The sequence below is a fragment of the Miscanthus floridulus genome, chromosome 1, assembly GCF_019320115.1.
Source record: "Miscanthus floridulus cultivar M001 chromosome 1, ASM1932011v1, whole genome shotgun sequence".
Lineage (NCBI taxonomy): Eukaryota > Viridiplantae > Streptophyta > Magnoliopsida > Poales > Poaceae > Miscanthus > Miscanthus floridulus.
This window is the reverse complement of record NC_089580.1, coordinates 55,922,905-55,994,993: the sequence shown is the minus strand read 5'-3', so window position 1 is coordinate 55,994,993 and position 72,089 is coordinate 55,922,905. Positions and strand designations below refer to the sequence as shown.

Below are 72,089 nucleotides of genomic sequence, written 5' to 3'. Positions count from 1 at the left end.
GCTTATAACCTCAGCCGCCCCTACAGTGGCTCTGTAGGGGCGGCTTATAACCTCAGCCGCCCCTACAGTGGCGCTGAGGTATATTACAGTGCCGGCCCCATGGGCGCTAAGTGTTGGGCGCTAAGGTATATTACAGTGCCGTCAGGCTGCCCAGTTTCGTCGCCGGCGCCGCCTGCATCGCCGCACCGCCTCCTCCACCGTCTTCTCCACTGTCTCCTCCACCGTCGTCTCCTGCCCCTCCCAGACCCTCCACCACCTCCTCCACCATCTCCCTGACCCCAACCGCCGCCCCCGCCCCATCCACCGTCGTTCCCCAGGCCGCGACGGCAGCTAGGGTTTGGAAAAACTACTACCCCGCATCCGGCGCCCTCCCACCCCACCTCCTTCCCCTCCCCCTCATCCGGCACCAGCGGTGGTGTCGGCCATCCACGACGCCCAACTGAGAAAATCGTTCGACTTCGCCGACGCCAGCTCAGGCGGTGACTCGGAGGAGGACGAGGACTTCATCCGCGTCGTGGAATACATTGAGCGGGCCCCACTGTGTGTCTATGGGTGTGGCCGCTGCGTGGTGGAGCGGGACGAGCAGCGCGGCCAGTGGGTGTACGTCTGCCCGTCGCAGCCGGTGGGTGCCCGTCGTAGCCGGTGAGCCTATGAAAAGATCCTCTCTCTCTCTCTCTATTTTTTACCCTACGGTTTAACCACTGCATAGTTGACATAGAATTCATAAGCCTTATCGTCATTTGCTTCTCTTAATTGCTATTTTCTCTGAAGTCTGAACCTGTCCTCAAGTTGTAACTCCCTAGGTTCCATCTACCTGTAATTTGATCAGGTTTAGGTTGTACCTACATCCACGGAATGGTTGGTCTATTCCTTGTGCATGTCTTACCATTGTCTGGTTCTTATTCACCGTCTACTGGTCTCATGTAGATTTTTCAGTTTTCCTTTTATATACATCTATATCCTTTCATCTTAGAATGACTGAATTCTCATTAGGCATGTTTTTTATGTCACAGAAAGGAGGCAAGCTAAGGCATCAGGGAGAAGTACCCTGATAGAATCCCTGTAAGCCTTAAGTAATTTTTCCCCATGTCCTCCGATTATTTCCATGATAGCTTTTGTTCTCATTCAAATTGGCTTTCTTCTAATGTAGGTCATTGTTGAGAAGGCCGAGAGGAGTGACATCCCAGACATTGACAAGAAAAAGTCAGTTCTTAACCATTTCAAGATTATTTTCATTGCATTTCCCTTCTTTTTTTTGAATAGTTGTCCTAACATTACATTTTTTTGTATTGTACTTCTAAAAGTAGTCTTAGCAATTGTTGTCATTGATTTTGTCAAACGCTTGATAATGCAAAACTATTGGCTGTGGGCATTATCCTTGTGCCAATCATGCCTTTAAAGTATTTTTTCTGCAAGTTGCCATCTACAAATTGATTGCTTACTCTTGGGTACCTGTCTTGTATAGTAAGGCTGTCTTGTATAGTAAGGCTGTGTTTACTAAGTAGAGTGTTTGGAATGCCTTTCTGAAGGCAGCTGTGAAGGCTGCACAGCACAAGAGTACAAGAACGTAAGAATAACAAGATAATTGTCATATGAAAACTTTTCATTTGCAGTGAAAGTGGAAACCATAACAAATAAAAGGGAAGCAAGCTAGTGCCTACCAATTAAGAGAATTTTGACCAATTCATCAGATAAAACAATAACCAAGACCTGGTAGGTTAAGTTAATAGATTAGAAATATGTGAGCCTACAGCCACAGTAGCATAACCAGTCAGAAGTAACCCTCCAGAATTCAGAATTAATAAATTAAGAAAAGGCCTAACAAGAAGAGTTACAAGATACATACTTTTTACACACAAGAGTAAAAGCACAACCAAAAAAACTCGAGACTGGTAAAAGCATGCAAAGGTCCATGAAGATAACACCACTTTGTACCTGTAGCTGAGCAAAAGTAGGAGGTAACATTTTGTCATTTTTTGTACCTGCTGCCAACGCCTGCAGTGTGCCACGCCCACACCACCTGCTGATGCTTTGAAAGATATTATATGGCTTAAGTTTATGGGTTAGATTTATAGTCAGGGAGAGCCAACCGACTTGTCTTAGTCGTGATATAGTGGGTACTCAGGTGACTACATTTGACTTTATGACTTAAAAACTGCTTAGTTCTTTAGGGGTGTGATACTTTTTAAGATTGTGCTTGGTCAACTTATCAAACACAGGGCTTCTGAATATAGGTTTCCATATTTTTGTTCTCGGTGCTACTATCAGAGCTTGGTCACCAACCACTCTCAATAGCCATACTCGCTAGCTACTAATCCTCTTCTCTCCATATTTCTTAACCAAGTTATGTTGCTTGCACCATTCAGCATTTATGGACAGTTTGTGTTGTCTGTCTCCTATTCTATCCAGCTGAGCTTGGTCACTAGTGGCGGGGAGAGTGTTTGGATGAATAGATTTTGATGATGAAGCAAGGTTGGTTAGCTATTTACTGCCATGAGCTGGTGCAGAAACATTATTATATGTTTTAGAAACTGGTTGAGAAATAACGCCAAGAGCACAATTTCCCTTGTTTGGACCATATGCTGCAATTCTTCTTGGTCTTCTAGTTTAATTTGAACTATGGGTACCCTATTTTATAAATTTGGCTTCTGAATGAATTAATGAAATGATTCTGGTAGTACATTTGCCCCGACATGCATTTGAAGCAGAAATAGGCGTATTTTCAAATACGTTCTGATACTGTGTATTTTATGATGAAAACAATACCTATGACATAAATTTTATACATCTGGAAGCTATGAAGGGTGTAACTGGTGTTTTTTTATTCTCGGTCACATAGGAGTGCTGGAAAGAAGAGAATTACAAACCCCCCTTCCCCCAAGGAAAACAGATTAAATTCATGCCTGTTAAATTGTAAAAGGGCGACCCAACCTAGTAACCTTGTTGTAACTCCATCAAAAACAGTCATCCCTATGTTTCTAGAGAATCCATGCACCTAAGATGATTAGGGAGTTTAAACCTTGCTGGGTGGGGCCACTCACAGCTAAAGCAGCTTTTTTCTTTGGGTAAACACAGCTGAAGCAGCTCTGCACTACCTGTCATCAAATGAATTCTCCCTTTGAGGAGAAAGGATGGTGAGGACCACTCTCACTATGTAAAACCAGATTTGGCAGGCAAAAACTAGACACTAAGACATGCTGAATAGCCTCGTGTTTCGGATGGCGCCAATCCATCTGTTGTCCAACATTGGTTGTGAGCCACAAACCAGAGGAAGAACCAACATTTAGCAGGTGCCCAAGACTTCCATATCCACTCCCAATGGCCAAATAGACAGCACCTTGAAAAAGAGCATCATAGGCTGACTTGGCTGTATATTGGCCAGATAGGCACCATACATGCTTATGAGCTTATCTGTCATATCTTATTGGAGCTACAGCTCGGCAATCAAATCCCATAGAGTAAGGAAATCAGCAATGGCACCCTCTGTAAAAGCACCCTGTAAGTCATGAATGCATTGATGGTTTGTGAGGGTTTCCAGCACCATTCTCTTATTTGCTCTTTTGGGCACCAATTCAAAGAGGCGAGGAGCTAAATCCTCAATATGTTGCTCAAGCAACAACTTGTCTTTCCAGAAGATAGTACTGGTGCCAACACCAATCTCTGTAATCACCGCCATGGAGAAAAGGCCTTTTTTGGGAAAAATTTGTGATATCTCCCTGTAAACTGTGTGTTCTCAGTTTTGAAGGCAGTTCTTTAGGTTGTACCATTTGTGAATCTTGTTGTGCACCAGTTTTCCTGCTTTATTTTGTTTGTTAAGTTGTTTTTGTTATGAATTTTAATACAAACTTTTTTGTGGTATGTCCATTTGATTTTTCAATTACTGGGCTGTAGTAAAATTGTTGGTAGAATTTGTTACAGAATGTAGCTATTGCTCATATCTTATAATGGAACTTATTCAAGGAAAAAACAGAAGATGATGTCTTATTCTTCAAATAGTTCTAAGTTGTATCGCCATATGATATGAAGCCCTATGATATGAAGCCCTGCTGCGCTCCTGGCTTGCTGGAAGCAGGCCATTGATCGGCTTCCGTATGTGTTGCCCTTTGCGCTGTGTTGCATCGATCGATGTCTGCTTCTGCTTTGTCGTCGCCCAGATTGCTTGCCATTGCTGACTTGCGCTACTGAATTTGCCGCGTGCTAGCTGTTACTCATCGATCCCATTGTAGTTCTTTTTTTTCTTCTGTCCATCTTGTTTGAGTCATACAACATATGCAGTGGGCTAGTCTTGCTTTCTCTTTGTTTGACTACTACTACTACAAGTACTACTACTACTACTACAAGTACTACTACTACTAGTACTACTACAAGTACTACTACTACTAGTACTACTACTTGTACTACTAGTACTACTACTTCTACCACTAGTACTACTACTTCTACTACTTATACTACTTTTTTCTTGCATCTCTTAGAGCAAGGCACGAAATGTCGTGAACATCAAAGAGTGCATCCTGATGCCCCGTGAATGATGAGCAGCCATCCCATGGAGAGTAAGAACTAGATGACCAGCTTACTCAGGAGCAGTTCTATAACGAGTTAGAAAAGGGTCTAGAAGTGATGCTTACTCACGAGGACCTTGTCGATGATGAGGATCTAGTGGGGGGAGCCCAGGGAAGAGAAGGCAGAGAGGATGCCCAAGGCAAAGAAGGGGATGATGAGGATGAGGATGAGGATGACAACACCTCATCAGGGGGGCATGTAAGTCCCGAGGATCCTGAAACATCCTCAATTTTCCTTGAAGGGAAAATCCACAGAATGAATTTTAACATGATAAAACCAAGAACTGATTCCATCATATTATCATATTTCAGTCGATGTCACAGTCATACATCATAAGATTATAAGAATACAAGATATTACATCACTGGGAAACACACCTTTTATAGAGTTAATCTAGCGGAAGACTATCGAGTGAAGGCTCCTCCTTCACGGGCATTATCAGAGTTGGCGTAGTGCAGCGTAGATTCCATCTCCGAACCAAACTTGAGCGTAGGCACGAGATCCTCTAATCCTTCTAAAGTCAGCATCTCTGAGAAGCAGGAAATCTACACACTGCCAGATGTGTGCAGGCCATGGTCAGCACCGATGAGCTTTAGTGGAACAGATAAACTAGGGATCTGGCGATCCTAATATTTGGCTGTGGTTTGCATCCTTAGCGCATGATTAGTAAAATAATGATAATATCCAATTTTTAACACATTCACCACCACACCATCCATATCCATCCACCAACCATCCATCCCAAACCATCTCCATGCCACCACACCATGTCTCATCTCACACACTCAGGTCGACAGGCCAACTCCCTCTTGGCCTTGTCTCAACGGCCCACAGCCCCCAAGGCTCACGATCGAAAATTACCCCAACCCTGGAGGGAGGAAAGAAGGACTCATCTCCTATCTAGTTTAAGCGAAACCCAGGAAAGGTCCATAGCCGACAAGTCGGCATATGTATCGATCGATCAACCAAACACTCTACAGAGGTTTTACATACCCACAAGATAGCCATCCTCGATGGTGCCTCGTCTAGGCAGATTCCGGCCGCTTGCTAGCCTAGAACGATGCCACCCTACCTCTCAGCCCTAGAACATCCCAAGTCTAGTCTGGGATGGCTGATACTGTGAGTCGTAGACAGAGCCGGGGCCCTCCGGATGTCAAGAGCCAGGTCCACAAGGCCTCCTAAAGTCTCGGAAGGGTGTGGGGGAAACCGTGTGCCCTGTACCTCCTTGCACACGTTCGCCTAGCAGTAGTGACATTGTTCTACCAAGTAGTCTGACCGTCCCGCACCATATAGGGCGAGTGGGATGTAAAGGATTCCCGGTGAGTCTGAGTACTAGTAAGTCCTTAGGGATTGACCAAGCCAGAATGTCTTCTTTAGGGTTTCCATTTTACGTGCCACCACAGCACCTCTACCCCAGGCTCCACCTCTCCGAGGTTCACACCCAAGGCCACCTCTAATTACCATTTACTCGCCATAGGTATACCATATCCAAGTGCCCAGGTAGCACCACATGGCAAGACTCACCCCAGGCTTGTCGTTATTCCAGCTCGGTCGACATAACCCTCACTCTCCATGCACCCAAGACACACGCAGCATGCTCACACACCACCAAGTCCGGCACCCATAGCCAAACCCTTCCTAGGGGGTTCACCACCAGCATCACATCCCCGATATAATGCAAAGTGGAGTTAATAATAAGTATAGTGGTGTAATATGCAAGCAAGCAGGCAAGTAAGCATACATAAGCGAGCGAATGCGCAAAGCAGGGTGACGTGGTAGAGTGGGTTGCATCAGGGTAATAATGGCTCAGGTAGTAGCATGCATCAAAGTACTAGCAAAGGAATAATTATAAAGCGCTAGCAGTTCTAGATATTATGCAATGTCTAATAGGATTCTCTAAAAGAGGGTGCTGCCATGACACCTGCGATGTCGAGGTAGTAGTGGTACAAATCTTTGTTAGTCGGTGTAGTCGATCAGCAAGGTCTCCTCCTCCCAGGGTCCTTTCGTCGATCACATTCTCCTCCATCGAGTTTCGATCCAACGTTGTCCTCGAGGCAATTACCTCCAAAACACACTCAAGACAAGAGAACAAACAATATTCCAAAAAGGCGACAAGACCTAGAAGGAACACAAAAAGGAAATGACTTGGCCCTTTCGGTTGATGTCCGTTCCATGGGCCAAAGAAACAGGAGTGGTTGTTCACTAAGCGCGAGCTTTAAGTCAAGGCCTAGCCTGTACTTCCCGAGCCAATTGTGGTTGACCTATACAGCTTCAAGATAAATGGCCAAGACCTCAGCCCATCCTAAGCAAACACCACGGCTCGCGGTCTTTCGATCCAGGCGTCATAGAGATTGACGTGAATCGAAAGGAGCGGCTATGCAATTCCGGTCTCTCTCAATCCGTACGCCATTGTAATTGATGAGGACCAAGAAAGGGTGGGGCAAGAGAGAAAGGTATGGCAAAGGTCTACTCCTTCCTATACACATGCCATGGCAAAGGACGAGGCATCTGAAAGGAGCGACACACAAAAGGACACGAGTGCCCAATCCACTGGTAGGGTACTAGGACCTAGGTGCACTAAATGCACTAAGATACCCTAGGGTTCTTAGTGGTGCGGTTGTCACCGCAAGAACCACAGAAATGCTATGGTCCAATTTGGGTACAAACATACAAGGGTTTAAGCACGAAAGAACCAAAGGAGAAGAACACGAGATTCGCCTTCCTTTGATCCACTCGCCCTAGAGGCCGATGGGAATCAAAGGAGCGCAATAAACACCAAACAAGCAAGGTGCTCAATCTACATCTCACTGGATCGACGAGGATTGAGAACCAAAGAGAGAAGAATGGAATCCGTTCTCTTTCGACCAACTCGTCATGGAACGGACGAAGGTCGGAAGAACAGAGACACAGTCTCATGATCCAAACCAACTCATAGGGCATCATGACCGTGCAACTAAACGACGCAAGGCTATTCCCTTGGTTCGTAGCAGTGTGGTTGTCACTGCTTAGATCTGAAGGAATGCTATGGTCAAGGTGGTGCAATCATATAAGGTGGCTAGGATAAACACATGCGAAAAGAGGTAGAGTCCGATGGTCATGGTGAGGGGACTCGCAACCATGAGCTTATCCTACACGAGTTGGCATCCGTCTTCTACAATCATCATACCCTGACTCATCCACTAAGTTAGGCCACAAGGGCTCATTGTGTGCGGGTGATATCCGCACCAACGTTCAGTCCACAATGGCCAAGTCCTAGAGCCGAATCGGATTACTAATAATTGTAGTATGTCGGAGATATCTAAAAGCGAGGGAGCAAGTTATGCTCGCCATTACAGCCATGGTGGGGCGATCCCATGACTGAAATGGTCGAACGAGGTATGATCCCTCGACCAGCGTGAAGGCACGGTCCTTAGGCAAACAACACCAATACACAAGAACCAATGACATAAACGCAAGGACGAACGGAGTAGCACATATCCATAGCAAGGGGAATGGGTAGACCTACACAAGGGCATGGTGCAGATAGATATAGATAGATCAAGATCATGTATTGTAAGTGGACGAACGAGTATAAGAGTGAGCAAGAAGGGCTTTCGTCGGTGTTGGGAATGACGTTCGACTAGGATTCGACTTCGCGGCAAAGATGTGGAGGGCCATAGGCTGTTGTAACTTGTCCCAGAGGGTTGTGGCTTCTTCTGGCCAGCTGAGGCCAGCTACGACTTGCTGTGGCTAGCTGTGGCTTGCTATGGCTCGCTGTGGCTGGCAGCGGCTGGCTACAAGTGGCTATGGTTTGGTTCAATGGCGGCTGTTGTTCACGGACTTAGCTCCAGTGGCTATGGCATTGGCTCGCACATGTGGCTCAGTGTAGGACTACACATGGGCATGGGAACGGCCATGACAGTGTGGTCCCGAGGCTAACGCGATGTCATGTGGAGGCACGGCCGTGCATCACAACATGCAAGTGAGCGTGCATAAGTCCATGACTCATGGCGTGCATCCACGAATGACGGGGCGAAGCAAGGCTGGAGCTTTTGGGATGGTGTGTGTGTGAGCATGAATGGTAGTGGTCGATTGTAGTGGCGGCAAGGCACATGCCAAGCCACTGCGGTGCTTGCGTGTGAGTGCACGCGTGCCCGTGCGGCGAGCAGCCATAAAAGGCTCTGTCTTGGTCTTTGGCTGGCAAGGTGAGGCCAAGTGTCCATGGCTGCAAGGCTCTAGGTCCGTGTGTGATCGAGGGACTTGGTGGCATCGGCGTTCTTTACAGGGTGAAGGTGTCTAAGTGCGCAAACAGATGGCGAGTCGGATCCTTGTGGAGGCTTGGGCACATGAGGTTCCATGAGTGCGGTGTGGCTGTCAGCTGTTGCATAGGGGTGTCGAGACAACAGCCAAGGGCCATGAACGTCGAGGCCACTGGCAAGGCTGGTCCTTTTAGGTCGGTGCATGCGTGAGTCCGCGCGTTGGCTATGGTCGTGATCGTGATGGCATGGTTGGGAGGTCACGGTGGTGTAGGGGACTATGGGGTGTGTGTGTCTGTATCATCCGTGTGTGGGGGTTAGGCAAGTCCAAGGCACACCTGTATGCCTCCTAGGTGGAAAAGCAAGGGTTACGCTAGCATCAGCTAAATAGGGGCAGTCTAGGTGTTGTGTACGGTCTCCAGGAGTTCGATCACGGCCGTGGCTAGGACATGGCGTTCTCGGTGTACTCGAGCTCATGGTGGTCACAAAAGGGCAGGCTAGGCCTCACACGAGCGTGTAGTGGTGGCAACAGTGCGCTATGGTTGGGCATCCAAGGTCATGGCATGATGTTTTTCTATGCAACGTAAACAGGCTCATGCTAGTGTCATCCGAGGCGTGAGTGCAACGGAATGACACGACGAGTGCGTGTGTGTGATGTGTCCAAGAGCGTTGGTATCATGAGGTTGATGAGGTTCCTATAGAAAAACACGGCTCGAAGGCCGGACACATGGAGGGGTCATCGGTCTTGGGCCGGCAACATGTAGGGCTTTAGGAAGGTCCGGCTTTGGTTTGCAACAATGGCTCGAAGGCCGGGCAGGCATGGGCAAGGCGGCCTCGGTGATAAAGGTAGGAGCTTAGTTTGTGTAGCTCACTGAGGGCTTGCAGACGATAGGTCGCTCGACACGGGTTAGGCTCGTTGCCGGCAGCACAGCTACGTCGTCGTAGCCGCTTGGCGAGGTTCGTTTCGAGGCTTGACATAGTCGATGTGGGGGTTGGTCATGGCGTCCGGGCATGCTACAGCCATAGGTGGCCTACCAGAGCACGTCCCGATTGGCAACGGCTTGCTGTGGCCTCCTCTGGCCGGCTACAGCCTGTTGCTGGCCAATTGTGTCTTGCTGGTCATGGCCACAGCTAGCTGCAGGTGGCCAGGGTTGGCTGCGGCTGGTTAGGCCGGAGCAGCGGGTGGCCAGAGGGGCGATGGAGTCGGTGAAGGGTGCTACAAGGCCTGCTACTTCCCTATGAAGTGAAGGAACGTGGCACGAAGGCCAGTCTTAGGCACAAACTCCACTGCGGTGCAAGGAAAGGTGAAAGCTTGGCTTTGGGAGGCTCACCGTCATCAGAGGATGGAGGCTCAATGGCGACGTGCTGCTGTAGAACAGCGAGGTCCAATGGACTAGGAGGGGCATGACGCTGGCTCAGAGGTGCTGCGTGACAACGGGGCTTGGAGTGGAGGCGTTGGTGGGCGACCATGGTGGAGGAGCAACCAGCAGGGCACCGATGCTGGTGCCCCCGGCTTCGTGGGTTGTCGGCATGGGCAACTGCGTGACCGTGGTGGGGAAGCAGTGGCGCGCGATGCGCACGACACCGTGGTAGAGGCCGGGTCCATGGTGGTGGACGCACTTGACGTCGGAGTGGAGTGGCTTGGTGAGGTGCGCTGGTGGTGTTGCCATGTACGCAGGCTCGGGCGACATCGCGGACGGCATCGAGGTCGGCGTTTGAGTGGCCATGGCACTTGGCTAGGAGTGGCCACATGGCGAGGTAGTGGAGGGCCATGGCCAGCGATGGCTGACCAGCGTGGCTATGCAGCAGGGTAGGGTGGAGCAAGGAGGGAGAGGGATGGAGTGGCGACGGCTATAGGGGGTCCGAGAGAGGCGCCGACTGTTGTGGCTTTTATAGCGTGAGGGTTAGGGCTTCCAGGGGGTGCCAATGATCCTCGACGTCCATGCATAGGCAGGGACACACGGCACGAATTGAGGGACAGAGCAGGCGAGGTGCGGGTGAGGGGCGCTGGCGTGCGCATCGCGCAGCGTGCGAGCAGCGGTGGCGCTGGGAGCTGTCCTTGTCTAGGGTTGGCAAGGGGCACGCGTGGGCCAAGGCACTGGTGGGCCGCGCGTCTGGTGAGCTAGGCCTGTGGGGTGCGAGATGGGCCGACGGGGCAAGGAGACGGGGGCTCGGTTGGGCTCCAGCAGCTTGTTGGGCCGGTGCAGAAAGAAGGGGAAGTGAGGGAGTGCTGGGCCAGGCCAAGGCGTGAGGGGAGAGAAGAGAGAAGGGAATAGATTTTCCAATTTATGTTTAAATGGTTTTGAATTTGGATTTGAGAAGAATTCACCACATCTTGAGAAGGATTTCCAAGGTGAAATATAAGGCGGGGTTCGAGGAATCTTTCGGAGAGATTCATATAAACTCAAGACGAAATTTCCATGAGTGTTCGGATGGGAATTTTTCAGGGGATATTCGGTAAGACTCGAAGGGGAAATTTGGGGGGGAAATTTAGGGGAATCCGCATGGAGTTTGAATAGAAATTTCAAGAGAGGGGTATTGATGGTACCTGAGATGTGAGCTCCAAGAGGGGGCTCGAGATGATTTCCACTAGCGACTAGAGGAGAGGGTCTTTTCCTTAGTTCTCCTACTCCTAGGTCTTATATGTGCGTACCCGCATGTATTAACAACATGCTTACTCATCGTGGTGGTCTACTTGGGGTCTTAGGGTTTAGGGACTCCGGTCCAATGGTCGGCACAAATATAAATGGCAAGTCCAGGTTCTAGTGGGGTTCAGGATTATAGAGAGAGATTCATGGAAGACTCAAAATAATCCCACGAGGATCACAAGGCGGTTGCTATGGGTTGTGCTCTCCAACAATAATCAAGACTCAAACACATGACAACTCAAAAACTCTGGCAATCACCTACAAACCATCTACATGTATGCAATGTCTTGTTAGCGAGTTGGACTCGTGTTTGACCTAGCAATTACATGTTTCACATGTTGTAGGAAATTTTTTAAAAAGTTCGTATTTTTGGCTTTACCAAAAACCTGGTTTGTTATAGATCCTTTCCCACGAGAACCCAGATGGAGGCCAATGGAGGACGAGTTGGACAAGGATTCTGATCCAAATGACGAGGTACGAATAAAGCCTTAGTAGCTTGTAAATTTGGCTAATGCTATGGCTATATGTTACCTCTGCTAACACTTTTGACCTGCCGTATACATAGGTCGTCCCTACTCAACCTCTGAAAAGATGATGTCGGCCTCTGGCTTGTCTTGCCAGACAATACATAGCGGGGCAAAGGCGATCAGAGGAAGGAGCCACAAATACTCACAATGAGGCCTCCGCTCCACAACCTCAGGACACAACCACGATTGAGACTGCCCAGCCAAAGAGGAAATGAGGGGGGATTAGAAAGCCAAACCAATATCACGACAAGGCATGCTATGTGATAACAGAGGTTGGGCTAGACGGGCAGATCCTTGAGCCATATACATATAGGGTGAAATTTTGTAATCACATCGAGTTTGTAGTTAGAGATAAGTTGAACCCAGCTATCCGTGGCTAGAATCTTGTACCTATGAGCCAAAAGGTAGACCTATGGGAGAAGCTGAAGCAGAACTTTAGGTTTCCGGAGGGAATGCACAAGTTGGTACAAGAAAATGCTTTTAAGATAATGAGGCAGAGCTTCCGACGTTGGTGGACTTTATCCAACAGAAGTTAACTCCTTTCCATGAGTATGGCAACATAACTCCTAGTCAATGGGAGGAGCTCGTGGCTGAGAAGACTTTAGAGGCATCATTGGCCCTCAGTGCCCGTAACAGTGAGCAGGTGAAGAAGAACCAACACTACCCTTGTCTAGGCCCCGGTGGATATGCTGTCAAGCAAGAGGTCTTTAGGAAGATGGACGCAGAGGCCGAAGCTGTCGGGAATACGAACGTGCTGAAGTTGAAGCCATGCCTCAAATAGTGGATATACGTAAGGAGTGTGGATTCATCCGGTAGTAGCCTCAAGTTTGCTAAGCCAGAGATCAGAGAGGTAGTATCAAAGATACTAAAACTTGCTAAAGACAAGGAGAAGGGCGCATTCAACCCATCTAGAGAGAGGGACGAGCTTACCGTTGCCTTGGGAAACCCCGAGCACATAGGACGCACCAGGGGGCTAGGGAAGAGGATGTCCTAGAAGCACGAATTTGTAGAGGAAAGGTACATGTACAAGAAACATGGCAAAGACCGAGAGTCTAATCTTGAGCGCCAAGTGAAGGCTCTAGTTGAAAAGATGTTGGTGGAGAAAGGACTGTCTACGATGGAGCCACAGACACTAATGGGGCCGCCCGGAGAACTGGCGGTAGTTGGCAGCCCTCTAGATGTTCCCAGTAGTCGAGGTTCCAATGCAACCGGAACCCCCATCGATCGCATATGGGCGCCAACCAGTTGCAAATTGGTGGTTCTGATGGGCAGGCAAAACATGATCATTAAGGTGGCAACGGGCATGGCACATCCTCCGGGCGGCACGTGGCACAATAGGGACATCCCGTAGGACTACACTCGGGGCAAGGTGCATACCGTGAAGCCCGAGTTCATGACTTGGAAGATAGAACACCCTACTCCCGAGAGGCTCGTGTTACTCGGAGACGTCATGAACTAGTTCATCCTCTGGCACAGACATGACATTGTATTGACTGAGTCTTCACCAACTCCGACTAAAGTTCATCCTCTGGAGCAACCTGTCGAGGACGGGGAGGTACACTCACCGGCCCATGACCATGACCACCACACGCTAGAGACTTCTCTACCTCATACCGAGCAAGGGCATGATGACATGCCACGTCCTTCTCCACCTCATACCGAGCATGGGCATGATGACATGCCACGTCCTTCTCTAGCTCGTACTGAGCAAAGGCATGATGAGATGCAACATCCTTCTCAACAAGTGCAGCCGATACATGAACAACAAGTGTCTCATGAACAACAATTGCCTCGTGAACAGCCGATACATGAAGAACAAGTGGCCCCTAGAGCAGGTGATGCATAAGTTGACAAGGACGTGCCTGAATGGAAAGCTCAAAACAAAATCCCAATCAAGATAAGTCCATCGTATGTGGGCATTAATGACGTCTCGTCGGTGCACAAGTGGATGGCCCATGACCAGTTCAAGCCTAAGAACCAAGTAAAAGAATTCAGAGCACCAGCTTCTGAGGAGGGCACCACTAGCAAACTGCACAAAGGGTTTAACAAGTATCCAGCTATTGATAACCTCAAATGGTCAAATGATTGCCTGGATAAATATGAAAAAGGCAAGAACTTCCTACCAAACCGAGTCATATAGTGCTTGCCACGTGGAATGAGAATGTTCCACGATTGGTACTTGCGTGCTCAGATAATAGAACTAGAAATCTTACAAGCATGGATCCCTGCCGACACATTTGGAGCCCCAGGTGGGCAAATTGCCATTGAGTTTAAGGATATCCAGGCATGCTTCTACCTCGGATGAATGGAAATGAATCTAATTCGCATGTGGTGCCTGTAAGTCCTTGCCCTCTCGATATGATATGAATGTAATCTTTTGATTTTGTTGTAACTAACCCACGCCATGATTTGTAGAATGCATGTAGACTTTGTGAGAAAGAGGCCAGCTCTGAAACACGGGTATATAGACCCTTCACCTATAGCATCAACAAATTTTAATTACCCTAAAGAGTGGAAACTAGATTGCAAAGAACTAGGAGGTGGAAAGACACTTAAGGAGAAAGAGGACATCAGGAACAAGAAAATATTGGAAGAGTCCCTCAAGGTTGCGGCATACATTGCCCTATGTTTTAAAAATCTCCAACAACATGATAATATATGGATACCATACCACTTCAAGTAAGTTCGACTGTATGCTTAGCTTTGTTCAATATACTTTGTTCGATGCAAAAGAGCTTATGTGTTCCTTCTATGACTAAATTCGTGCAGCGATCACTAGATTTGCATAGGTGTCTGGCTCTCACATAGCATGGCATGGGTCTTTGATTCAGTAGATTTCCCAGTTGAGACATACAAAGACTTCATAGCGATTGTCAAGACGTATACATATCAACAATCCTTATTTTAGCTACTATGTTTGTATACATACTTGTAAGGTTCAATGTGGGATACTAACAAGTTGCATTTGCTAAAACCATTGGAACAGGGCATTCAGGCACTATGTCTAGGAACATAAGGGGAGGCATCATCCAAATAGGAAGGAAAAGTTGTATGTCAAAACTCTATGTGCGGTAAGTGTCATTTACTTTGGTACTCCATATATTACGTGTCTGTCAATAGCATTACCTAACATCTCCATATGCAAAACACACAGTGCCCCAAGCAGAAGCCTAGGAGTCTACATTGTGGATACTACACATGTATTATGATGAGTACCATCGGTGGCTACAACAGAAACCCCAATCTGGTAAGTTTGAACCTCTTCGCTCGTAGTATGAAAAGTTCACATATGTTGTGATATAGTAAACCTAAACTTGTTCTCTTATAGTTGGAGAAAGATAAAGACACGAGAAGGAACCCATACAAGGATGACGAGCTCTTAGAGATGGTCGGCGACCTTTGCAACTTCATAATGGACTAGATTGTGTACCATAAAGGCACTTACCATCATCTTCTTTCTGACTTAGGTAGTAATCCTCTATACCAACACCTTCGTGAGACTAATAGGCTAGCCCTAGGCCGTTGATGACAATGTGGACTTGTGGTATGGTTTGGATCAGACTTTAGAACGATTTAAACTTTGTTTTGCATGTGGACTTGTGGATTTCTTAATGGACTATGTTATAATGATGGACTTCATAATGGACTATGTTGTAATGATGGACTTTTGTGAATTATGACTTGTGATGATGTTCTAAATAATGGTCTTGTGTTTGTGGATGTATATATGTATATTTGTGGTGGTCAGATTCAAATTTGAATTATATATATATGTGTGGTCAGATTTGAATTTGAATTATTTATTTTTTTGCTGGAAAATCTACTGTAGGGGCGGTTCTTGATTGAACCACCCTTACAAATACACACAATAGGGGCGGCTGGTGATACAGCTGCCCTTACAGAAGTCTACTACAGGGGTAGTAGATATTACCAGCCACCCCTACAGAGGGAACTGTAGGGGTGGCTGAAAACACCAGCCGCCCCTATAGAGGGCACTACAGGGGGGGTTTGGAAATTGCCCCTATAGAGGCACCCTCTATAGGAACACCCTAGGAAGGGCGGCTGGTGCAGCCGCCCCTATAGAGGCACTAGAGCCATCCCTACAGTTAACTTCTGTAGTAGTGCTACAGTCGTTTGGTCAGTCGCCACACCTAGGGTGTGTGTCCCCACACTCCTCGTTGGTCATGCTGATATCTACGCCGCCTACTCTCACCACCACTTAATAGACGTCATCATCATGCCGGGCATGGCATCGATTGTTGATGATGCTGCGAGCATCATAGTTCGGCCCAAGATGTTCATGCATAGGTGGCTAGTGTGGAGCGGGTGCCAGGTCAGGCTACGGTGTGTGGTGGCCTCCTTCCCCACTCTCAGTAACTTTAGTGGTGAGTGGATAGAGCGATTTGATTGGCGTGGCCCTAGTCCCTCGGTGAGGCATGAGACCGTGAGCCAGTGTTGTGATATGGAGTTCTCCACCTACCGAATGGGGTGGTCTCCACCAGCGCTCAAAGGTTTTGTCTGTTCCTGCGGGTTCACAGGCTCGAGGAGGCCACACAAAAGCATCGCAGCAGCAGCGATGTTTTGGCCAGCCCAAGCAAATTGAGGGGGATCATTCCCTCCATCCAAGATGTTATGCTGGACCTGACAGGCATGACCCTAAGTGCCACTCACTGGGTTACGTGCACGTGATGTAGCTAGCTACGTCGAGCGTGTTAGCGCAGGTGGTGGCTGACTCTATTGCCTTCATCATAACTCCTCGCTATGCTCCTACGCATGCGTGAGGGCCTTCACATGAGGGTCTAGAGGGGTATGAGTCTATAGAGACTCTGCTACCACCTATGGCTATCTTGGGGCATCCGCCATAGCACACTCCTAGGATAGAGGGTGGCCAAGTGCCACATGGTGGTGCCGATGCTAGAGCCATCGCTTTCGACCTCATCATCGACAAGGTCATGAAAGGTGGTGGGAGCATAGCCCACCATCCCCATAAACTCGGATGTGAGAGGGGGTGGCATCAGCATCCTTTGGAGCCCCCATGCATACACATCCATAGGGAACATGAGGCCATAGGGGAACCAGTCATACGATAGTCGTGGTGAAGACAATGGGACCCCTCTAGAGAGCCGGTGGAAGGTTTTAAATAGTGAATAAAGAACAATATGTACGTTACTCACCATGGAGTTTGAGCCTAGCATGGGCTTGAAGTGAAGCGTAGGTGTCTCAACGTTGAGGTCGTTGAGTGGCCAAGGGCCAGTGGAGGGCGCTCCTCCTCTAGTGGGTGCCAGGATGGGTGCCTCCTCATGGAGGCGCAATACGCTGAGCCGGTCAGTGATGAAGTCTAGACTCTCAAAGAGGAAAGTCTAGAGCAGTTGAAAGATAGGAGGAACCCACATCCCAACATGTGGGAGCGTAGGAAACTCCAGCGAGCCAAGGCAAATTGTATCACTTGAGTTCACCATGATGAAGATTATAGAAAGGTGGGCCATCCGGTGACCAAAAGCATGAATGCACGGCGTCCTCCCCACGAACAGTGCCAACCGTCGGTGCAAAAAATGACCAACAAGTAAATATTTATAGTTTTGACGTGTGCTGTGATTGGAAGTGGCCTAGCACTCAATGACATAAGATTTATACTGGTTTAGGCAACGTGACCTACGTCTAGTTTTAGTTGGTCGGTGACTTTTATTCCTAAGCCCAGGTGCTCAAAGTTTGCTATGGGGTTACAAAGTATGGAATGAGAAGGGGTCTTAGAGGCCCTGTCGGACTCTAAACCAAGTGGTTAAGAGTGATAGGTGCTCTAACATACGCTAAGTATTGGAGCGTATGCTCTATGTAGCTAATGAGATCTAGAGCTGTGGAGCTGTTCAAATGCTCTGGTTCTCTAGAGCCATATCTAGAGGGTGAATCCAGCATCGTCCCTATTGGGATAGAATGCATCCCCTTTTATAGGTGAAGGGGATGGATTTATAAGTGAGAGAGAAAGAGAGTGTATGTGTACTACCTAGTCTTATTCCTCATGCCATCGGGTATGAGACGTTTGTCGGTGCCCATAATACTGTTCATGCCCAGACACGTCTAGTATGGCAAATGTCGGCGCCAACAACATTGTTTGGGTTCTGACACACCTAGAAGGTTACATAGTACCCATCTAGCATAGCCTCTACAGGTGTGTAGGGTATTGTAGGGTACGGTCCTCGATATTGCGGTTGACTTGAGCGCCTTTCCTTATTTGTTTCGCCTGATCCTTGGGTCCTCACCGAGCGGGCATCCCCGGTCGATTGTTCTCAGTCGGCTCCAACCGTGTTGGTCGGGGAAGAATCTTGAGTAGAAGTCCAGCATATCCCCAGTTAGAAAAGGAGGTCAGAGTTGGACTGTGTCCCCTCCTTGGCCAGGCCTTTCAGTCAGGAGACCGGATCAGTTTTGGTAACTAGGCCTGTCCCGGGAGGCGCACGTTGTCACTACGTCGTCTGCTAGGGCCGAGTTTTTCGCTAGGAAGTGGGCCCATTGGGGACCTTAGGTTTATGAACCCTGACACTGTGACTCAGTTAAATAGTCCCTATAAGGACATGTTTGCTGGAATCTATTTTAGTGAAAGTTTAGGGGCCTCGGTGCAAATCTAGTTTTTTCTTTTATGGCTGAAATTTAGAAAATCATAATAAATTGTAAAAAAATCATAAAATAGCAAATGAGTACTTTTTAGAATCCTTGTGAGTAGATATATACAGTAGAGTTATAATATGATATATGTTAGTAGAAAGTTTCTGATGTTTTTATTTATTCTTTTAAAGTGCTTTTAAAAGTGCTTTTAAATTGGATAGATGCATATCTTGAGTTATAGAAGTCCAAAAATGGTAATTCTAGTTGTGTTAATCTTGTGATGACATTATCTAGCTAATAAAAATGTTAAGCATGCTAGTTGTGTATAGTTTTTATAATGTTTTGATTCAATCTTGTTAAATAGGCAATATTAGCTTATTTTGCTTGTTATTCTCATATATAAAGTTGTCGTGCTCCAATTGCTGTGAAATTTTTATGTTAGGCTACTGATTCTATATGTGTACTGTGGTAAAAAATTCATGGTCATTGGATGTAGTATGGTTGAATTATTGATTTAACATTTTTATTGCTTGATAAATGGTTTTAAATAAGTTATATTTTTTATGTAGGTGTAAAAATGGAAAATATGGTTCCACTACCTTTGTATGATATTGTGATACCATAATAACATATAATATGGCTATGTGTTTATAGAAAATGATGGTCTTTAGATTTATCTTGCTTTTACATGTTTTCTTGCAACATCAATTTGTCTTTTTCATAGTTATTAATCTATAAAACCTGAGCATGTGACATTTGTGCAGTAGCCATGTTTTGATAACATCTACCACTCATAAAAATACTTAGACCCAAAATAGTTGTGCTCATATATCACTAAAATTATATATATATATATATATATATATATGGTTATTAGGAGAAAGGATTAATAAAAGCATAATTGTAGATAAAGCTTGTAATTGTATTTGGTGATGCTTTGTGTGATTAGTGTTCAATAAAGTGTTGCTAAGTATGTTAGTGATGGTTGAAGTTCTTGAATGGCTCATGTGTGCATGCTCTTTGTTAGCAAAACAAGTGAAACATAAAATTGTTACATTCTGAAATGGTTGTATGTGAATTTTCTATTGTGATGATAACTTCGTGAATCAAATGATGTTTTCTATAGATATATTGAATATAAAAGTTAGTAAATAATTTCCTTATCCTATTTGTACTAAAATTTCATGATTTTAGGCCCGATGGTTTAGGAGTTATGGATTTTTGAAGGTTGCTGTTCAGGTTTTGCATGATCTCTGTATAGATCTGAAATGATTGTGTTGTTTGACTTAACTAAGCTTTGAATCATGTCTTGGAGATTATATAATAAGTGAAGTGCTTTTCATGAGATTTCCAAATTAGTTAAATATCACCCATTTTGGTGGTCTAAATCTCTAGTTATGAGCATATGAAGTGGAGTGACAGATTTTGTCCTAATCTAGACTAGAGATGTCTTCTTTGTGATATTTGACCTGGTTAACTTTGGAATTAGCTTGTGGTGTTTATAACAAAGTTGTGCATGGTTTGCTAAGATTTTTAAAAAGTCTAGAACCACCTTGTTGTGAAAGATAGAATTCAACTTATTGCTGTCTGAAGTTGCATGTTAGATTGTGTCCATGTTTTGGACAGAATTATTGCTTTGTGTGTTTAAGACCAAATAACTATTGAATCACCTAAATATAATAATAATAAAGTTATATAAAACTTAATAATATTTCTATAAAGTTATGGATCATACTTGTTGGCTGATTAGAACTCTAGTTATACATTTCTGAAGTTAATGTCTGTTTTCTGTCCTTATCGATATAGACCTGAGATATTGACATATTAGATCATGTTAACCTTTGAATTAGATTTTGAAATGATTAACAAAGTTGTAGACAATTTCATTAGCTTTCCAGAAAGTTCAAGATCACTTTTATTAAATGATTGTAACTCTAGTTATGGTTAAAACACATGACTGTTGTACTACTGTCCAAATTCTATGTATGCACTTAAGTTGATTGCCCATTGTTGATGTTGTTGGTGCATGCTCTAAATTATGTAGACCTAGTTACTTAGTTGAATGACTTGCTCTCTAGTGCTTAAATCAATATGATGTGACCATTCTTCATATTCATGCACTTGCATTATTGCATCTCATCCTGGTACGCTAGATGCACCACGTGAAGGACGTGATGATGGAATCGAACCAGAAGACTGGTATTGGTGGACCTATCCCGAAGATGGAAGGACCCCATAGAGTACATGCCTGAATAGGAGATTCTTGTCATGTGAGTGTCGTCTAATAAACACTAAACTAGTGTTGGATCCTAGGCAAGCCTCAGAGCATTCTAAGCCTCCTATGTTTTTACAAATATCACTTGAGTCATTTATATTTGATGCATTATTGTGGCAAAACCGCCTAATCTAATGCCCTCTTAGGAGTACTCGTCTTCCATTAGACACTAAGTACTCAAGGGAGGACACCGAATCATGTGGTTCCATCGAGCACACCCCAAGGGAGAACCCAAAAATTCATATTTTTCCATCAAAATCACAAATGAGAGAATAAAGCTTACATCATTCTTAACCATTTCTTACATCACTTTTAATATAATATCAGAGTATAATATTTATTGTTATAACAACGGAATGTAATCATATTATCAGAGTTATGAATAATTTAATTTAACAGCAGAATATAAACATGTGATCAGAGTTATAGCAGAAATAAATAGCTATTCATGACATGATGAAGCATTGATATATAAACTATGACAATAGATTATAAAACTTTTATTTATAAAAATATGTGGTGAGAGTTATAAATAAAAACTATGATCATAGCGTAAAGGAAATCCTCTCTGAGCCCACCAGGAGGAATCCATACACAAGAGGAAGCTCTAGCATCCACCAATCACCTGCAACAGGGGAAAATAAAACCCTGAGTACTAATTGTACTCAGCAAGACTTACCCGACATGAGAAAAGAAAAGACTCCAAGGATATGCAAGGCTATTTGGCTTGTGAGTTTATTACATCTACAGGAAGCATTACTAAGCGTGCGTCCTTATATTCAATTTTTATTAACAGCCGTATTAGTTCATTAACTAACCATTCTATGTAAGCACCTATGCTCTTTCAAGCAGGTGGTAAGCAATCAGATTTCCTTTTTCCATCTTTCATCTTTCAGTTCTTACTATGGTGCTAGACCCCAAAACAAGCCATACCGGATCGCCCGGTGATTCATGAATCAATGCCGCTAGCTGGGTACCCTGAAAACATATGCCCCACTTGTACCCCAGGCACAAGTAGGACCAACCCATCACCCTCCTGTCATGGGGTCCTAGGTCTCCGTCCAAACTTGGACTCCCTAGCCCCCTGCTCCTGAGTCCTAGGACTTAGTGCGGTGCAAGGACCACCACCATCCCAGCCTCCAATCAGTTGGTCCTAGAAAGAGCTAGAACCCACGACAAGAGAGCAACAAGTCTTCTATGTGCCCATACCCAAGTATGTGTTCAGGATAATAAATCTATGACTTGCCTAGAGACTTATGCAACGGTCGGTCCTTAATCGACATGGATAGGGAAAATAGTGTAACCAAGCTATGCCCCATTAGCCACAATACACAACCTCTTACACCCATCAGTACCCAAACCATATCCTAACCAGTCACCATTTTCCTTTCCACCATTTATATTTTTCCAAGTGATAATAATACAGTAATATATTTCCTACCTCTCTGCGAGTGATAGGCAATCACTCGACTTCTACCGAAGCCCTATAGCATAGAAATCTATACGATCCTAATCATTACTAGTAAGACTCATAGGATAAAGATATATATGCAAGTGGGATTTCATTCAACTCCTTAAAACTTAATGCACAAATATAATTTAAAGTGCAGAAAAGTAGGGGTTATGCACCGTGGCTTACTTGTGCAAGATTTAATCAGAAGTTAGCTTTCCATCATGGTGACACGATCTCCAAAAATACCATTTCTCCTAGAAACTCCTGATGACTCCATGATCCATCGAAGTCCCTATTATGATATGCAATGCGATGCAATGTAAAGACATAATTAATCGACTGCAATCAGTGACTTGTAAAAATATGATTTTCGCCTCTCAAGTTAACGAGCTAGTTCTAACTGATGACCGTACTTAGGCTACATATCCATGTTGTTGAATAAGACATTATTTCCTAACAATTATTTTAATTATATAAACCCAAGTTGTTTCTTTATTTCATTCTATCGATTTAATCATTATTCAAAATAGGGCATCATTATCTACCTAGCAAACTAATTATTCAGAAGCTATAAAAATTACAATAAGTACCTAATATTGCTAGGAGCCTACTATAAAAATTTTAGATCCAACACTATTACCAATTTATCACAACAATTCCTACAAGTTTATATTTTTATAATATTAAGTACCTTAAATTAATTATATAGCTTCCAAGAATATTACCAAACTATGTGAATAAAATATACTAACAGGTATATTATGATTTTAAGAGACTAACAAAATTAGTTTCATAATTTTTGGACACCTACACCATTTTATATTAATTTTACAAGTTTGCTTCAGCATTAAATTAGAAAATACCTCAAAAATGAAAAAGGGTCGGCGGCAACTAAACTGGCCTAGTAGTCGCGCGCACGGCCTGCTAACTAGGTGTGGCCCAGTGGTACCATAAAGGGTGCGGCGGCCCAGGTCGGCGCGTGGCCAGCGGCCTAGCAACCCCCAATGCGGATGCGCGGCCCACAGGCACGCGCGTGGCCCGATGGTAGGCGGACCGTAGCCCAGCACGAGCATGCTGGCCAGAGGCCCAACAAGCCAGCCCATGCGGCCAGGCAAGGTAATCATGGTATTTTAGCGGTGAGGCCCCTGAGCTTTCTATAAATCAACTAAGCCCTTACTTGTAAATGTATGACTCAAGCACTTATGCGAAATGAACCCGGTAAAGAATCCGATTTGCGCTTCCTCACCTTCCCTTCATTCTCAAAGAAGAGGATGTCCGGCCGGCGGTCAATCCTAGCTAGGGAAGGCACAGTAGTGGCAGAAACTGCTGATGAGGGACACGAGAGCCCGTGCGAAAATGGGCTGGCCGTGGCAAGACCCAAGTCGGCCCCCGATAGCATGCCCGCGTGAGCCACGCTAACGAGCACACCGGTAGTGGCGACGCTGGCTAGGTGGGGATGGTGGGAGAAGTGATGGGCGGCCATGGTGCACCCATGGGTGGCTATGGCACGGTGGCCAGCGTGGCAGGCCCCACGACACCAGGTGGACCTGGCGCAGGCGCACCTGATGGCGAAGGAGCAGCCGGTTCGGCGTGGCCATGGGGATGCGACATGGGACCGCGCCTGAGGGGCAGCAGTCTAGAGCAGATCAAGGCTCACATGCGGGGAAGGAAGAGGAGGGGCAGCGCTGTGGAAGTAGCCGATCCGGTGCGGGATCGTGGGACTCACGCGCACATGTGAGGAGATGTGCAACGGTGCAGCAGGCGCGACTGGAGGTGACAAGGTGCTGCAGCCATCCCAAAAGGGCAGCGGCATGGGGCAATGCGGGCCCAGGTGCGCTTGTGCGAGAGGGGGAAAACTAGCATCGAACGGCGGTGGGGACGTGGACGGGGCAGCACTACGGGCCTCCAGAGCGCTTGCGCGTGCTCACGAGGGACCGACATTGGGTGGGCAGGAGGCACGGTGATGACGGGGGCACTACAGCATGGCGACCGAATGTACGAGATGTGGCTCCATTGCAACGCAGGCTTGGCCATGGCAGGTGCTGCGGAGCAGCGAGCAACGGAGGTGGAGCGGTACGGCAACACGGCCTAGGCGCGCTCGGTGGCCGGGCAGCGGCATTGGTGACTGGTAGTAAGAGAGGAAGAGCAAACAGAGCCAAGGAAAAGCAGGTGAGCGAGAGAGAGCAAGGAAAAGAAAAAGGACCTGCTGCTGATTGAATGCTCGGTGGTACTGTAAAGTACCTGCTCGATTGGCGCTCACATAAAAAATATCGAACGCGATGCAAGCGAGGGAGAAAAGGACAGTGATGCAGGCAAATAGACACACAAGGGTGTAGAGCGCGCGTGGGTTGGCAGTGCATGCAGGAGCATAGGTGGGCCGGGCACAACATGGCCGGCAGGAGCAACGCGACATGGCGTAATAAATCAAATGATTGATTCAGAGCAGGGGGATGCACCACCGTCATCACACTAGCGCATAGACACGACAACTCAAACTTGGTGGGACACGAAGGTAGACCACTATGCTACAACCAGGACAATAGCGCGATGGAACAATAGAGGCAGACCATGGTTGAGCAATACTGGTGGCACACGTGCTGGCGCTACGTAACTCATGGCCAGAGAGATCGTGCGCATGTAGCAATGGTATTGAGCAAGCCGACAGCGTCGCAGTGGTGCAGGGACCAGGCCACGATGCGAGACGGCAGGAGCACCACAGTAGAACAAGGCAGCAGCAGCGGTCAGGCTGGCCGGAACAACATCACGCACGCTTTTAAAAGCTGAACTAAAAACAACTTACTAATGCTGATGAAGGCTCAAGTACACACTTTGATACAACAAATCATACCAAAACATGAAACTAAGATTTAGAAAATTTTGTTAGAATTCCTAACGCTGAAAATAGTATTTTATCTACTAAACTTGCACTTCAAACTTTTATCTAAATATGAATTACAAGCTATATTTTATTTGGTTTATAAAAATTATTTTTCACGCTTAATCCCATAGAACAAACCATCCGCTACTTATTTGCTAGAATTGTTGCCCGACATTCCTCAATATCTTTACGCACTGAGTAATTTAACTTGGGTGTTTATTTGAGTCCATAAAACAGAGTCACACAGGATTCGCTTATCGCTTCAAGTATGTTTTAAATAAAAAATCCGAGAAACTCACTTTAGAAATTTTTCTTAGGCCTAAATCTCGGTGCTAAATAAGCTCGTAACACCAGATGTGTTACAATTATGTTATAAGAGTTGATTAGAATCACTTGATGCATAGAACTACCTTGTCCAAAAATATACCTTGAACCCTATGTAGGTCCAGGATTGAATGTATGCTTAGCAATGCTTAGTCGGTAGAAGTCGGGTGATTACCTGCCACCTACATGATATAGGCTGATAACTAATGACAGTTGGCTATATTTGCTAGCGTGGAAATAACCATGTGGCAATGAATAAAGGAGACCAGGCGGGATCGTGATAGATAAGCAACAAGGCATGGAGGCCTTGGGTGCCTATCTATCCTTGTATGTGTCGATTAAGGATAGATTCACTGTACGTCCTCATATCATGTTGAACGCATGCCTAGCACTTAGCTGGCTAGATCCGATGATACAACCGCGAAGTCGAGTAGTTCAATTCAGGTTGGGCCCCAATAAGTGGAAGTGCGCACTCTAGAGGTAGTAAAGATGTGCGGAGAGTCAATGGCATGAGTCCAAGGGCGGGTTCGAGTCCCGATCTTTCTGGTAGATTGGTAGAATCTTTGAGGGTGTAGTGCTGATCAAACCCACGATTGTACCTAAATTATACCAAAGGTGACCTGAGGCTACCTTAGCATGGGGGTGTCTCAATTTGTGTTAGAAATAAATTCTCCAGCTAGGTAGGAATTGATTCGAATCGCCGTCCCTCCCGGATAGTGAGAACTTGACTGAGCAACGGCAACATAGCATTAATTGATGGAATTTGATGGTTATGATGAATATAGAAAGGTTACATCGGCTATGGTTACTATTGCATGTTACTAAATGATATTCCATATGTTTAGCATAGGGTAGTTGCTAATCTAGAGAGGAATAGCTATAATTAACTTAGTTACTAAATTATAAAATGTATAGCTCAACTAGTGGCTTTTATGCAAAATTTTGTCCAGCTAGCTCCACCTATAAAGCCTTGCATACTCCTTGGTGTCACTTTATTTTTGGTTTATGACGGGTAAGTCTAGCTGAGTACATTCGAGTACTCAGGGTTTATCCCACCATGTTGCAGGTGAAGTTCTCGGCCTGCTGAAGATGGTGCTAACCGCCGATGGGTTCGGTGACTCTATATTTATTTCTCATCTATATGCTTTTGTTGGAGGACATTACTTATGCTAGCAATGTATTTAGAACTTATATGAATGTAATCATTTGAAAGCTAGGTTGTTTTCCTTTAACCGGTTTTAAAACTCAACTTGTACTATTATTTGTGAATCCATTTGTAATATTATTTCCACTGCAACTCTATGTATGTGTTGTGTATTTGCTTAATCATGCGATCTTGATTATGATGTTGATTTACCGAGGTCCTTTGTGACACTAGGCGGACTATCGGGTTTATATAAGTGAAAGTATGCGTGAGTCAACGTGTTAAACGGGGACAACTGTACCTGATCTTGTATAAATTGGGTGGTTCTATCATAGCTAGTATTAGAGCAAGATTAAGCATAATACTGTCATATACATAGTTTTAAAAGCCAAGTTTTTGTTTTAAAAAACCTATTTTGACTAAAACTTTAGCTATAGACAAATTTGTCATAACTTATTTGCAAAACTATGCTAGCAACAACCTCTAGTTAAGCCCTAATTAAGGACTACTAGGTGGCTAAGTAAACTAACACTAACTATGGGGGATGTACTATATTGCAATTTTTTTTTCGTTGTCCATACGGCAGTGCTGTTGTATGGATGTCATTCGCTTGAGTGGTAATGTATGGATAATATACCTCTACGCCTAGGTAAGATGGTGAGTGGCATGACCACAAGATATGAGCGTATGGTCAAAGGAGAGAGGTAATTTTGATACTTAAGTATATATATCTCATATATATACAGAAGTATTTAATTGTGGGTTAGCTGTGGTACGGCTATATATGCATATTCTATATGTATGTATAGACGTATTTACTTTCGGGTAGCTTTGATACGGAAGTATATATATGTGGGTATATATATGGAAGTATTTAGCTTGCAACCTAGAGCCTAGACTTTCATTTCTGCATATATAATTATGGGGTTGGGCTAAAATAAAATCCTTCTGCATGTACGCTAACCACGAATGCGTAGATTGAATGTAGCTGACGACTAGCTATATATCGAGAGAGTACATATTATACCACTAACATAGAACGTGATTGCAACCTTAGGCTAGCAATTTTGTGAGGACAAATAGGATAGTCATGCATCATGATTGTGCTTGTGCATAAATATGCTTCCCTCACTTTGTTCTAATACTAAGTAACTTGTGATCAATGTGATGTTACTATCTTTCCTATGTGAAGCTAGGCAAAAGGCCCTATTCCATGCCACTTGAATAGTTGTGCTTGAAGATAGTGTGTGATTAGCTTTGCCTTGTATGTTTGCTTCCAAATGAAATAGATGACAAGTTAGTAGTTAGCAAAAACTTCACCCCTTTGAAAACTAAAACTGGTAGTGATACCTTGTTAGAAGCCTGCACATGTTTTTGTTTTAAATATAATGTCTGGTTCTTCCTTTCAAGTTATCTTCACATTAGTTCTTTAGACGTGTGGATGCTCGTTATCTAGGTAGTGCTATAGCTGTCACCCCTTTTGTCCTCGGTAAGCATGCGAGTGTTGAAGAGCGCTATCCTAGAACAGCGTCCAAGTTTTCATAATCTCATGGTTGTCGTCTCCAATTAAGTTCTCTCTTAGGAGCCTGAGCCTATACACGTGGTTGCTAGCCTTTGAACATTGTACTACGAAGACCTATATCCATGCCTTTGCTTGACCTCTAGCCCAAGCTTAGTTTCCTTGAATGCTTGCATGTGTCATGGTTGTCCTACTCCTGTGTGGGAGAACCCTGCTAAAAAATCATTGTCGAACTTCATTGCTCCTTCTCCTACTGATGATCTAGTGCAACTCTAATTGCTATCTACCCTGGCTTCAGAACCTTTTCCTTGTAGATCATGTCGTTGCTTTATCAACTGAATCCCTAGCCAGTGCATTGGCTTTGTCCCTCGAATCTTGTTTATTTTGTCTCCAACCCTTTCAAATCTCTAGATATTTATTAATCTTGATCTCATGTTGCTGCTCGGCAAGACCAAATCTCATGTTAATCTTTACCTAGTAATCACCTTGGTGGACACAAGGCGTATATGAAAATTAAGCAAGAGTCCCCTACTCAGTTGTCTTCGACAATTAAGCTATGTTCTCTTGTGCTGTGTTTTGATCTTCAGATTGCCTCCTTGTTGACTTCTAACCTTGTGACTACCTTTGCTTGCCATCCCTCATTTGCATGGTCTTGCTCCTATGCAACCAAATTTGTGCCATGTGAAAATTCTTGTGGGTTGTATGTTCAGTAATGGTGCCACGATTAACGATCTACGGTGCCATGACAAACCAAGAGCCTCCTATGGGCACACGCACAAGGTAGTGTTGCTCGGCACGCGCTGGTATCGAGGTTTCTAGTCATGATCCATTGTAGAACTGCACCGATGTGTTATTTTCACATGAGCTCTTCCTTGGTTATCTCTCTATATCAAATCGGAAGATATTTATATCAGACCAAAAGTAGTAGAGTTTCATTCTGAAGTTGCAAAGAGGATAACCTTTGAAGAATAGGTCACTAACATGAACATAACCAGACTGCAAGATATGGTAGACAAGTGACTCTACTTGACTGTCCCTGTAATGATGTCGGTCATCTAGTGCGCAACTTATGTCATCCCCGTTGGATCAGAAGGCTACACAATATTTAAAGTTGAACAAGTTATCAGTCGAATGATAAATGGACTAGGATATTATGTCCTATAATAGGTCACCTGGTGCTTATGAGCTTTCTATCTTAGCCTTGATCTTTATGTGCAAGATGATCAACCGACCTTCTTCGGTGTGACCCTTTTCTGCTAACTTCCATGGTGACTATTTGTTTACACATCAACTACAATTGTTGCCATCAAAAAGAAGTTTTGAAGCTTTTAAATGTTGAGAGACAACTAATTAGTTACCAATAGGAAAGTTAGGTTATAGCTAGGTAATAACTCTTTGGTAGCTCCAAAGGCTATGTCTCACCAAACAATGTTAGACAAAGAAACAACAAAGCTAGTCAGTGATGCCAGTACTGCTTTCTTCTCCAGGCCCTATGTCATCAAGTCAATTCCACCTTGGACAATCATATGGGTAGTGCAAGATGTTGTATTAGCTAAATAAAGAGCTAGAGAAAGCACATCTCTAGTCTTGGTCAGTATTATTATCTATATGGTGCTATCAGAGGATTTGTTCAAGACCCTATTGGAGGAACTACAGAAGGGTAGTTGGAAATGGTCCCTTATCTTGTAGGACTACCCCTCCACATGAAGTATGCATTGTGCCCTACAAAAAACAACCCACTAGTCCAATGCTTGTGTATCATTGAGCTGGTGCCTAAATCAATGGTTGAAGTTGTTCCCTAGGAAGCATATGAGGAAAACCCTAGCCTCCATCCTCAGCGAGAAAGCTACCGCTATCATAAAAAGAGTTAAAGATTGCGAACACACTTCCCAAGGTGTAAATCAAAGGAAAAGAAGACAGAGAAATCTATCGAGATTTCATGGCACTAAATTAGTTATTTTTAAGCTAGTGATTAGTGGCTCAAACATGGTTGAATTCACACCAAACTTGGTGATCTTATTCCTCGCTTAAGGTACTTTGATGCCTTAAGTTGGTTTGAGGATTGGTTGAGTAAAGCATCAGATTTGAGAGATGTTTTGATAGTTTGGTCCCAAAATTTTAGAACAAAGCAGTTTTGGTAGATGATTTGTTTGGATAGTCCAAACGGTGTCCATTTGAGCTAAATTTTGGTCAGTAGTTAAAGGACTCTTGGATCTAAATGCCTAAAAAAACTTGTGCACAATGGAGCCATAGTTTGTGAGAGATGAACTAAAAACCAAGGTGCACAGAATCTATGATTTCTCTTTTTACTACTATCATCCCTCTTATTAGAAGGTTGTGTTTGTAATTGATACCAAGATTAGCGACATGGTCAATATTTTGCCTGTTAGATAATCCTTTAGGTGCCCCAGAGAAGACTCCTTGCACCCCTTTGTGGCTTGCTTTTGCCCTTTCATATCAACAATGCTTGAGCAGTCAAGGTGTTCTACAAGTCAATTTATCCCTTTGCAAGTCGAAAACAATTTGAAAAGTGTCAAACAACAGATTTCAGATTTTGCTTATGAGTTGTTGATTGACACTAGAAAGGAAGTGTCGATAGAATATTGTTGGCAGTCCTCCAAAGGGTATCCCATGAAGGTAGATTAATCAACACAGAGGCGTGTAATCAAGAACAAGAAGGCAACAGAGACACACGAGTTAGACAGGTTCAGACCGTCAGTATGATGTAATACCCTACTCCTATGGTCTATTGGTTTGTATTGGCTATCGTATGATATTGCGTGATTTTGGAGGGGGTCTCTGCCTGCCTTATATAGTCTGGGGGTAGGGTTACAAGTCGGTTAGATCTGAGAGATAACCAGAAAGTAATAACAGATTACAGGAATCATGGGATCATACGTATCCTAATAGATCTCATAGTATCTTCAGGATATCTTCTCGGTGTCTTGCGGGAGGCACCGAACAGAGTCGTGCCCCGCAAGGCTTCATCTTGTGGGCTGGGCCACCCTTGGGGGCATCACCCATGTGGTCTACCATGGGTATCCAAGGTTGTACCCCCAATAGCTAGTCCCCGAGCGCCTTGTACCCATTATGCAACGCCGCCTTGAGCTTGTCCGAGCAGGTGCGAACAAAGCCGAGCAGTCAAACTCATGGTCCAACCACCGTGATGAGTTGCTGAGTAGTTGTGAGCAGTTGCCAAGCAGCCTGAACCATCACCAAGCAGCATGATGAGTCGTCGAGCAGTGTGAACCATCGTCGAGCAGTGTAACCCAAGTATGGCTTGCCATAAGGGTGTAAGGATCTCAAGTTTAGAATAAAAAATTTCTTCGCAGTGGACCAAGTGTGCCCACTTAGAGTCCGACCATGAGAAAGGGAGATAGTCTTCTTCAGCTTCAGGAGGTGCGGAGTCTTCTAGATTAAAGCAAACACACTCACTGCAAGGTGAAGTGTGCCCACTTAGTCCTCGAGCCTGACAGTAGATGACGTAGTCATGTGGTGCTAGGGTCCAAAGTAGAAGAATAATCAAAGACTAGCTGAGCAGGCAGCCAGTCCCCGGGCATAGCCTCGAAATGAGAAAAAGCACATTCACCACAAGGTGAAGTGTGCCCACTTAGTCCCTGAGCCTGACAGTAGGTGACATGGTCACATGGTGCTCAGGTAAAAAACAGTGGTCAACAAGAGAAAGTCCCTAATGTGGTGAGGAATCGACACATAGTGCTAACATAGTCCTCGAGCCATAAGAGGAAATCTTGGAGAAATTAAATCATGGAGAAAAGTACCGGCGTAATGGCTGTATAGTAGTAATTACTGAGCCATAACGAATGGCAGAGAAGTCAGTGAATATTCAGTGAGCCATAACAAATTGCAGAGATAAATCGGCGATATGGGCCACGGTTGCATGAAAGCCCAGGTAACGGCCCACCTTGCTGTTGCGGAGAATTCGGAGAGGCACAAATCATGAGAACGGTTTGCCAAAAACCCTCAAATGCGAAAGGGTGGGGGAGTGCTTTATAATTGTGCCGCCGCACCCCACGCTCCCACATTTGCCACTTTGCCATTTCATCTTCCTCCTTAGCCATCACACGTCTAGATTCATATGTTCTTCCGCTGCCAATCCTGATTCAGATCTGAGAAATGGCGCCAAAGAAGGGAGCTATGAAACTAAAGAGGGCGGCCATCGTAGCCAGCCATGACGAGGAATGGGTGCCATCGAGGATAGGGGAGGCGAAGATCAACAAGATGGTGGAGGCGGGCATTCTTCTTGATCGAGTCACCGCCAGATGGTGGTCAGCCAGCGGTGAGCCTTTCCCAATGCCTCATACTGATGAAGTAGTGGTATTTGAGGATTATTTCTAGCACGGGTTGGGATTTCCTGTTCATCCTTTCCTGAGAGATCTGTTGGAGTTCTAGGCTATTAGTCTGTGCAATCTTCACCCAAACACCATCTTGCACATCTTGATCTTTATCCACTTCTATGAAGCGTATCTAGGGGTTCTTCCACACTTCAATCTCTTTAGACACCTGTTCTGGTTGAAGAAGAAAGGCGGCAGTGGTTCCAAGGTGGTCGGTGGCATATATCTACAACTTCGTGATGGAATGGCGAGTGAGTACATCACTGTATCACTGAATACTTCTCTGAAGGGGTGGAACGCTAGGTGGTTCTACATGAAGTAGAGCCATCCTGCAATCCGCTGTGACGTTGACCACATCCTAGACAACCAAAAGAGCTGGTCAAAGAAACTGAGCAGTGCCGACATGGAGTAGGTGAGGGAGCTCCTCGACCTGATAAAAGGCATGGAGATTAATGGCAGACTGGTAGCAGTGAGCTTCATAGTGCGCTGCGTCTAGCCCTACAAGGAGAGGGCCCACCTAGGCTTTGACTTCAAGGTCAATGACGACGGCACCTAGGAGAGACCGGGGAGGCTGAAGAGGTGTGAAGTGCTAGAGCGAGCTGTAGAGCTATTCGCTCCAAATGCCTCGTTCAGTGTGTCAAGGCAGACAAGGGCCTTCAACTGTACAAATCCACCTCCTTAGGTAACCATCTCAATTGTTTTGTTCATGATGCTTTTTTCAATGATTGTTGCCGAGCAGTGAACTTATTCACTTATGCACAGATCCATGCATAGGAGAGAGCGGTGTACTTCTCAAGCACGCCGAGGGGTGATTGGCTGCCAATAGTAGATGCCCAGCCACCAAGTCGACCTGAGGAAGATGCGGCCAGTGCCTTGTCAGAGTCTGAAGGCGCAGACGCTGGTCAGACAGAGAATACCCCCCTATGTCGGAGAAAGTCTAGGGGAAGAGAGCAGCAGCAGATGAGCCAGTTTAGAAGAACAGAAAGACGGTGGGTGCCACTCCCCTCAAGCTAGGCGGCATCTCGCTTGGCAGTGACCAAACCACTCAGACGTGAAGTGCGGCACTGTCCGAGTGGTCGGATGACGATGGGGCTCCAATAGCTCCTTCTCTAAGCACGGTGATGCCTCTGCATAGCATGCGCGTGGAGGAGCAACCAAAAGGAGGAGAGGGAGTCCCCAAGCAGTGGGTGAAGGGAGTCCCAGAGCCATAGGCTAGGGAAGTCCTGGAGCGATAGGCGGAGGAGGGGCCGATGGTGGAGACTACAGGACCTCCAACCCTAGGCACGCAAGTTGACCCCAGGGTCATGCCTGGTGGCTCAGGCCGGTAGCGCCGGTTCAAGAAATTGTACCAGTAGGCCAACATGTAAGTATCCTTGCCTTAGAGTTATTTTGTTGTCATATGCTTATCTCTTTTGGCAATTGATGAGCCAGTCTTATGCAGGGTGAGGCGTACGGTGAAACAGACCTTGCCTGTCCAGACTGACGAGCAGCCAAGGGCTGGTCTTGGAGTAGAGGCAATGCCGGCGGCTCCTGTCCCGGAGTCCCCAGGTGCTCGATGGCCGGTGAAAGAGTCAACCGCCACTGCTAACGTACTTGGTGGTGGTGAGAGGTTGGCATCGATGGCAGATGGGTTGGCGATGATGCCTGGGGCAACGACAAAAGCCGCTGGGTCTTCAAGAGCAGAGGCCAGAGTCGCTGATGCCGCACTAGAGGTCAGAGTAGAGAAACCTGTAGTGCCCAAGGAGCAGATGGCACTCCCTAAGGCATCAAAAGGCATGGTCGGACATGCTGTCCGGCCATAGAGCCCCCTAGTGGTGCCTCCAGTTGTGGCAGAGGAGGTCGAGGTGGAAGAGATCGAACATGAGGAATCTCAACCCAAAGCTGTCTGAATCCTCTACAAGCGCAATGATGAGGTGGTGGTTGTCAAGGAGGAGGACACCACCAAGGAGCTCAAGAGACTGGAGTCCGCCCTTGCCGAGGTAATGAAGTAGATCAAGGTCAGTATTGCATCTGGAATGCTCCTCTTTGATGTTGGAGACCAAAATTCTTCATAGTCATTGTGTGTTTGTAGGGGATAACTTGGACTACCGAACAGCGGCGCCAGCTGATAAAGAGGATGGAGCCCCTCGCCGAGAATGAAAAACTCAAAGAGGCGATGAAACTTATGGAGAAGAACATCTAGAGGGCCCAGTGCGAGCGAGACCTTGCTGAGTCCAATGCGTAGGACCGGGAGTACTAGAAGGGCATCCTATCTGAGCAGCTGGCAACCATGTCTGAGCAGCTGCATCGCATGTCTAAGCAGCTAGCCACTGTCTCCGAGTAGCTATCAAGTGCTTCCGAGCAGCTGGAGCAGAAGTCCGAGCAACTCAGAAGCGTATCCGAGCAGAAAATAGGTATGGCGTAAAAGATGCTCGGCAATCCTCTGAGGGGTATCCTATGAAAGTAGATTGATCAGTGGAGGTGCGCATGATAGGAACTGGATGGTGACACAAGGCGTAAAGACAGTAATTTAGACAGGCTCGGGCTGTCTGATCGACGTAATACCCTATGTCCTGTGTCTTTGGTGTAATGTATTGAATATGAGATCTGATGGCGATGTCGACTAGGGGACCCCTGCCTCTCCTTATATACTCTGGAGGGGTAAGGTTATAAGGAAAGTATCATATTTGGTACTATACAGTATCTTGCGGGGCACGTCGACTAGTGCTGTGCACACCATGATCTTGTGGGCTGGGCCACCTCTGAGGATGTGGCCCATGTCTTATCTTATGGGTACCAGGGGCCATACCCCCATAGCTAGTCCCCGAGCCTAACAGTAGGTGACGTAGTCATGTGGTGCTAGGGTTAGAAAGTAGAAGAAAGGCAGAAGACCGGCTAAGCAGGCAACTAGTCCATGGGTGGAGCCCTAAATTGAAAAGCGCACATTCACCGCAAGGTAAAGTGTACCCACTTAGTCCCCGAGCCTGCTGGAAGATGAAGAATGAATCTTGTAGCAGGGTCAAAGAAAAAGAAGTCTAAAAGCTTGCCGACATCATCTGATATGCACGTATCAAGACCCCATACGTGCTGCCCAAGATTAGCACCCTGATCCGAATAGCATGGAGCAGCTTGATAGCACACCAATGAGACGTAGTAAGATCCGATCACCAAGGGAGTCCTCGACGTAGCAGGTGATGTTCGAGCACTGAGAAGTTCCAAGCGTAGCTAGTGATGCCCGAGCACCAAGGAGTCCCTGGCGTAGTTGGCGATGTCCGAGCACTAAGGAGTCCCTAGCGTAGCTGGTGATTTCTGATCACCGAGGAGTTCTCGATGTAGCTGGCGATGTCCGAACACCAAGGAGTCCTCGGTGTAGCTAGCGATGTCCGAACACCGAAGAGTTCCTAGTGTAGCTAGCGATGTTCGAGCATCGAGGAGTCCCCGGCGTAGCTAGCGACATCCGAGCACCGAGGAGTCTCTGACGTGGCTGGCGATGTTCGAACACTGAGGAGTCCCCGGTGTAGCTGACGATGTTTGAGCATCGAGGAGTCCCTAGCATAACTGGCGATGTTCGAGCACCGAGGAGTCCCCGACGTAGCTGGCGATGTCCAAGCACCAAGGAGTCCCCGACATAGCTAGCGACGTCCGAGCACCGAGGAGTCCCCAGCATAGCTGGCGACGTCCGAGCACCGAGGAGTCTCTGGCGTAGCTGGCGATGTTCGCAAGGTGAAGTGGGGTGAAGTGTGCCCACTTAGTCCCTGAGCATGAAGAATTTGAGCGCTGAGGAGTAACCAACGTAGCTGGCGATGTCCGAGCACCGAGGAGTCCCCAGCGTATCTGGCGATGTCCAAGCACCAAGGAGCCCCCGACGTAGCTGGCGATGAAGCACGAGCGATGAACAGTCTGGTCAACTGGTCGACGACGAAGTGAGCATTGAGTAGAAGCGTCCAGCGAACAGTCCGGTCAACTGGTCGGCGACAAAGTCCATGAACCTAGCGGTCCGACCAGTTGATCGGTGGAGAAGTCCGAGCACTAGGTGGTTCAATCACCTAGACGATGATCCTGTAATAAAAATATGTAGAACGGGTAGTATGTGATGTAAAAATATATAAACTCTGGAGAAGAATCAGCAATGGCGATGAAATAGCGTATGCAGCTCGGTGATCAGTTGGTGTGAAGATGTATTTATATTTAATACAAACCACCCAAACAGTTAGTGTATAGCTGAGTCTCCAGCCCTTGCTAGCCCATTAACCATAACGCAAAGCACGGAGCCGTGTGCGTGTAGGAAGAACAAAACGTTGCTAAGGAGCCACTACCGACCACCCATAACGCAGAGGGTAGACGCTCGTGCACATATAGGGAGGAGCCAGAGACAGGGCCGTCTCTAGGGACATCTGAGCACCAACATGACTGTTCGGGGGTTTAGAAAATCATTTGGAGAGCAAACATGGAGAAAACAGCTCAGAGAAACATTATGGCGATATACGAAAATTGGAGAATATTTAGAAAAATATTAAAGCGTGACTTAGCTTTAGATAGAATGTCTGGTCGGTGATGTATGGCGTTATCTGGTTGGCATTGATAAAGTTGCCCAACCCATGAGCTTTCCAAACTATCATCATGGCGGCGGTCGCGGTCGTCACAGCGCTGTTCTTTTCGACGATCATCATTGCGATGCGGCAGGTGGTCGAAGTAAGTAGTTCGGGTGACGTCGTCCTTATATTAGTGGTCAGCGACTCGGGCAGCTTGCTTTATTCCTTGGATGGCTCAACGAGCCATGCTTGGAGTGTATTCTTGTATATGTATGCATGATAGATACATACGTGCACATGTACATGCAAGTATCCTAGCTATTCGTAGTTGGCTTGCATGTCTTTGATTAATCCGTACGTGCATGCCCCAAAATTGGCTAAAGCCTTGCATGCATCGTCTTCTTGATTGGTGTTGTAGTAGATAACTTCCTTGGCTGACAGCACTATTAATCCTTGGTTCCTAGACAAGGAACAACGGCGCAACATCGGGTGGACAAAGCCTTCACGCCTCTGATCCTTGGCTGACAGCACAAATGGCTTTACGTAGATGAGAAATTGCATCATTGACGCGTAGCTGAGGGCATTGAATTGGATCTGGCGACGGCGACATAGAATCCGACTCCATCTTCGACTCGATAGCAACAAATTGATGAGATCGGCAAAAAATAGCAGATCCTATCGACAACAATGGTGGCGCAAAGAACGGAGATTCAATCTCTCGCCCAACGCCGAGTTGCTGATGGATGATGTTAATCTTGAGGTCCCATCTAGTTCACCATGGAATCAGCACGCACGCCCCTACCTGGTGCGCCAACTGTCGATAGAATATCATTGGCAGTCCTTCGAGGGGTATCCTACGAAGGTAGATTGATCGACAGAGAGGCATGTAACCAAGAATAAGAAGGCAACAGAGACACATGAGTTAGACAGGTTTAGGCTGTCAGTATGACGTAATACCCTACTCCTGTGGTCTGTTGGTTTGTATTGGCTATCGTATGATATTGCATGATTTTGGAGAGGGTCCCTACCTGCCTTATATAGTCCGGGGGGCAGGGTTACAAGTCGGTTAGATCTGAGAGATAACCGGAAAGTAATAACAGATTATAGGAATCATGGGATCATACGTATCCTAATAGATCTCGTAGTATCTTTAGAATATCTTCCCAGTGTCTTGCGAGAGGTGCCGAGCAGAGTCATGCCCCACAAGGCTTCATCTTGTGGGTTGGGCCACCCCTAGGGGCACAGCCCATGTGGTCTGCTGTGGATATCCAGGGTCGTACCCCCCATAGGAAGCTTCAATGTCAAATGTAGTTAAACAAAGCTAGTTTTGCTACAGTGCAAGTCAACCCAACTTACTGTGCAATAACACCATGAAGGAAAATTGTACTCGATCTTGGTAGTGTACTGTTTTTTCATTCGGTGTATACTTGCAATTTTTGTTGACCTCTAGGCCTCGCTATCATCCTTCTTCAGCAAGGATTTTCAAGGCGGACTTGTCCTTAGTACATTCTATGTGTTTTACCCAAGAGGTTGCCTCAAATTTAACCTAGATAACTGTTGTCGCTTGGATACGAGGATTCCCTCAAATAATGATCGTCAAAAACGCTGAGTCAACAGAGTCAGCTATCACATTCACCGCTCACTCAATGGACTCAGATAATATAGTGTTATCATTAGAGAAAGAGAACTGCACATATGGAACATTATGTAGTTTTCCATCGGTTGGAATATGAGTGATTGAACAGTTATGACCGACATAGACATTGTTTGTTGGTTAGTTGGTTTCTTACAGCCTTGGTGGATGCTTACCCCGTCTATGATCTCATCCCTTATAAAAGGTTGTACTCAAGCTACTTTGGTAGAGGACTATTTTTTGAACTTTGTGAATGAATATGGAACTAGTGTAATGAGTAGCTTTCAGAAGCTTGCAGTCTAGTGCTAAGTTCACATGGTCCATGCTATATTCATTAGAGAAATAGAGATTATGGGTAATTGGTTTATGCTCCATAGTACTCTCCGTATCCCAAGAACAAAGTATTGTGCTGTCTTGGATTCCTCCTAAACTAACAATGCTTCATAGAAGCCAATGAAGGAAATTCTTCAGATAAAACTTACTACGAAGAGCAAGTATCAGAAAGTGTCTTGACCAAATTAGCCTCTCTGATACTCTGAAGTTAAGTAACCTAATGCTATCATTGATGTTGGAAAATGGGTGACATGCTTCTCTTCCCTTAAAAGTCTTTCACACCGAATCTCGGGGCGAGATTCCCATTAGGGGGGAGGGCTATAACACCCTAGGTGTTAGTCATGAGTTAAGAAATGAAATTGGAAGTAAATAGGATATGTCAAACAATGATTATGATCTCTAGTTCATAATCTAGAAGTAATGATGAAGGTATTGGGGTCAAACCTATGAAAATGAGCCCCAACTTGGACTCGGATAATACACTTTGCTTACATATGGACCCTGGTTAAGGTTAGACATGAGTAATGTTAAACATGCTTGTTTCATGTATGTTACATCAACATGCATCCATCTTAACCAGTGGAAAAGTTTCATGAAGTTTGGAATCAAGAAGTCACATGAAATGATAAGTTATAACCTTGATTGAATTGCTTTATTAAGTAAATGGGAATATGAGATATCGACCAAACCTTGCAACCTTTCCCAAAGAACTCTAATTGAGCTCTACAACAAAAGTTATGAAGGGTTCATGTTGCACAGATATCAAGAAAATGTCTCAATTGGCCTAAAACCCTGGTTTAAGAGTTAATCAAGTTACTGCTTTGACCAATGTAAAGCTTTAACTTATGTACCAGTTCTAAGGTTTGACCTTAAATAAAAGTGGTAGTTTAGTTTGTGTGCTACAAACTTTGTTTAAAGGTCAAGGGCTAGTTTTGTCCTTAATTTAGTCAAATATGTCTCTCAAGAATCAACTTAGTGTTGTTTTTCAGCCCATAAAATGTTCTAAGTCAAAGTTTAGTGGCAACGATGATTGGCATCTCGTGTTCTCGGATTTTTGTTAAGCAAATCAAGTTTATCCAAATATAAAAGTTGGAGCTAATTCATCAGAGAAGGGTTCATAGAAAGTTGGAGTCCGTTTGACCAAGTTTTGGCCAAGAATTTGAGATCAAAGCCGGGCAAGCTTAATCGGGTTTAAGCCGCTGACACTGTCAAGTTGAGGCTTAATTATCTATGGTTAAGGAGCTCTAATGGCTAGCCATCCTTAAGAAAGTTTGTAGAGTAGCCAGAGAAGAAGATATTTTATTTTGTGACCAAGATCCGAATCTACCCAGAATATGCGAAAAATGGCCTCCAAGACGTGATGGACCGCACCCGCGACCTGTTCGCTGAAATGGGCGTGTGGCCACCATGCAGGGCAGCATCGCCCCACCTCCATGTTGTTTGCCTCTGTGTCCCTACTACTCCCTCTTATGTTTTGGAGAAGCCTGAGAGCGCTCCCCACTCTTCCACCCTCGCGTACGCCCTCACCCTCATCCGCTCTGCTACCGCGACGAGCGCCATTACCAACCAAGCAAAGCTCCCTCCTGCCGCTTGCTCTCTCTCCTCGGTGCTCCTTCGCCCGAGCTAAGAGCCCTACTGCCCACCCCACTCTTTTTCGCCTCCGGTGCTCCACTTCCCCGGCCTCCCCATCACCCGTAGTCTGCCGCCGCCCACCGTGTTCCCCGCCCTCCAAGCCCTCTCTGCCCTAACCGCATGCACAACCTTGTTCGCCTCACACCCCTCTATGTCCAGCCCACGCTCATGAGATGAATCTGAGCTGTGCCCCACTTGTTGCCGCTGCTCTACCATCGTCCTCGCCGTCGGTGCCGCTACGCATGGTCGGCTAGCCTCAGGCCACCATGGAGTGAGCCAACGGCACCCACGGATGCGCGCGGGCCCCCTAGAACTCCAGCGTGCGTCGAGCCTCCCTCCTCCACCGGCTAGCCAGACCGCCAGAGGCCGCTGCCGCTGCTGCCGCTTGCTTCCATGGCCAGCAAGCCATGGGCCACCTTAGGTCATGCCGAGCTATCTCATGGATGCGCATGGACTCCTTGGTGCTCCGCCGCCACTCCATTGTCGCCGACGAGCCTCCTCCGGCCAGCACCGGTGAGCTCCAGCGTCACCTCTACTCTAGGTCACGGCAAGGGCCTCACGCATGAATTTGAGTAATGGGAAGGACTTAACTGTGAATTCTGTGACTCAGTTAAATAGTGCCTATGAGGACCTGTTTGCTGGAATCCGTTTTAGTGAAAGTTTAGGGGCCTCGGTGCAAATTTGTTTTTTCTTTTATGGCTGAAACTTTGGAAAATCATAATAAATTGTGAAAAAATAGTAAAATAGCAAATGAGGACTTTTAGAATACTTATGAGTAGATATATACAGTAGAGTCATAATATGATATGTGTTAGTAGAAAGTTTTTGATGTTTTTATTTATTCTTTTAAAGTGCTTTTAAAAATGCTTTTAAGTTGGATAGATGCATATCTTGAGTTATAGAAGTCCAAAAATAACAATTCCAGTTGTGTTAATCTTGTGATGACATTATATAGCTAATAAAAATATTAAACATGCTAGTTGTGTACTATTTTATAATGTTTTTGATATAATCTTGTTAAATAGGCAATTTTAGCTTATTTTGCTTGTTATTCTCATATCTAAAGTTGTCGTGCTCCAATTGCTATGAAAATTTTATGGTAGACTATTGATGCTATATGTGTGCTGTGGTAAAAATTTCATGGTCATTGGATATAGTATGATTGATTTATTGATTTAACATGTTTATTGCTTGATAAATAGTTTTAAATAAGTTATAATTTTTATGTGGGTGTAAAAATGGAAAATATGGTTCCACTACCTTTGTATGATATTGTGATACCATAATAACATATAATATGGCTATGTGTTTATAGAAAATGATGGTCTTTAGATTTATCTTGCTTTTACATGTTTTCTTGCAATAGCAATTTGTCTTTTTCATAGTAATTAATTTATAAAACCTGAGCATGTGAAATTTGTGCAGTAGCCACATTTTGATAGAATATACCGCTCATAAAAATCTCAGCCCCAAACTAGTTGTTCTCATATATCACTAAAATTATATATATATGTTTATTAGGAGAAAAGATTAATAAAAGTATAATTGTAGATAAAGCTTGTAATTGTATTTGATGATGCTTTGTGTGATTGGTGTTCAATAAAGTGTTGCTAAGTATGTTAGTGGTGGTTGAAGTTCTTGAATGGCTCATGTGTGCATGCTCTTTGTTAGCAAAACAAGTGAAACATCAAATTGTTACATTCTGAAATGGCTGCATATGCATTTTCTGTTGTGATGACAACTTTATGAATCAAATGATGTTTTCTATAGATATGTTGAATACAAAAGTTGTAAATAATTTCCTTATCTTATTTTTCCTAAAATTTCATGATTTGGGGCCTGATGGTTTAGGAGTTATAGATTTTAGAAGGTTGCTATTAGGTTTTGCATGCTCTCTGTACAGATCTAAATGATTGTGTTGTTTGACTTAGCTAAGCTTTGAATCATGTCTTGGAGATAATAGAAGAAGTGTAGTGATTTTCATGAGATTTCCAAATTGTTAAAGATCACCCCTTTTGGTGGTCTAAATCTCCAGTTATGAGCTTATGAATTAGAGTGACAAATTCTATCCTAATCTAGACAGAGATGTCTTCTTTGTGATGTTTGACCTGGTTAACTTTGGAATTAGCTTGTGGTGTTTATAACAAAGTTGTGCATGGTTTGCTAATATTTCTAAAAAGTCTAGGACCACCTTGTTGTGAAAGCTAGAACTCAACTTATTGCTGTCTGAAGTTGCATGTCAGATTCTATCCATGTTTTGGATAGAATTGTTGCTTTATGTGTTTAAGGCTAAATAACTGTTGAATCACCTAAAGATAATAATAAGAAAGTTGTATATAACTTAATAAGATTTGTATACAGTTAAGGATCATGACTGTTGGATGATTAGAACTCCAGCTATATATTTCTAAAGTTAATGTTAGTTTTCTGTCCTTATTGGTATAGACCTGAGATATTGGCAAATTTGATCATGTTAACCTATGAGTTAGCTTTTGGAATGAATAACAAAGTTGTAGAAAATCTAATTAGCTTTCCAGAAAGTCTAAGATCATTTTTATTGAATGATTGTAACTCCAGTTATGGTTGAAACACATGACTGTTGTACTGCTGTCCAAATTCTATGTATGCACTTAAGTTGATTGTCCATTCTTGATGTTGCTGGTGCATGCTCTAAATTATGTAGCCCTAGTTACTTAGTTGAATGACTTGCTCTCTAGTGCTTAAATCAATATGATGTGATCATTCTTCATATTCATGTACTTGCATTATTGCATCTCATCTAGGTACGTTAGATGCACCACATGAAGGACGTGATGATGGAATCGAACTAGAAGATGGTGTTGGTGGACCTATCCTGAAGATGGAAGGACCCCTAGAGTACATTCCTAAATAGGAGATGCTTGCCAAGCGAGTGTCATCTAACAAACACTAACCTAGTGTTGGATCCCAGGCAAGCCCTGAAGCATTCTAAGCCTCTTATATTTTTACAAATATCACTTGAGTCCTTTATGTTTGATGCATTATATTATAAGAGTTGATTGGAACCACTTGATGCATAGAACTACCTTGTCTAGAAATATACCTTAAACCCTATATAGGTCTAGGATTGAATATATGCTTAGCAATGCTTAGTCGGTAGAAGTCGGGTGATTACCTGTCACCTGCATGATATAGGTCGATAACTAATCACGGTTGACTATATTTGCTAGTGTGGAAATAATCATGTGTCAATGAATAAAGGAAACCGGGCAGGATCATGATAGAGAAGCAACAAGGCATGGAGGCCTTGGGTGCCTATCTATCCCCGTCTATGTCGATTAAGGACCGATTTGTTGTACGTCCTCATGTCATGTTGAACGCATGTCTAGCACTTAACTGGCCAGATCTGATGATACGACCATGAAGCCGAGTAGTTCAATTCAAGCTAGGCCCCGATAAGTGGAAGTGCGTACACTGGAGATAGTAAGGATGTGCGAAGAGCTAATGGCGTGAGTCCAAGGGTGGGTTCGAGTCCCGATCTTCTTGGCAGATTGGTAGAATCTCTGAGGGTGCGGTGCTGATCGGACCTGTGACTGTACCTGAATTGTACCAAAGGTGACTTAAGGCTACCTTAGCGTGGGTGTGCCTCGGTTTGTGTTAGGAATAAATTTCCTAGCTGGGTAGGAATCGATTCGAATCACCATCTCTTCCGTATAGTGAGAACTTGACTGAGTAGCGGCAATGTAGCATTAATTGATGGAATTTGATGGTTATGATGAATATAGAAAGGTTACACCAGCTATGGTTACTATTGCATGTTACTAAATGATATTCCACATGTTTGGCATAGGTTAGTTGCTAATCTAGAGAGGAATAGCTATAATTAACTTAGTTACTGAATTATAAAATGTATAGCTCAACTAGTGGCTTTTATGCAAAATTTTGTCAAGCTAACTCCACCTATAAAGCCTTGCATACTCCTTGGTGTCACTTTATTTCTGGTTTATGATAGGTAAGTTTAGCTGAGTACATTCGAGTACTCAAGGTTTATCCCACCATGTTGCAGGTGAAGTTCTCGGTCTGCTGAAGATGGTGCTAATCACCGGTGGGCTCGGTGATTCTATATTTATTTCTCATCTATATGTTTTTGTTGGAGGACATCACTTATGCTAGCAATGTATTTAGAACTTATATTAATGTAATCATTTGAAAGCTAGGTTGTTTTCCTTTAACCAGTTTTGAAACCCAACTTGTACTATTATTTATGAACCCATTTGTAATATTATTTCCACTACAACTCTGTGTATGTGATGTGTATTTGCTAAATCATACAATCTTGGTTATGATGTTGATTTACTGAGGTCCTTCATGACACTCGGCGGACTACTGGATTTATATAAATAAAATTATGTGTGTGTTAACATGTTAAACGGGGACAGCCGTACTTGATCTTGTATAAATTGGGTGGTTCTGTCATAATATTCTCTTATCTAATTAATAGTCACTAGTGATTCTATATTTCCCTTTCTAATTTTAGACAATATGAAGAAGAGAAAGACCATCAATAGCTTTTTTAAGCCGATTGGTTCAAGTGCTATTTGTATTGAAGCCATTGCAAGTCGAGGTGGTCAAAGTAACGTGCAAGTGGAAGCTCCTAATCTGGAAGGGGAAACTCATAATGATCATGTACAAAATCCTAATAATCAGAGTAATGTTGCTGCTACCGCTGAACCAATCGAAGCTAAGGTTGCCGAGCATCCACCAGTTGTTGCTACTAGATTTGAGAGGGACCCTGGTAAACGTGTTCAAATATTGGAACTACCAGCTGATCAACAAGACGAAGCTCAGAGATTTTATATTTTAGAGGGTCCATATCAACCTATGTTGGCAGAGTACCCACTCAGTGAATTAGCACATCATCGTCGATTTCAGAGTAACTGGTTTAAGCAATTTACTTGGCTAGAATATTCACCTCATACAAATCATGCTTACTATCTGCCATGTTTTTTATTTTCCAAGAAGCCAATTGGGAAAGTTGGATCAGATACATTCATACTAAAGGGGTTTCAGAACTGGAAGAAAGTTAATTGCGGAAATGAATGTTCTTTTCTAAAACACATGGGAGATGACGGCTCAGCCCACAATTATTCTGTTCGATGTTTTAATAATCTTAAGAACATAATGGCTCACATTGACAATGTGATTATTAAGCAAAAAGGGATAATGGTTGCAAAAGGAAGACGAAGGCTTGCGACTACAATTGATTGCATTAGGTAATAAGATCAATTTCTCATGTCTTTCTGCAGTATTTAAATTTAACTTGCTTTCTTTATGTACTTATAGGTGGTTGACATTCCAAGGTTGTCCCTTTAGAGGCCATGATGAATCTCCAGATTCCTTAAACATGGGTAAATTTCTTGAAATGGTCAAGCTTTTGGCTTCCTATAACACGGAGGTTAATGAGGTTGTGTTGGAAAATGCTCCCAAAAATGCAAAATACACTTCACCTGATGTCCAAAAGGAAATTCTAAGCATACTTCCTCGAAAAGTGCAGAAATCAATTAGAGAAGAAATTGGCAATAGCAAATTTTGCATAATGGTTGATGAAGCTCGAGATGAGTCCAAAAAAGAGCAAATGGCGATAGTCCTCCGATTTGTCAACAATGAAGGCCTTATAAAGGAGTGTTTCCTTGATCTGATTCTTGTTAGTGATACTACAACTTTGACACTTAGAGTCAATTTGTGTTGTCCTCTCAGCTAATGGCCTAAGCACACAAGATATAAGAGGTCAAGGTTACGATGGGGGCAGTGACATGAGAGGGGAGTGGAACAGATTGAAAGCTCTAATTCTCAATGAGTGCCCATATGCATATTATATTCATTGCATGGCTCATCAACTTCAATTGGCCCTTGTAGTAGCATCAAGAGAGGTACATGAGGTACACAATTTTTTTCAGCATGCAAATTTCATCATAAATGTTGTTAGTGCTTCTCCTAAGCGCAATGATGAGTTGCTAGCAAAACAAGCAGAGGAAACTGCCCATGAAATTAAATTGGGAGAGCTTGACACAGGGCAAGGGGCAAATCAGATTTCCTCACTACAAAGGCCAGGGGACACTAGATGGAGTTCCCACTATAGGTCTATTCTAAGCTTAAAGAAGATGTTTGGTGCCATAGTTTCAGTCCTACGCAACATTGCTAATGATCATTCAGTTTCGAAGTATTCTCGGAGAGATGCTAGTGGTGCCTTATGAATCATTGTCACATTTGATTGTGTGTTTATTCTACTCCTAATGGAAAAGATTATGAAGATCACTGATGTGTTGTGCCAGACACTCCAAAAGAAGAGCATTGATATCTTAAATGTGGTGGATTCTATTTCTACCACAAAAGTGTTGCTTGGTGAGTTGCGAAATAATGGTTGGGAACCTCTTCTTAAGGAGGTCAAATTGTTTTGCGGAAAGCACGAGATTGATATTCCGGATCTGAGTAAGAAGTATGTTTTCCCCAAATTATTTATTCTTTTGTAAAATTGTACTTGTTCATCAATCAATCCATATCTTCCCATTTGTAGGTATGTTGATGTGACTAAATCTCGAAACAAGAATGACAACACCATAGCCTTTCACCATTACAAAGTAGATATGTTTAATGTTGCAATTGATCAACAACTAGCAGAGTTAGAAGATCGATTCAGTTCTCAAGCGACAGAGCTTTTGTCCCTTTGTGCTTCTTTGGATCCTAGGCTGGACACATTCAACATAGACAATATATGCACTTTGGTGGAAAAATATTTTCCCGCTGATTTCTCAAGTCAAGAAAGAGCTCAATTAAAGTGTCAGATGCCACATTTTCAAATTGATGTATGCAACGGTTCAGAACTAAAGGAATTATCAACACTTGCTGCTCTAACAAGTGGACTATTTAAAATAGGAAAATATTCATCTTATCCTATGGTGGACATGTTATTAAGATTAGTATTAACTCTTACAGTATCAACTGCAACCACCGAAAGATGCTTTTCAGCTATGAAACTTGCGAAGACACGTCTCAGATGTACAATGGGAGATGGATTTCTGTGAGATTGTTTGGTAATTTATATTGAGAAGGAATTGGCTGTATCAATCAGTACTGATGATATTATTACAGCGTACGATCTTGCTGCTAGTCGAAGAGCTAAATTTAAGTTGATAGATATGTAATTTTATTTTGGTTAAGACTTGTGAAACATGCTATTATGATATCATTATATGTGACTAAAACCAGCTCACATGGCTATCAGTTCTACATTGCTTTGTCCATTGCCCCCCTTACCTCAAATCCTGGCTCCACCCCTGTCCAAGACTACCTACAGTTACATCTTAGGTTTTCTCATATAGGGCCCACACTTAACATAAACCCATCATAAATTGCTTTCTCCCACTGCAGTTCTCCTAAATCTCAACCTCCTATTTTTTAAGATAGGATGGATGGGAGAGAGACTCAAATTTGAGGTAAGAGGAGGATTTATGGTGCCACTATAAAATTTGTGTTTTAGAGCATCTCCAATAACACCAAAAATGTTCCCAAAAACCTTTTTCGCATGATGTATAAAAAACAGGAATCCAACCATGCCTAAAACCTATGCCCAAACTTCCCCTCTTCAGCTCAAGATATATGACAGCAGTCAGAGTGGCCAATCCTTGATTCTGCACTAGTACCGCACCAAAACACATCGTCAAGTTGACCACCACTCGCTAGGGATTTACTCCCCAGGGCAACCTACTTGCTAGCAACTACAACAGGGAAAAGAATTCAATCGCAATGGTCCCCATAGAGTAGTTGTGAGCACCTGCATGTTATCCACATCAACAATCCACTAGCACATGAAATTATATCTCACCACATGCAAATGTGATATCCACGTCATCCACTAACATGTGTTTAGCTGTCCATATCAGCATGTCACATCATCCATCAACATTAATTATAATAGTTTATTCCTATATAAGTAATTATATGTAGTTGAATTTTATTCTAAATCATCCATAGTTCCCACAGCGATGCACGCCCCGGGATATGCTTCTAGTATATTCAAAGGAAAGTCTTACAAAAGAAGAAAGATACAAGAACTATACCAGACTCTAGAGACTACTTCTGGATTATGAGCACAACTTAACTCAATCTAAGAGCATCTCTAGTAGTCCCCTAATCCCACCCCTCATCCTCATAAAACTGTCATATTGGGGGAGATGACTCACATTTTCTTCTCCAACAGTCCTGATAGCTCTCCTTTTTTTGGTGGCCACCAAAACACACACCATCTCCCCTCAAATGAAGGGGAGCTACATCTCCACCAATAGAGTGGGGCCCATCGTAACTGTTAGTTTTCTTCCTCTACCAATCTACTGAGGAGCTAGAGTCGACGGCCATGGCCGGAGGCAAACGGGGTCGGGGACAGTGGAGCTTCATGGTCGAGATGGCAGGGATAGAGGGGGGTGAAGGAGCAGCATGGTTGGGGCTGGATGGGACCGAGGAGATCCATGGTTGTGGGCGAAGGGGGGTCAAGGAGCTTAGGGACAGATGGGTGGAGGAGCGCCATAGCCGGATCCATGTGTGAGAATACGACGGCGGTGATGGGGAGAAGAGACCGTGCGGGAGAGAAGGAAAGAAAGAAAAAAAATAAAAAAATATATCCTAATAAGTAGGCCCCATGTATTGGGGGAGATTATTGGGCTTATGCTGCAGCATCTCTCTTAGTAATCAAAAAAGTAATATTGGGTTATCCTCCGGTATCACTGTATTGGGGAAGTTGTATTAGGGGGCTGCTGGAGATGCTCTAACTCACAATACTAGCCTAACTACTAAAGAAGTAGACTACTAGCTTATTCTTGCTTCTTTGTATGATCTTTTATGAGATGATTTACAAAGTGGCGCCAAAGCCCTATCTATAATGTATATGAGTAGGGGGTATTTGTAGCTTTGATCGGAGAGACCGTGGTGTGTTGATGGTCGCTAAACCCCATTTCTGACAGTCATTAGAGTGACAAACATAGTATCATCATGTCATTTTTTCTTTCGGATAAAGTCCATACCATATTGTTTGGAGAACTAATCTTCGTAGGAGATATTGAGCAAAAGATGAAAGAAATGGGCCTACAAGGGGGTCACCCGACCCTATGTGGGGTCAGCCGACTTAGGGTTACCCCTGGACCTCAATCCTTGTGAATTCGAAGAAACACAACTTCAGAAGATCATCACCATTGGTTTGAAGTCGGTTCAAGATCTATGGTCCAAATGGATGATCACACGGATCAATGGACCCACCATTTCCAAATCGGCTCTCCAAACATGATCAAACTTTGTACACAAGGACTTCACAAGAGGGACTACATTGCAAAAGATGGAGTGCTTATCTTAGTAGTAGTAGTATAGTTGGGAGTTAGAGCGAGTGTGAGCTTAGCCATTCTAGTCTTTAAGGGGAAGCTCTTGTATCCTTTGCTTTTGTAAGTACTTTGAGTCTTTATTTATATATCTTCTCTACTTTACTTTATTGCCTAGTAGTATTGCTACTCCTTTGTTATATCTTCTCTACTTTGAGTCTTTATTATATATCTTCTCTACTTTATTTATATATCTTCTCTACTTTACTTTGAGATAACTCACTACCGTTCCATGTTTAGCACAAAAATATTTAATATTCACTTGGGAATTTGTCACAAAGAGAAAATTATTTTTATTTTATAAAAATGTTGTTATAGCTTCTTGGTTTGTGAAATTGGTATATGTTCTTGTGAAAATGGCTTCTAGCTTCAATAGGAAAATATTCAACCTTAATAAAATATAAAAAGTTCCATTTACTTATTTACAATGTACTATATATTCATAAATATCATTATTGTTTCTGTTATTTAAAACAAATGTTGTACTAGCCATTGATAGTGTCCAATGAAGAGAATAGATATGAAATCGACAAGAATAAAAAATTAAAAGGGAGAGAAAGAAAAATAAAAAAACAGAAATTTTCAAAGAAGCTGTGGAAAAAAAAACCGGCCCACAAGAAAGCCCGTGCGTTTTTCTTCTTCTCGCCGTCGATGCAACCTGCATGCATTCCCCCTTCCGTCCGCTGCATTCGTCTTCCCTCCTCGTTCTGTCTCCCTCGCTCCCCTCTCGCTCTCAGACGACTGGTGGGCCGCCGCCGCCCTAAGCCAGGTGCAGGTGCTGAGGCTTTCGTTGGTCTCTTCGCCGGCGACGAGCACCCACCAGGTACTCCCACCCCTTCTATTCCCTTCCCTTATGCTGTGCGAAGCTGAACACCGAAACCCTAACCTAAAGCTATTTAGCTATTTGATTTGACAAGCCTCCTAACTTCGAAGTTTTCGCAAAAATTATTGGGTGTACATGTGTAAACCCATGTCCCTTTACTGGATCCGCCCCTGATTGGAGCAAGTTCATCTGTCTTGTAGTTGTACCTCTTCTAAAGCTTGGATGTGATACAGTGTTTGTTAGGAATTGCTTGGTACCTTCCAATATGAAACCCTTGCCTTCTGGTTTCTAATTTTAGGTAGAAGAATTGTTTCTCTTTTAATATTTTGAAAAAGCCAGCCTGTATTCTACCTAACATGTTTTCTTTAAGGCTGCTATGCGATCTTTTTGTTAGTCACAGTCTATTGGTTAGAGTCATAGAGATCCTTAGAAGCATTGGAAACCATTTTCTGAGTTTTGGTCTTCCCTGTCAAGAGTGGACAACCAGACCATAGTCGATATGCCTCAAGCACTACCTGTATCTTATATTGTTTGTGTAATGTGATTTTTTTTCATGCCTTCTTAAACTGTATGGCCTTAGAAATCTTAAACTTTCTGGGCTATTCAGGTGCATGTACATCTAAGAACATTCATTTTTATTTTTTATAAACTATAATATTTTAGTCAGATTAGATTATATGTTTATAGCATTTGTTTAATTGTTTAATAATTTAGAACATTTTTTGTCAAGCTGATGTCCAGTCACATTTTGCAGGTTCAGTGATGAGTGGGCTTCTCATGAGCTTCCCTAAGTGATGCTTCATATGTTTTCTAACATGTAACATCTCCCGATGTTATCCATGTACTGGATATATCGTTAGAAGTCAGAGATGCAGAAGTCTGATCATCATGAGCAGAAGCTAACTTCACCAAGAGGGTTAATCCATAAGATACTTCGTCGTACAAATAGCAGGCGTTCTCCCACTACAGCTGATCAACAACCTTCTCCTGTATCTCCAGAAACAAGCAACTCATCAATATTCTCAAAGCAAAAGGATGCTGATGATGCCATCAAGGATTCAGAAAAGCCGAGCACACATACTATCAGAATTGAAGATGAGAAATCTGATTTGCTAGGGTATGAAGTTTATTCTGGGAAGCTTACATTAGATAACAAAGCAAAAAAATTCATCGAGTGAACAGTCTGGATCAGGGTCTAGTAGCAATTGCTTTGATGCCAGGCTCAGCACTGAAGCCCTTATATGGGGCTCTAACATCCTTAAGCTTGAGGATATTGTATCTGTAAGTTATCTCATTGACTTGCAAAACTCGCATCTATATTTTTCAGTTCTACTGTGTGTCCACAACATTTGGAATCAATTTAATATATATCAAATGACCATGCAGGTATCATATAATTCTGGTCTCCGGCATTTCACCGTGCATGCGTGTCCTCTTGAAAAAAAATCCAGTGGACTTTCCTGCTTTATGAAGCGTAGAAGAACCCAAAAGGACTTGAAGTTCGTATCCACTTCTCCGCACGACGCCTTTCGGTGGGTTAATAGTTTTGCGGACCAGCAATGCTACATAAACCTGTTGCCTCACCCCATGGCATCTAGCAAGAAGCATTCTTCTGAACTCATTCAGTTTGATGCCATGTTTGATCCTTATGTTAAATGTCGGTCTCCACCAAAGATACTTGTCATCTTGAATCCTCGATCTGGACATGGTAGATCTAGCAAAGTTTTTCATGGAAAAGTGGAACCCATATTTAAGGTATGTCTAGCTGAGTAAAAGCATGCATCTTATCTCAATATTGGATCTGTGCTGTCGCTTCTACTAGGAAGATTAATGAAGAGAATCTAGTCAACTTATAGTCATGCTTCCCAATATCATATTTAGTCAGGTGTTTCATACAAAGACGAATGTTAGGGCAATCTTCATTCAACTAAACTTCATGCTATGCTTGTGTTACATGTTTCGTGATTGTATTAAGATATCTGTTTTAACTGAAAAACAACGAATTACAAAGTTCCCAGTCATACCAACATTATCTAGTCAAATACAAACGTTGACAGTGTATATTTATGGATAGGTAGGTGAAGAATTATGTATAATTCATTGGTCCAGTCTGCTTAGAGCATTTAGTGTGTATTCTTACAATAGACAATCTCAATTTTATGGTTTCATACTTTAATTATCTCACTGGGATATTCTTTATGTTAAATTCGAGCTGGGACTTCTGCTGTGCTTTAGAAGCATCAGCGTGGCTGTCAAAGAACCATGTTATCCATATCTTACCAGGAATCATTGTAAAGGTTCTCTGGCTAAGTCATGTGTAGTTGGCAAGGCATCTAGTTGTTATTGTTCATATATTTTGGGAAAATGGTAATTGAAACTTTGGAAAGCTGCTCCTTGCTCCTAATTATAGTTTTCGTCCAAGATTCTATTGGAAATGCAACCCTAGTAGACTAACTTGTTGAGGAAAGCATGGTGTCTAAATGAATCAAGACTTTGATGCCATTATGTAGATGTCTGATTCAACTCTGCTCAGTCCTTGACCCCTTGTTATATGTTCAGATAGTTTCGTCTCTGCTTCATGATCGTGCCTTTTAGGGCTATTCTTGACCTGTGGTGCCAGTCATAGAATGCTGAAGTTATTAACCTTTTTTATATACAAAGAAATATATGTCATCATACTTTTATTGTTAATGCATTCTGTGTTTTTTCAGTATCTCAGGAACTTTGGTATGGTTTAATAATAAGTGCTAGCCACAGCTTGCAGGTTTCAAGATGGAAGTGGTAAAAACTACACATGCTGGTCATGCAAAATCTCTTGTATCAACTATTGATTTTAGTACCTGTCCTGATGGTATATACAATTTCACATCTTAGATTAGTGTTTTACATTCATCATCTGCCTCACTTTTTGCCTGTATTTGCTAGGTATTGTATGTGTGGGTGGTGATGGAATTGTAAACGAGGTTAGTACTTATTAGTTTCATCCATGCATATATTCCTTTTTGCTGATTTCGAGGTGTCTTTTCTTGCTACAGCGTTTTTGAACCTGCTAGAGAAAAGGCGATTGTAATGACAGGCTTATCAACCCCATTTATGACATCCACACCTTGTGTGGCTTTCGCCATCAATAAACCAGAACAATTATTTAACTGGCCTAGTAACTCCTCAACTTGACCTACTCTTTCGGGAACTACTTGCTCACAATCTTATCTTCTAGGGTCTTGTCTGAACGGAGGTTATCAACATGTCTCAAGTTTAGTAATTGTGGGGTGATTAACTTGCATTGGGTTCTTAAACTGAGTCACACTAGCATATGATACCTCTTGGCCTGAACACTAACCTGGTCAACCCTTTTTCATGAAGCAAAGACACGAGTGTAAGCAGGTCACTGCGTGTTACCCACGTGGGTCCTTGAGTGCATGTAACATGTTAGTGTTTTCCTTCAGGGAATCTTATGTAGGAGCATACAAGAAATTCTGTACATCATATATGATTTTTCCCATGCCAAGTTTTTAGATTTTTTTAATCCATAGGAATTCTAAATCGTGTTCAGATGTGTTACTCACCGTGGTTCTAAGTTTTGAGGGACCTATTTGTTTGCTACTACCATACCTCCTGAAACACCATTTAGGTCCTTGTACATTTGCTAGTTCTCTGAAGCCATCCTTTCCTTGCATGTCACAGAAATAGTAATTTGTATGTCAACTACAGGTTCTGATGTAGTAATCAATCCATTGTGTAGGTTCTCAATGGTCTTCTATGCAGAGATGATCAAAATATGGCTGCCTCTGTTCCAATAGGTATAATACCTGCTGGGTCTGATAACTCACTTATTTGGACAGTCTTGGGTGTCAAGGATCCAATTTCTGCAGCATTGTCAATTGTCAGGGTAAAGTGTTTGTTTTGTTTCAATTCTATTTCATCTTCTGTGTCTTTGTGCTCCTATTTGGTATTTGCATGTAACTGACAGCTGTGGCTATTCATTTCCCTGCTGTAAAATATTCTATTATGAGCTAGGTTGAAGTGAACTACATGTTTTGTTTGCGATTAATGGTGATTTTGAATTACGAAGAGATAAGCATATCTAATCTTGATTTTTTCCCCTGCCCCTTTATTCCCACAATTGCCATCCTACAATGTCACTTCGTTGCCCATGCAATCCAAATCTACCTGTCTTCATATCATCTCTCTTTTTCTCAGTATTTGTATATTGAACAAGCTAACTTCTTTACATGTGCAATCTTCTGCATGTCCAAGTTACCATCTCTTCTCTACATTCACTTGGCCATTTAATGTTACCCTGCTGTTGACACACTACACATCCATGTTAAATGGTGCATTCCAGTGGCTGAGTATTGCCATCGTGCTGTCAGCACCACCCATGTTTTTCCATACTAGATGCTCACTAATTGGGTTTGCCTGTGATCTTGATGTAGGATAAGTAGCTCAAGTTTTCTTCTGTAGCTCTATCCTTGCTGGCTATGTTGTTTCTCCAGTGCTTTGAGGCATCCTAGAGAGTAGAGTGGTTAAAACATTGTCTCATGTAGGGTTTCAGTCACTTAGTGTCAGAAAGTCCTTTTAACCTTTCTAGTACTGAAACTGCAAATCTGATGTATTCTGAATTGAGTATAAGCCGCCATAACTCCTGTCATAATGTCTACTTGGAGCAACTGTGCTTTTGAAATTATATATTATATTAGGAAAGGCAAAAAAGGGAAACATACCTTACATGAAATTTATAGGCTTATTATATTGCTGCCTGATTCATCCAGTCCTCCTTCTCAAGCATGCTTTTTCTTTGTTAATAGTACCTTAGAAGATTGAAAAATAGTTGATGAAGCAAGTTTAATTGTTGCAAGTTAAAGCATTTCAATAGGTGAAAGTATGGTATGTCTATATGTCTACTGTTTGTACATTTGATTGCATAATTTAATCAATAGATGTTCCTCAGTACCTTTTTAAGTTTTAGCTTGAACAGTTTGATGTGGATATGTATGGTTCTATGTAAATGTTTATTGAACCACCTGTTGGTTGCAGGGAGGTCTTACACCTATTGATGTTTTTTCTGTTGAATGGATTCAAAGTGGGACTATGCATTATGGCACAACCGTATCATATTTTGGTTTTGTTAGCGATGGTAAATATTCAACACGTCAGACTTTTTATCTGTCTTGGTTCTCTAAAATTAGCTTTTGAGCTAGCCTTAGGTCACTTTTTAGTTTTTCTGCAATTAAAAAAAGTGACGTTCCATCATCTCTTGCAGTTCTTGAGCTCTCAGAGAAATATCAGAAGCATTTTGGTCCTTTACGATACTTTGTAGCTGGTTTTGTCAAATTCCTGTGTTTGCCAAAGTACAGTTTTGAAGTGGAATATCTTCCAGTGTCAGATGTCAATGGCGCTGAGCATAAAATTTTGGTAGGACAAGAAAAGGTCGATGCATCTGATCTATATGATGATGTAGTTTGGAGATCAAGAGCAGAATGTTTACCACGCGCCTCAAGTTTATCTAGCATTGATTCAATAATGTCTACAGGCATTATGTCTGGGGCAGAGCTGGAGGTTTGTAGTCCTCGTGCAAATAATGAACCTTCTGAGGTTGTTCGTGCACTTGACCCGAAATCAAAGCGCTTATCATTAGGGAGAGGGAGCACATTTAAAGAACCAGAAGAAGTGCTTCATCCCCATTCCCATGGTACATCTACTCCCAACTGGCGTAGACCTAAGTCAAAATCAAGGACTGAAAAGGCAAGGCCAGTCTTGTCTGCTACAAATGATGCAAAATCCTCTAAGGTTAACGCAGACAAAGAGGACACGTCGTCCACAATTTCTGATCCTGGACCTGTGGCTGTATGGGATTCAGGACCAAAGTGGGATGATGAACCTAAATGGGATAATCAACCTAACTGGGAACCTGATACTTCAATTGAGCTCCATAGTCCTCACGAGGACATTGAGCTTGGTCTGACTAAGGAGCTGGTACCGAGCTTAGATGAAAGATGGACAGTTAGGAAAGGGTGCTATCTTGGTGTACTGGTGTGCAACCATTCATGCAAGACTGTGCAGAGTCTGAGCTCTCAGGTTGTTGCTCCCAAGGCTGAATATGATGACAATTGTTTGGACCTGCTGTTAGTTGGTGGAAGTGGAAGACTGAGATTACTGAGATTTTTGGTGCTTTTGCAGTTTGGAAAGCACATATCTCTTCCAAATGTAGAATATGTAAAGGTATGCTATGGCTGCTTCTCTTTGCCAAGTGTTGAATCTTCCATTACTCTATACATGATAGTGTTGCATTGATTTTGGCTTGATGCCTTGATGAATGCCATGCTTTCTGTCATGCATGTTCTTGTATGATTTACTGTCATGGTAATTTATTTCCATGGCATTTCATGTGAATGTCACAACCATTGGACATTGCCATGGTTAATGATTTATGTGTTTATCATTCTTTCAGAATTTGTCATGTGAAAGTTTTTTTTAATTCTTCATTTTATTGCTGTGCTAAATTCAGGTGAAGTCTGTGAGGCTCAAGGCAGGCCCAAATACACACGATGGATGTGGTATTGATGGCGAACTACTCCATGTCAAGGGGCAAGTTCGCTGTAGTTTGTTGCCTCAACAATGCCAATTGATGGGCCGGCCAGTGAAAAACCCTGTACAGTAGCTGTAAATACACTACTCTGCGGACTGTCTGCAGCTCTGAGGTCAGCCCAGAATCTTGCACCTGTACAAGTGGCGAACCGTGGAATTTTGTCCGCATCCACATTCAGTAATTATATTCAGAAGTCAGAACAGCCTAGCTGACACTCAGCTCCAGAGATGTACATTTGTGGTTGATGAGCAGAAGGTGCTGGGTGGGTGCTATTTATCCAGATGTAAAGCCAAAGCCTATCTCAGACAGCAGCTTGTTGCGCACCTCTTGCTTTTGCCCTTTTCTCGTCCGATAGAATACATCTACTATACAACCATCCTGATGAGTGTACTTGCTCCCGAACATAGTGTCCACCTTCACCCCGGGGTGTGTTTGGAGGTCTCTGATGCCTGGCCACTTGATATACTCATTACGCCCCTATTATAGGGCCTATTATAGGGACAACACACCAGTGCTGTGTCCTTGATCAGTTTGTTGTGTTTGCAAAGTGTGAATAAGACTAGGACTGTTGCATTCCCAGTACAGCGTAGGGTTTCAGCAGAAAGGGATGGACGATATTTTGTGGTGATGCTGCCTCTTTTTTCACTAGTGTAATTCTTGTACTTGTGATTTGTGAACTGTGATGATGTATGAGCTGTGTACTAATTTGTAAACATTGCCTGCCATACGAGTGTTTCTGAGATGTGGTATTATCTGCTGGGGAATAAGCAGCGTAGCTTCAGGGAGGCGCTCTCATCCCTCGTTTTGTATGCTGCCAGCAAGCAGTGCTACTAGGAACATGTTACCATGAGGCAAATTTTCGGTTGGGGTTGTGAGGAAGATCGCTGCAGATGTTCATGTACCTGCCCTGGCTGGCGCTGGTTGTGAGAAAGATTGCGGTAGCTGTTCATGTACCTGGCCTGCCTGGAGCCCTGGACCTTGCTGGCCTGCCCTGATTTGGCTCTCTCAAGCATGCAAGGAAAGACATTACAAACAAGCAGCATGCTTGATATGCTCGCTCGTAAGGCTACACAGTGATAATGAGAGAACAGACATTGAGTAAGCACTCTCCAGACAGATAAGGACTTTGGCAACAGGTTGGTTGGACACTGAGCAAGGCGGCCGTTGTCAACTCAGACCTCTCCAGTACTGCTCGGCGTGATGGAGGCGCGGGTTAGTAGCATTCCTACGAAGGTCGCTGCTGCAGAGTTGCCTCTATTTCCTTGGACTGTTGCTGTGTGAAACAGTGTTCGCTGAGTGGCACTTCATGTAATATATAAGCTTATTCGCCTTGATATACTTCATTCTAAATGATAAACGTTTTGGTTTTTTTCGATACATGATTGTCATACTTACACTCATGCTGGGAAGGACCGAGACTTATCTTTTTCCATGGGTGTTGGTACATTTATATAGGAAGGAGGAACTCTCTATCTCAACGTTAACTAGCGATATGATACTAATTAATGTTGCATGTTTCACCTCCACTCATGGGCTTTAAAGCCGTCCCTTATTAAAAGCCCATTAGTACTGCATTAATGGATCATGTTTTAGCCCACTTCTGTAACGGTCAATTTTTTTTTGAGGTGTTCATAGGTTCATAGGGGGTGTGTACGCTCAGAGCGTATGTGTTTGGTCTAAAAAAAATGCAAATATAGTAGATTCAATATATCTAGAAAAGCTAAAACTTATGTATTTTGGACGGAGAGAGTATTACGCAGTCATCGCACTAGCAAATAACCGGTGCATGTTGATACTGCTTGGCACTGGCAGCAGCCGGAACATGCAATTTTTGCTAAAGAAAAGAACAACTGAATGCGCAGAACAAAACACATTGCGTGCTGTAGCACAACATCAACAAACAGAGCTATAGATACGACTAGGTCACTGCTATCTGCACACTGTCATGCATGCAGATGCAGGCTTGTTATTCCCACAGCCCACAGGAAGGACATTGCGTCCCCCGGCCGCCGCCGCCCGGTGGCGGTCGGCGAGCTAGCACCTGCAATGACATCCCTGCACTAGCGCGAGCCGCCCAGGGGACACGCACCGCCCGCCTCGCCGCCCTCCGTAGTGGCACATGTCCCGGCACGCGGCGTTCGCCGCGGCGACCGCCGGGTCGCACTGCTCCACGGGGATGGTCACCCCGCACGGCACGCTCGACGGGTAGTCCGAGTCCACCCACGCCGCCCTCGCCGGAGGAGGAGGCGCCGCCGCGAGGAGGACCGCTGCATGCAAAGCCAGCACGCGCGGATCAGATACTCGGATCAATCGGATGAGTGAGTGAGTGCATGCATGCATGTCGTGCCACGCGAGACGGCACTGGCGAGCTCTCGCACGACGGGCTTACCGGTGAGCGTGGCCACGAGGACGAAGTCGACGACGACGCGCGCCATGCGATCTCTGTTGATCCTCTGCTCCGGCGCGCTGGGAACCTGGGACGCGAGGCGGCGACAACGATGTCGTCTGGCTGGGCGGCCCTGTGGCGTTCGGTGCGAACTACGAAAATAGGGGTAGGGGGGGTCACGGCCTCACGGGTACCCGGTACCGCCGCCAAGGAGGATTGGAAAGCGGCGCGGCGAAGGCATGGTGGCATTGGTGGGGACCGGGGGTGGGGCAAGTACACGTGACACGACGTGGGGGTACTGTTCACTAGTATATAACATATGTATGCATATACATACAAATATATATGATCCGACTGTCAACTAATAATTATATGTAGTAGTATCAATTAATAATTAGGACGCGCGTATCACGGCAGGCCTTATTTTTTTTTGCAAGATATGAGTACGTATCACCACCGATTATTGACTTGCTATAAGAATACACATACAGCTGATAAGTGGCTGAATTTATTATACTTATCAAATGTGAGCTACAACACGTTAATTAATAAGTTCCATTTCCGGTGTAATGCATGTACTACTCCCTCAGCCTAACCCAGTATGAGCACGGATCATGAGTCAGGGTCACATATGAAACACGTAGGGTGTAAGGGCATGGTAGGGTTATTATATCGGATTGGATTAGGTTTATTGACACGTGGAGGATGAACTCAAGCCCTGAGATTAGTTTCTAGAAAAGGCAGGAAATTTCTTTCTCCCTCTTAGCCATATATAGAGGGATTAGATTGGATGACAATTGATGGGCCGGCCAGTGAAAAAACCTGTACAGTAGCTGTAAACACACTACTCTGCGGACTGTCTGCAGCTCTGAGGTCAGCCCAGAATCTTGCACCTGTACAAGCGGCGAACCGTGGAATTTTGTCCGCATCCACATTCAGTAATTATATTCAGAAGTCAGAACAGCCTAGCTGACACTCAGCTCCAGAGATGTACATTTGTGGTTGATGAGCAGAAGGTGCTGGGTGGGTGCTATTTATCCAGATGTAAAGCCAAAGCCTATCTCAAACAGCAGCTTGTTGCGCACCTCTTGCTTTTGCCTTTTTCTCGTCCGATAGAATGCATTGTACTTGCTCCAGAACATAGTGTCCACCTCCACCCCCGGGTGTGTTTGGAGGTCCCTGATGCCGGCCACTTGATATACTCATTACCCCGTATTATAGGGACAACACACCAGTGCTGTGTCCTTGATCAGTTTGTTGTGTTTGCAAAGTGTGAATAAGACAATAGGACTGTTGCATTCCCAGTACAGCGTAGGGTTTCAGCAGAAAGGGATGGACGATATTTTGTGGCGATGCTGCCTCTTTTTTCACTAGTGCAATTCTTGTTCTTTGTGATTTGTGAACTGTGATGATGTATGAGTACTAATTTGTAAACATTGCCTGCCATACGAGTGTTTCTGAGATGTGGTATTATCTGCTGGGGAATAAGCAGCGTAGCTTCAGGGAGGCGCTCTCATCACTCGTTTCGTATGCACTAGGAACATGTTACCATGAGGCAAATTCTCGGTTGGGGTTGAGGAAGATTGCGGCAGATGTTCATGTACCTGCCCTGGCTGGCGCTGGCTGAGAAAGATTGCGGTAGCTGTTCATGTACCTGGCCTGCCTGGAGCCCTAGACCTTGCCTGGCCTGCCCTGATTTGGCTCTCTCAAGTATGCAAGGAAAAACTGGCGTGCACAAGGCGTCAAGGCCCAAGATAGGCAAGACATTACAAACAAGCAGCATGCTTGATATGCTCGCTCGGTAAGGCTACACAGTGATAATGAGAGAACAGACATTCAGTAAGCACTCTCCAGACAGATGAGGACTTTGGCAACAGGTTCGTTGGACACTGAGCAAGGCGGCCGTTGTCAACTCAGACCTCTCCAGTACTGCTCGGCGTGATGGAGGCGCGGGTTAGTAGCATTCCTACGAAGGTCGCTGCTGCAGAGTTGCCTCTATTTCCTTGGGACTGTTGCTGTGTGAAACAGTGTTCGCTGAGTGGCACTTCATGTAATATATAAGCTTCACGATCTTGGATCCAGCTCGAAATTTGGTTTTAGTCCTGGTATTTTTCGCATCCGGGACTAGAGAGACCTTTAGTTCTGGTTTGTACCAGGACTAAAGGTTAACTTTTACTCCCGGTTGGTCCCTCCAATCGGAAGTAAAAGTCCCCTACCGGCTGGAGGCTCCGTCCGGGACTAGAAAGGGACCTTTAGTCCCGGTTTCTGTCTCCAACCAGGACTAAAGGTCCCCTGCTATATAGCCGTCATTCTTCCTCCCCGAGTCCGAGCCACTTCGAGCTTAGTGTTCTTACTTCATCGTCGGCCTCTCTTCTTCCTCATCACCAGTAATCACAAGATTTCTTCAATTCCTCCATCGATTCTTCGGTTCTAAAGGTTACCAACTTTATACTCTCATGTTTCATCAGTAGCATATCTTATTTTGTGGACTAGATATATGTGGTTTTTTATGGTGGATTTTTTTATTTGTAAGCCATTTAAGCTCAAAATCACTTTAAAGTTTACATATTTGGATGAAGGAAGGTTAAAGTAGTTATTCAAAACTAGTATTCAGCTTTCATTTCTAGCATGCATAGCACACTTCATTGTTTAGAGATATAGAGAATTTTAGAGTTTTTTTAATTTTATTTGTTTATAAAATGAGAAATTTATATTATATTAAAAATGAGTATAGAGAGTAGATGCCAACTGCTTTCGGGTCCTCGGCCTCTCATCGGGTTCCAAAGCGACTGAGGCCGGACCTCCCTCTCATTGCATGCGGTAAGTGTGAGGAGAAGATTAGTGATGGAGTACCAGGTGAAGGAGTGTCCCAACAAGGGCCGTATCTTCTACAAGTGTCCGGATCGCAATGTGAGTTATTTTGTCGCATTTGATGATTATAGTTAATTTATACTTATTTTCATGATGATTGTGATTAAAGTTCTAATTTTTTATTTTAATTTCAGTGGGATGACACTGGATGTTCAGGCTGGTACTAGGAGGAAGAGTATGTTGAACACGTGCAAAACTCTCTTGCACAGGCGGCTACGGCGGTTGATGAGGCAGTGATCCTGCGGAAGAAGCCCATAGATGTTGAACAAACGCATGATCTGTCTGTTTTAATTGGGATTGGTCGCGAAATCCTTATGCTGCTGAAGTGCATTTTAGCTTTAGTTTTTTAGTGGTAGTTGGGATTGTCTACATGGTAGCGAGACTTTCATAAATTAATACCTTGTGTGGTGGTATGCATGTCGTATAATTAACTAATTACGTTCTAGGTTTTAATATGGTATGTATGTCATGTAATGCAGATGAGCCGGCATTGGATGTACAATACTGATTCGCCAGCTCCCAAGAGTTCATTGAGGGCGTGCATTCTTTCTTACGTGTGGCCGAGGCAAACAAACACGATGGTTTCATGTGCGGCCCATGTGCCATATGTAAGAATTTGAAGGAATATGCTAGCTCAAGGAGTCTTCATTCACACTTGTTGAAGTCGGGTTTCATGCCAAACTATATTTGTTGGACGAAGCACGGAGAAACCGGGGTTGTAATGGAAGAAGGTGAAGAAGAATAATGGGATGATGATGACATTATTGCTGAATATGGTGCCTTCAATGAGACTGCAATGGGGGAAGCTGAAGAAAAGGTAGTGGCAGAAGATGAGCCCACTGATGATCTTGGTCAGGCCATTCGTGACGCACAAAGAGAATGCGAAAGTGAAAAGGAGAAGATAAAGTTCGAGCGTATGCTAGAGGATCACAAGAAATTGCTATACCCAACTTGTGATATGGGACAGAAAAAGTTGGGTACCACACTGGAATTGCTGCAATGGAAGGCAAAGAATGGTGTATCTGACAAGGGATTTGAGGAGTTACTAAAAATCCAAAAGAAGATGCTTCCGAAGGATAACGAATTGCCCGTCACTACGTACGAAGCAAAACAGGTAGTCTGCCCTTTGGGATTAGAAATCCAGAAGATACATGCATGTCCTAATGACTGCATCCTCTACCATGGCGAGAAGTACAAGAAGTTAGATGCATGCCCGGTATGTCATGCATCGCGGTATAAGATTAGGTGAGACGACCCTGGTGATGTTGAGGGCGAACGTCCCATGAAGAAAATCTCTGCCAAGATTATGTGGTATGCTCATATAATACCACGCTTAAAACGTCTGTTCAAAAACAAAGACCATGCAAAGTTATTGTGATGGCACAAAGAAGACCGTAAGGTAGACAATATGTTGAGACACCCTGCTGATGGGTCCCAGTGGAGAGCAATCGATAGAGAATTCTCGGAGTTTGCAAATGACGCAAGAAACTTAAGGTTTGCTTTAAGTACGGATGGTATGAATCCTTTCAGGGGAGCAGAGCAGTAGTCATAGCACTTGGCCTGTTACTCTATGTATCTACAACCTTCCTCCCTGGTTATGCATGAAGCATAAGTTTATTATGATGCCAGTGCTTATCCAAGGCCTAAGGCAATCTGGCAACAACATCGATGTGTACCTGAGGCCACTAGTTGAAGAACTTCTACTTTTGTGGAACAGACCAGGTGTATGTGTGTGGGATGAGCACAAACAGGAGCACTTTGACCTGCGAGCATTGTTGTTCATAGCAATCAATGATTGACCTGCTCTAAGTAATCTTTCAGGACAATCAAACAAGGGATATAATTCATGCACGCACTATTTCGATGACATTAAAGGTATATTCTTGAAAAAATGTCGAAAGGTCAGTGTATCCTTGGCCATCAGTCGATTTCTTCCTGCGAATCACCCTCTAAAAAAGAAAGGCAAGTATTTTAAAGGTAAGGCAGACCACCAGACCAAGCCAGACAACCGAATTGGTGAGGATGTACTCAATATGGTCAAGGATGTGAAAGTAGTATTTGGAAAGGCACATGGCAGCGAACCTATTCCGAACGACGCCGACGGTCACGCACCCATGTGGAAGAAGAAGTCCATATTTTGGGAGCTACCCTATTGGCAAGTCCTAGAGATCCGTAGCACGATCGACGTGATGCACCTGACGAAGAATCTTTGTGTGAACCTGCTAGGCTTCATGGGTGTGTATGGGAAGCCTAAGGACACACTTGAAGTATGATAGGACCTACGATGTTTGAAAGAACGAGACAACCTACATCCAGAGAAGACAGATGATGGACGCCATTACTTAAGTCCTGCCAACTACACTCTTAGCAAAGAAGAGAAGGAAATCATGTTTGAATGCCTAGTAAGCATCAAGGTACCATCTGGAGTCTCCTCGAATATAAAGGGTATAATAAATGTGCCAGAGAAGAAATTCCTAAACTTAGAGTCCCATGACTGTCATGTGCTTATGACGCAATTGCTTCCAGTTGCATTAAGAGGAATTCTACCTCCAAATGTACGTCTAGCCACCGTGAAGCTATGTGCATTTTTCAATGCAATTTCTCAGAAGACAATCGATCCAATGAATCTAGCTAAACTACAAAATAATATGGTTCAATGTCTTGTTAGCTTTGAGTTGGTGTTCCCTCCTTCCTTCTTTAATATCATGACACACCTCCTAGTTCACCTAGTCAAGGAGATTAGCATTCTCGGTCATGTGTTCCTGCACAACATGTTCCCCTTTGAGAGGTTCATGGGAATCCTAAAGAAATATGTTCACAACCGTGCTCGGCCAGAAGGAAAGCATTCGCCAAGGGCTATGGAACAGAGGAGGTCATTGAGTTTTGTATTGACTTTATTCCTGACCTTGACCCGATTGGTGTTCCTGAATCGCGACACGAGGGGAGACTAAGTGGAAAGGGGACCCTAGGGAAGAAAACATATATTGGTACATAGGACAATTATTTTAATAAAGCACACTACACAGTTCTGCAAAACTCCTCCTTGGTGGATCCGTATATCAAGACACATAAAGTGTTGCTCCAATCCGAGTTTCCAGGGAAGTTTGAAGCTTGAATTACGCGTCAGCACATGGAAACTTTCAGCGACTGGTTGCGAAAAGAATGTCAGGGTGATGAGAGTATTGATGAGCAACTGTATTTTTTGTATTTTTTTTGCTAATATTTTATATTTTTTTGTATTTTTTTTATATTTCATCTCTACCTAGGTCTCAGAATTCTTTTTGTATTTTTTGCTAATATTTTATTTACTAGGCAATTAACAACTCTCTGCATATTTATATAAAATAAATATATAAAAAGGAAAAACTTCTACAAACTGGCGGGAAGCCAAACTGCAGCCCACCTTTATTCCCGAGTGGACCAACCACCCAGGACTAAAGGTCAGACCTTTAGTCCCGGTTCTAACCATCACCCGGGACTAAAGAGCCTTTAGTCCCGGTTCTAACCATCACCCGAGACTACTAAAGATGGGCTGCGTTTTCGTGGGCTGCCAAAATCCCCTTTACTCCCGGGCCGTGGCTAGACCCGGGACTAAAGGTCAGACCTTTAGTCCCGGTTCTAACCATCACCCGGGACTAAAGAACCTTTAGTCCCGGTTCTTACAATCACCTGGGACTATAGGTCCCCCTTTATAAACCATGCCCTTCTCCCTTAGTTCTCTTCCTCTCTGTCTCCGACGCCTTCTTCTCCAACCGGATCCAGTAGCCGCCAAGCCTTCTTCTCCGTCACCTCATCTTCTCCAACCAGATCCAGCAGCGCCGCCGCCCCCACCGGCCCCTCATGCACATGCGCTTCTTCTTTGGCCGGCCAGCGCACGCCTCGCGTCGTCCTCGTCCCCGGCCCACCTCGCCCCCAAGCGGTTCAAGGTTCTTCGAGGTGTCTATCTCCTCCAATTCATCCCCTTCTTCATCCTCCTCTCTGTGCTATGTTTGAACTTTGAAGCCATCGTTCTTGTGTTAGATCCATGAGACGCAGTCTTCTCCAAGATCCACAGCAGGCCACAACATCTGTATTACGGCACATCTTCTCTAGGTTTGGCCCGGTCTCCCTCTTCCTCTGCACTCTCTTGCTGCTCAATGAATGTATCAGTGCCATTGATCAGTGCCATTGCTCAATGAATGGCCAACTCATTGATCAGTGTCGTTGCTGAATGAATGTATCGCTTTGATTTGGTGCTAGCTAGTAGCCTTTGCAATTGGTGCATACTTCTGTTTATATGTTAGGCTCCTTGGTGCTAGAATTTGGGCGACTGAGGCCATGAATCATACTGATATTTATGCTTGTGTCTGGCCCTATGTAATATGTATTTGCATGTGCATGTCGATGATCAAATTAAATGGCAAAGATGTGTACCACTGTTATTACCGGTCAATCACCCATGCCACTTGAGGTTGAGGGTAACAATTTAGCTAGTCTGCTACTTTTGCATGGCAATATTTGATTTCACCTAACCATACTTACTGCTCTTAAGAGGCAAAGCTCGGCAAAGCTTGAATGGATGGGCTTTCCTGCAGCCATATGTACCATTGGCCTGTAATGAAATAGATTATTACTATTTTTTTAGTAAAGTCTAAGTCTCTAACATGTTTTTTGGCTGCAGGAGCTGGACCTCGTGTTTGATACCTTGGATGTGAGCCACCGCCGCCACCATATATAATCCGTTTATGATGGATTAATTGCTCTAACCTTTTGTAATTGGATGGATGCGTGTGCCGAGCTCTCGTGCTGGCAATCTTGTAATGCGATTTTGCGCTGAGCCATCGAGCTCAGTGGAGCACGGGCGCGGCACGGTGTCTCGTTGTTTCCTCCTTTTTGCGCGGTAGCTTATGATGACGCCGGCCTCTAGATCCGAGACGTTCAATGACGTCCATGATGTTGTAGTAGCAGGTCACGTAGTTCTTGTACTCGGGCGGGCATACCTCCGCCTCCTTGGCGCGGACTAGTTAGAAAATTGTAGAAAATCTATACTAGTTGAACTTGCGGACCGTGTTCATCTCGGCTAGCATGTTCTCTATTGAGCGGTAACAAACGTCAAGGAGGAGCTTTGATTCTACGAGGGAGAGCAGCAACGGTTGTGGAAGACCGTGTTCCCTTCCTCGTAGAATCGGAGCTCTTCCGTGGCCAAGTACGGTGACGTCCGGTGGAGAAATGCCTGCCGAGATGATCACGTAAGCAAGGTCAACTAGTACGAAAGCTTACGTGATCTTAGAAGATGTGTGAGGTCATGAGAGCATGTGTTTTTTTCTCAATTTTGTCGAGCAGGTCACTTAGAATTAATTTTTCTATGAAACGCCCGTGAGCTCGCCGATGTCGAGCAGGTCACTTAGAATTAATTTTTCCATGAAATGAAATACTTAGAAATCATGCTTTTTATTTTTTAGAATTAATTTTTCCATAAAATGAAAAACTAAGAAAATAGTTAGAAAATTATAGAAAATCCATACTAGTTGATCACGTAGGCGGACCGTGTTCATCTCGGCAAGCATGTTCTCTGCCAAGCAGTAATGGACATCAAGGAGGAGCTTTGATTCTACGAGGGAGAGTGGCAATGGTCGTGGAAGACCGTGTTCCCTTCCTCATAGAATCAGAGCTCTTCTGTGGCCAAGTACGGTGCCGTCCGGTGGAGAAATGCTCACCGAGATGATCACGTAAGCAAGGTCAACTAGTACGGATGGTTATTTATTTAAACATGTTTTTGAGCTAGAATTTGATGGATATTTGATAGATATAGTTTTTATTTTTTATAGATATATCTAGTGGTGTAAAAGCTAGATGGCTGTCCCGAGAGACAACATGGATGAAGAAATGATGGATATTATCAACACCGGCACTCAATTGGCCGATGGTGACCAGCAGGATGTAGATGACGGGAGTCAATACATGGCTCTTGAAGATAACCAAGAAAATATTGTGCAAGAAAACACTAGCGAGGTATATATATTTATATATATATTTGAATATTATATATATATATATATTTGAATATCTATCATCTATTATGTGTACACATGATATTTATTTATTCTTTTTTGTATGTAGCCCTCTGGATCGACGACCACAACAGCGAAAAGCAAAAATATTCGAGGCCCAAAAAAGCCATTGGAGGGGCGCTACATAATATCGGAATTCAATATCGAGACAGGCGAACCACTTGGTCCACATGTAAGGAAATTTGTCAACACTGTGGGTGCCTTGTATGGGACAAACTTCCGATCAGTGCCCGTGAATGGAAGCAAAAGATCAACGAGACTCATGTTAGTTTTATCTCTGATCTTGATAAGAATTTAATTTGGGATGATATCCTTCAACATTTCATGTTGCAAGAGGATGATTATGATGCTATCAACGATGATGAATTGAAGGAACTAGTTCGAAAGTGGGCTATGAAGAAGATGGCCACACAATTTCAGACTTAGAAGAAATCCCCATACACAAAATACGTCAAGAAGAACCTAACGCCCATTTTCAATACTAGTGGCCCGCTCGCGAAGTTGAGGCCCTACTGGAATAATTTTGTATAGTATAAGACATCGGAAGAGGGTGAGGAACGGGTGAGAAGGAACCAAGAGAATGCTCGACAGAAGGTATACCACCATGGCATGTGATCTGGTGGCTACGTGACTACCATTCCCAAGTGGGAAAAAATGGAAGCAGACATTCTTGCCAAGGGTATCACACCAGAATCACTTAATTGGCCCAAACGCGCGAAGAATTGGTTTTTCGCTCATGGGGGAAGACTGGACCTAGAGACCAGGAAGTTGGTTCATGGCCCAAAACTCGAAAGAGCAACACAAAGATTTTCTTATGCTCTACAAGCTAAAGCTATTGGTGCGTTCAGGCCCAATAGAGAGAAGGATGAACTGACGTATGCCATCGGGACTACTGAACACAGTGGTCGAACGAGAGGTTTAGGACAGAACATTTCTTGGGAGCATGATTTCTCTAACGATAGAGATACCTACAGAAGCCAGCAGAGAAGGAAGGATGAGGAAGCAGCGTGAATCAGCAGGTTGGAGGAATATGTTCGAGAGTCACAGGAGGCGTTGCTTCAAGCACAGGAGCGCGAAAAAGACATGCAAGCTAGAATGCAGGACGAAATCATAAAGCAAGTGCAAATAGCAATGAGTGCTCAAAGATAAGCATTAGATCTAGGAATCAACATTAATATTAGCCCCCTGATCAGTTGAAAAGTAGTTGCGCTTCCACGGAGTTGCCAAATTAAGATGACACAATGCTACGTTTTCCCATGGATGACATCACTGCTCCGTTTACATCATGTGAGCTATATATTCCAAAAGGGAATGCCACAATTATGGTGGCTCTCGGTGTTTTTTCTCCTCTAGATCCTACCAAGACACCAAGAATCTATGGGTCTATAATACCACCTGGATATGTTAGCGTCTCAGTGGATAGAGTTAACAAAGGTTTTAGTGATCTGGCTCTTGACATTCCAGGAGGTGATGGGAAGAAGACTCTAGGAGAAGCAGAGAAGACATTCATACTATGGCGCAAGCGCTACATCATTATTCCTAGGGTCTCTAGTCCACCGCCGCTTCCTCAACTGCCAGACAATAGGCGTGGACAAAAGTAAACGAAACAATTTTTTCACTAATTTTCTATTGACATGCATGATTAATAATAACAATTTCTTATACCTAATTATTCTTTTTTGTACTCACACAGCAGGGCCTCCGCCAACCTAAGTCCAATTATTCAATCTCCAGATCATCATAGTGCTTCGGGCAATGATTATGCAATGCTGCCACTGCCGCCACCTCCAAGGAGGTCTCCAACGCCTCTAAGGAGGTCTCCAATGGCTGCCCCGCCTCCCTTCATGACCAAGAAGCAGCCAGCTCCTAAGAGGTCCACCCCGCAAACGAAGCCGTTGGCCCACCAGCCGGCAAAGAAGAAAGCCTCCTCTAATCCAGTTATTCCCCAAAAACTGGCTTACGAGAAAAGTGAAAAGGAATTAAATATTGTAGTACAAAAAGATGTGAGCAGTTTCTTAAAAAAAGTAAGAAAGCAATGAGAAACGAGGGAGAACCCGGAGAAACCGTACTTTTACCTACCTCCAGATCTTCTAAGAAAGAAGGTGGACCAGAAAAAGCGGAAATCTCAAAAGACCCTGCCAAAATAGGACTACGACCGCTCCTCACCAAGTCATTTGAGGCGAAGCAGAAAAAGACTAGAGCAGGGAAAGGTGTTGCACAACTCGGACAACAATCGTAACAATCAGTCCCCCCTCTTGTCATTCGTAATGAATATGGTTCAAACTTAGACGTACTGGACGTCGATTTTGAGGACCTGGCTCGGTTTTACGAGGATACCGGTTTGGACCTTGCCCAAGTGCTCGCTGAAGGACCATCTGCTCCGAAATTGGATCATTGGAAGAAATTTGAACATGAAAAGAGTCTATACAACCCTGAGGCTTTAGGTGAACTGGGTACGCAAATGTACCTGCTAAACAAGTGGTACATGGCGGCGTGTGAACGGGAAGAGACCTTTGTTTCTGTCAGAGTTAGAAACCAACATTACTTCTGTGGCGATGACGTTATATATGTCGAGTTTTCAGAATTACACCAACTATGCCACCTGGACTCTCTCGACAAAAGTCTCATTAGCTGCTATTGTCTGTAAGTGTGATTATTTTCTACTATTAAAGTGTGTATATATAAAGCTACATATATATATATAAATTATATATCCTCACACTATATTTTTATATATGCAGATATGAGATGACAGAACTCAGAAAGAGAAAGGATAATGATGTTGGTTTCATTGATCCAAATGTCGTATTCAAGCACCCTAATCCCCCGCCTCAATGGAAAGCTGAACTCGAGAAAAATCTCATGAGGTTCTTAGTGAACCAACAAAACAAGGACATACTCTTCCCCTACAACTTCAAGTGAGTGTTAAATAATTAATGTCGATCATATGGATATTTGTTTAGTTATTTGCTTACTAGCTAAGCTATCTCTCATATATATATATATATGTTGACTCTAGTTAATGTCGATCATATTTGTGTATAAAAACATATGCAACAATCACTGGATATTGATGTTCATCGATATGTGCAATGGTCGGTTGAGCATCTTAGACTCATTAAGAAAAGAGCAAACAGAGTACCAAGACATGATAGATATTATCCAAGGGTAATTTGGTCTCTCTAGCAACTATATATACCCCGATCTCTTAACTGCAACAATTATTAAAGGCCAAATTAATTTTTTATTTTATTGGGCGTAGTGTTTGGAAAAGTTTCATTGAGGAACACCACATGAAACATTACAAAGCGCCACTGGATGTAATCGCACACAAAGTAAGTACTAGCT

General features: G+C 43.9%; 1 protein-coding gene, 1 long non-coding RNA gene and 2 pseudogenes across 2 annotated transcripts; 3 read left to right on the top strand and 1 right to left on the bottom strand.

The window, feature by feature from the left end:
• The first annotated feature begins 14,803 nt into the window (after nucleotides 1-14,803).
• Nucleotides 14,804-15,465, top strand: LOC136484418 (uncharacterized). Its single transcript, XR_010765940.1, has 4 exons — nucleotides 14,804-14,850; nucleotides 14,957-15,041; nucleotides 15,125-15,217; nucleotides 15,299-15,465. It is a non-coding gene; the product is annotated as an uncharacterized lncRNA (long non-coding RNA).
• Nucleotides 15,466-45,142: 29,677 nt separating this feature from the next.
• LOC136457164 (uncharacterized) lies at nucleotides 45,143-47,682 on the top strand (annotated as a pseudogene).
• A 3,004-nt stretch (nucleotides 47,683-50,686) lies between these two features.
• Nucleotides 50,687-58,161, top strand: LOC136523511 (sphingoid long-chain bases kinase 1-like; annotated as a pseudogene).
• Nucleotides 58,162-59,245: 1,084 nt separating this feature from the next.
• LOC136484407 (uncharacterized) lies at nucleotides 59,246-60,011 on the bottom strand. The gene is made up of 2 exons (XM_066481622.1): nucleotides 59,824-60,011; nucleotides 59,246-59,701 (listed from the first exon to the last, which is right to left on the bottom strand). Exons 1-2 carry the CDS (start codon nucleotides 59,867-59,869, stop codon nucleotides 59,469-59,471), a joined length of 279 nt encoding a protein of 92 aa, XP_066337719.1. The 5' UTR covers nucleotides 59,870-60,011; the 3' UTR covers nucleotides 59,246-59,468.
• Nucleotides 60,012-72,089: the final 12,078 nt, after the last annotated feature.

Coding starts and splice junctions, on each gene's coding strand:
- LOC136484407 (XM_066481622.1), bottom strand. CDS start 59,869: ATGGCGCGCGTCGTCGTCGACTTCGTCCTCGTGGCCACGCTCACCG. Junction 59,702..59,823: donor CCTCGTGGCCACGCTCACCG/GTAAGCCCGTCG, acceptor CTTTGCATGCAG/CGGTCCTCCTCGCGGCGGCG.